This window comes from Otolemur garnettii, unplaced genomic scaffold (genome assembly GCF_000181295.1).
Source record: "Otolemur garnettii isolate 467f Iridium unplaced genomic scaffold, OtoGar3 scaffold00043, whole genome shotgun sequence".
NCBI classification, from domain to species: Eukaryota; Metazoa; Chordata; class Mammalia; order Primates; family Galagidae; genus Otolemur; species Otolemur garnettii.
The window spans coordinates 8,966,743-9,024,094 of record NW_003852438.1 but is presented as its reverse complement, the minus strand read 5'-3'; the positions used below and the strand labels follow the sequence as shown (position 1 = coordinate 9,024,094).

The window sequence follows — 57,352 nt, the reverse complement described above, 5'->3', positions numbered from 1 at the left end:
CAGGGAAAGAGCTGGATATCCAGGAAGAACGCAGATTTCTCACCAATGCTCTTCCACTCTAAGTGGGAAGTGTGATGAGAGCTGGATTCTCCCCACCTCCCACTGCACCTGACTCGCCCCCTTTCCTTTCACTCCACATCACTTTGAGATAGGCTTTGTCATTGTCCCCTGTTGTGTGAGAAGACTGAGGTTTCAATGCTGTGTAACTTGCCCATACTTAAATAACAAGTTAAGGACAGAGCAGGGGTTCAATTCCAGACAACCTCCCCTCTGTCACTGCCCCTCCAGGCATTATCACATCCCTCCAGGTGTTCAAAGGGACCTGCAAGCTCTGTCTGCCATGAAGTGATAGAAAATCTCAAAAGTCCATAGCAATGCTTCCTTATGTCAAGCTAAGCCGGCCCCCCTCAGCGGTCTGCCTGTCGTTTGGAGAGTGGGTACACTAGTGGAGGTATGTCGGGCATCTTTTCCTTACCCTCAGAGTTCACTTTCCCTGTGGCTTTTGACCTTTTCCTTCCCTCGCAAAGGCCCACAGAATCATTCTCTGCCCTGCCCTAGCTGTCTCTTGTCTTATAAGAAAGAGCAGAGCTTCTGGCCCCATTTTTTCTTTCCCTTCATACCTTGAGTTTCTCCTTCAACTCTGTTTTTCCCAGGCAAAAACCTTCCTCTGGGGCTGCAGAGCCACTGGGAGTAAGAGAGGAGCAAAGCCAGTTTTCCTTTCCCAAAGGAGGACAGGAAGGAGGCTGCGCTCAGGCCTCGGGACACCTGAATTAGCTGGAGGAGAAGGCCTCGCTGCCGGCCCGTCCTGCTTGTTCAGCTGCTCAGCATCTGCCCTGCACTCGGGAGTGGGCCTTCTCTAGGGTCCCTGCCAATCTCCTGGGCTCTGGCAGGAGGAACCGAAAAGGGCGCAGATGTGTTCTGCAGCCTGCAGCCTGCAGGCTTCACTGGGCAGCCCTCAGCTCATGGCCAGGAAGCCAGAAGAGGCATTTTGATTTCACGAGTCTCCCCACCCCCCAACATCCTCCACCCCATAGTTTTCACTCCTTATCTCTTCTCCCTCCCTCCCCCAAATCTCCTTCACTTCCTCCAAGGGGGGAACTTGATAAAATGAGAAAGCTCATTTGGCTGAAAGTCAAAAGGCTTGGGTTTCCCGCTAGCTGTGAGGACATTTACCTTCATCTATGAAATGAGGCAAATGGCATCTGTCATGAAAGTGAGAAAAAATGTACACGGTTATCTCAGTTATGACAACAGTTGCTCTTAGTACTGTCATTGCAATCAGCGGACAGCAGAAACGATAGAGGCTTCAAAATCAGACTGATCATGGTTTAAATCCTGGTCTCTACTGAGACTGCTGAACCTCAGTCTCCTCATCTATTTAATGGAATGATGGTGCCTGCCTTGGAGGGCCGCTGTGAGATTAAATGAGAAGACATACAGAGAAACAACTAGAAGAGGGAGGGAGATGTGAGCAGTAAGGGCAGTAGGAGTTTCATAGATGTTTGTTCTCCACATCCAATCCAGAGCTGCAGGTCTCTGCACTCACAGCTGTGCTGGTTGAGCCTTACACAAGAGTCCCTACCCAAGAGAACAAATACTAGTTTGTGATCCTAGACTGGGCTATATCTGCCTGGAAAAAAGCCATATTGTTTCCTCCCTTTTCTTAGTAGATTCTTGTTTGCTAAGTTCCATGTTAAAAGATTCCCTAGAGCAAGTTAGAACCACAGTATTAGAGTCTGGGCAGGAGGAAATACTACAATGTACAGCAGGTAGGAATAGTACACACCCACACACACGCACACACACACACAGCTTCCAGAGTGATATTTCTGAACATGGCTCAGCTTGTATCCTGCTTAATTTAATATATTGATATCAAAACTAGTAGATGAAAGTTGAACGTTTGATAAGGAATAGAATATTTCCATACTTTTAAAATATCCTAAAGCACTTACTAACTTAAAAAGAAAGATTATAACTTTATAGTCAAACAAAAAGGAGAATATCACCTTATGGTCCCAATAATGGGCAGAGTGGACCTGACGCAGAGAGCAGAGCACATCATCACATGTAGCAATCTTTACAAAACTGTCGAATCCAAACTTAATCACATGAACCGTAGAGAAATGAAATCGAAGGGCACTTGACAGACTTGAAGCACTGTACTCTTCAAAAATGTCAATGTCACAAACCGTAAAGAAAAGTGGAGAAACAATTCCAGGTTAAAGGAGACAAAAGAGACATGAAATGTGTGTGTAATGTGTGATTCTACACATTACTGGGACAATAAATGAAATTTGAATAAGGTCCGTAAATTAGATAATATTGTATCAATGTCAAACTTTTTTGTTTTGGCAAGTGTACTATAGTTATGAAGATCATTGCCTTTGTTTTTAGGTAAGGGGGGAATAAGCATAGTATCTATAACTTATTCTCAAAATCTTAGGGGGAAAATGGTATAATAAAGCAAACTATTAACTTTAAATGGGAGTGACAGGTATACAGAAGTTCTCTTTATTCTTCTTACGAGTTTTCTATTTGAAATTACTTTAAAATAAAAATTTTAAAGTTCAAACGAAGTCCAAACCTCAAAATATGACATTCAAGGATTGCTTAGCTCTGACCTCAACTTAAATTAACTGTCTTAGGTCTCATTCATTATCATTCTGAAATCACAGCATAGCCATGCGAAGCTACCTGATTTTTCCCAGATACACTCTATACCTTTGCATCTTGGTATTTATGCTTACTCAGGTCTCTCTGCCAGGACAACCTTTTTACTCTTTAACCTTTTGAAATCTCACTGAACCCTGGACATACTTAATTAAAAATAAGCAATGTAAGAAAGAAACTCCTAGTTGATCATTTAGTCCCTAAATCCGTACAGCCTCCTGTGATTCAAATCAGACAAATAGCGGTGGTCTAGATAGTCCACATCTGAGTTAATTCATTACTCCGGGTTAGGTCAACCTTCAGGGCCTCGGCTACTCAGATTTCCTCCTGTGTAACTGAGAGCTTAGAAAATGGGCGTAGTCTGCCCTCTGGTGGTTACTAAGAGTACAGTTATGAACCACGTACACTTGTTGAGAACGGATGACATACATTACTGTGGTCCCATAAGATTATAATGCAGGGAAGAGGAAAAAGAGGGGGGGCGGGGCAGGAGGGAAGGTATTTGAGGAGACCTCACTTAATGTGCCTGATGCAATGGTACATTTCAAAACCATGAAAAAAAGAGTATAATTGTGATGGGTGTGTTAATCAGTTCAATGCAAGCATTCTATGTTGTGTATCAAATCAGTACACTGAACCCTATAAATGAATCAATGTAAACAGTTACGATTTAATAAAAACAAAAAAAAAATTTAAATATTATAATTCAGTTGAAAAATTCCTGCTGTTTAGTGACATCATAGCACAGCACGGTGCTGCCAGTCATAGAAGGTACAGCACACAGCATTATGTACAGTGCATGGCACTTGATAATGACAATGACTATGTTACTGCTTTGGGTATTTACTACACTATACTACTATACTTTTATCATTACTTTGGTGTGTACTCTTTCTACTTAAAAAAAAAATTAATTGCTAAACAGCCTCAGGCAGGTCCTTCAGGAGGTATCCAAGGAGATGAAGCCTCCATGCCTGTTATGCCCCCGAAGAGCTTTCAGTGGGACACTCGGAGGTGGAAGACAGTGATATTGAGGATCCTGAACCCGTTTAGGCCTAGGATAATGTGTGTTTTTGCCTCTTACTTTATAATAAATGTATAAAAAATTTTAAAAAATAAAGTGAGCAGTGCCTGTGGCTCAAAGGAGTAGGGCACTGGCCCCAATATGCTGGAGGTGATGGGTTCAAACCCAGGCTCGGCCAAAAACTGCAAAAAAAAAAAAAAAGCAAACTAATTTAAAATAGAAAAATAGTTATAGAGTAAGGATATAAAGAAAGAAAATATTTTTGAACAGGTGCACAATGTGCATTTTAAGCTAAGTGTTACTACAAGAATAAAATTTTTTAAAAAATTAAAATGTTTATAAAGTAAAAATGTTACAATAAGTTAAGATTGATTTATACCTGAAGAAATAAATTTTTCTATAAATTTAGTGCAGCTGAAATGTACAGTGTTTATAAAGTCTACAGTAGTGTATGGTAATGACTAGGCCTTCCCGTTCCCTTGCCACTCACGGACTCTCCCAGAACAACTTCTAGCCCTCATGGGAAGGGCCCTCTACAAGTGTGCTTTTTTTATGTATGCTTTATTTTTTTCTGTACTTTTTCTATGGTTACACATGTTTAGATACACCAATACTTAATCACAGTATTGCAACTGCCTGCAGTCCAGGTCTGTGGCCAAGGAGCAATTGGCCACACCACATAGCCTAGGTGTGTTGTGGACTATGTCATCCAGGTTCGTGTGAGAACACTTTGTGATGTTTACACAACAAATCGCCTAATGATGCATTTCTCAGCGTGTATCCCCACCGTTAAGCCATGCACGACTGATGTCAATTTGGAGTTTATTCGTGAGCACAGAGGTTTGCAGGGCAAGAAAACATCAGAGAGAGACACAATCTCATTTCATCCTTTTGTGTACAGATCACAATCCACTTTCTAATTTTTTAGGAGTTAAGATATGTTAATATTTTCACAGAATACTTAATAAATGGTGGGTAGTAATATTCAAAAACATAATGTATTTTACTGAGAAGAACCTTAAAGACCATTTGTTTTGATTTCAGTGTTACATGGTTAAGGAATCTGAAATCCAAAAGAGAACCCGAGCAAGATCTAAAGTACAGGCTTTTCTACTCCTCGCCCCCCATCACACTTCGGTCAGAAGAAACAGGTGCGATGTCAGTATAGCATAAATTCTAAGGTAGGCAGGACAGGCTGGAGGAGGTGGGTGGCTGTGGCCCAAGCAGGTGCCTGAGAAAAATAAGCTGTTTCCTCCAGGGGGTGGACCAGAGGCGTGGTCTTTGCACTTTGGGTGGGTGGTTGCACTTCAGTTTCACTTTCGCTTGTGTGTGAATCACTTCCTTTCAGATTCTTTCTCCGTGCTTCTCTCTGATTCAGTCTCTCTTCTCTCTTCTCCTCCCCCAGCTCTTCATCCTTCTCCTTCTCTAAACCTAGCCAAGAGAACTCACCTCACCTTGAAGCTGAAACCCCTGACAGATGAAGCTCGGGGGTGACACATACACCATCTTCCCTCCTGAATACACCCCCTGATCAGAAGATGACAGTTGTCCCACTTCCTCTGATTAACTGACACAACACTGAGGAAACCTTTCATGTCTTCCCAGAAACCCTGGTCTGTTTTCTGCCGTTCATCACGGGCTTCCGCCCCACGCCCACTCTTGCCCATCTAGGTCCGCTGCGCCCCCCAGCTCTCTCGTCACAGGGCAGTGCAATCTAACTTTAACGGAGTGGTCTCAGAGCATTAGGGAGTCCCTTTTGTGGAGATGTCAGATGAACCTCGCCTTTAAAAAAAGTTTCTTACCCTGCGCAGTCACTCACAACTGTAATCCTAGAACTCTGGGAGGCCAAGGCAGGAGGATCCCTTGAGCTCCGTAGTACAAGACCAGACTAAGAGCCATTCCCTGTCTCTACTAAAAATAGAAACATTAGCTGGGCCTTGTGGCAGGTGTCTGCAGTCCCAGCTACTTCAGAGGCTGAGGCAGGAGGATCACTTGAGTTTGAGGTTGCTGTGAGCTTGGAGGAGGCCAGGGCACTCTAGCCTGGGCTCCCTGTCTTCCTCAGTGAGTGCATCAAACACTGAGCACCCACCATGTGAATCTCACATGAGACTTCAAGGAGGCCTCGCACTTCTGAGTTAAGCCGGCTTGATCAGGAGAAAGAGGGAACACATGCTTGCCAGGAAGTCAAATGATCCTGTATTCATAGCCACCTGGGTATAACAAAAGATGTGAATGTCATTATTTAATCTAGATAAGATCAAATCGATGTGTTGAACTGAAGAAAACTTTCCCAAAAATAATTTCCTTGGGAAACTCTCAAAAAGCAAGAAAATACATAGACATTTGGGAAGTGCAGTAGGCCCTTCTTGTGGGAGGGTCTCTAATCACATTAGCTTATTTAAAGCCCCAGAAAGCTGTGGCTTAAAGAAATAGGTTTGTATCTCTTTAATCCCGCATTTCTCAAAATTACTTGATCACACTAAAGGGTAAGCCCTCTGAGGGATAATACTGTATATTTATTCTCTTCATATCTCCCCTCTCTCGCCCTCCTATCCCTCTTCCCTGCATCTAGCTCATTTCTGGCACTTAGAATTTACCTAATAAAATCCATTGGAATCCAGGTCTCCAAAATAACAGATTGTTCTTCTGTTCCATTGAACTTTTTAAGTAGGGAGGATACAGCCAAACAGAAGGAAGAACTTCCCAGAATTGAGTGGCGTGATTCAGGAGAATGGGTGTTCTAAAAAAGTTAGAGAATTTCCTTTCTTGGAATCCTTAACATTCAGAATATAGAAATGGAGAGAAAGACAAGATGACCTCAGACGATTCTTGTCTGCCTGGGGACAGTTCAGAGAACTCCTGATGAGTTAAACCACTGCTTTCTCCCCTGCAGTTCTATCCACTTTTTCTCCCCACTTTTGTGCCTTTGGTCCAAGGAGAAAAAACTCACTCAAGCTCCCCCATCAGCAATTTGGAGGAACAGACTCCTGAAAAAAAGGTGGGGTGGCACTAGGTGGCAATCCTCCACCTCAGGATCTGAGAAGAAGGCTGAGAGCTAAAAGGGAAGCAGGTGGCCCGCATCTGGGCCTGGGCAGAGGGACCCAGCTGCTCGGCCCAGAGCAGAGGCTCTGAGCAGCAGCTTCTGTGCCATGGGACAGCCTCTGTGGACAGCTGTCCTGGCTCTGCCCCAGGTCTGGGCAACCTGCCAGCTGAGCTCTCAGTTCTGCAGCTCCAGAACTTGTGCCCAAACTCCAGCCCATCTGCTTGACAGGCACATCAGCACTCAGAAGCTATTCTTATCCATCAGTCTTACAAGGTTACATGTCTGCAGGATAGTATCATTCAAAAGCGATTTTCACTTGGCTTTCAAATAGAGAAGGGTCTTTTAAAATATAGTTTCTATTACCTTCATAATGACTTCTTAGCAAATATCTGTCACTTAATATATTCATCTAACATAATAAACCACATGAAGTTATAATAGTGTAGAAAAAAACAGTCTGTGTAGATGTTACAGATTTCTAAAGCCAGAAGAATCTTAGAAAATATTTTCCTATTTGTTGGAAGAGGAAACTGATACCCAGTGAAGTTAAATAACCATTATACAATTAAAGTCAAAGGACCTTTTTACGCTCAGTTCAGTGTTTTTACTAAATTCCGTGAAGTACAAGGGACGGGAAGGAACAGTGGAATGAAAACAAATGAGGGACACGACGAGGCACCAAATGGCTGAACTGCAGTCAGCAGAGAGCTAACTCATTATCCCAGTCAGGATAAGGGATTTTACTTGTAATCTAGGAGAAAGAAATGAACAAGATCTCACAAAAACTTCCTGAAGCACTGAGCTGCATCTAGCACACAGAGGACAAATGGTTATATTTTCATGAAGCACATAGACTATATGATCAGAGAAGTTCATGTGTCGAAGACACAGAGGGGCCTAATGTTTTCAAAGGATGGGGAAGGGGGGCTGGGCACAATAGCTCACGCCTGTAATCCTAGCACCCTGGGAGACTGAGGCAGGTGGATTGCTTGAGTCTAGGAGTTTGAGGTTGTTGAGAGCTATGATGACACACAGCAGTCTAGACTGGGACAAAGAGTGACAAAGAGTGAAAAAGAATGTGGAAGGGAAGATGAGAAAGAGGGAGAGAGGAAAACAGAAAGACAGAGAGGGGGGAGAGAAAATAGCACACAGCTGAGGGAGAAGACAAACAGGGCGCCACCCCAGACCTCCTTCCCCTCCTCCTAGGACTCCTAGTCTCCATCTCTGTCTTGCAGTAGCATTTCCTTGTTAAAAAATTACAAACAAAAATTGTTCTTTCATTAACAGCACAAAAATATCTCTAGCAATTTCTCAAAAATGGCTTCTTTAATGAATGAGGTAATTTTGAGGGACACATAACACACCAGATAAATTAAAAACATTGTATTTCAATCTTTAAAAAATGCTGTTGAGCATTTTCAGTGAGGTGGGTCTTCAAATTCCTCACACTCTTTTATTCTCATTCTTCCTCTCACTCTTTTATTGTCCCATTTTGCACATTAGGAAACTGTGGCCCAGGGATGTTGATGTGTCCAGTACTGTGGGCCGCTCAGCCAGAGTCTCACTCCAGAGCCTCACTCCAGAGCCTGCTCTTCTAACTGTGAAACCATCAGTGTTAACAAAACGCTTGCCTGCTGAGCAGGGTTATTACTCCTGATGCTGAATAACCTTGTGCCTTTGAAAACACTCGGCATTGCTGCCCTTCAGGCACCGAGTGCCAGTACCAGCTCCCCATCTCCTGGGAAATTAAAAATTCCCTCATATCTTTTCAAGCTCCTTGTAAAGATGACATTCTCTCTATTCCAAACATATCAAAAACAACCATTAAAGGAAACACCAAATTGAATTGAATTCTAGAAACGTGGGGCTCAAAAGAATTCTGTTGGTTTAGTTTTTACAGTTAATTTGCACAGAGAAGAGAATAAGGAGAACCAAGGACTGCTAGGTTGAGTTTTTCACTTATTGACTCTGAGGTCAAATAAGTTTAAAACCCCACACAGTTAGCATGTACTATGTACCGAGAAATATGTTAGACATTTTCATCACTGTGTAAAAGGAACTCGGTGGGAGAGGTGAGAGAGAAATAGAGAAAATTATTATTTTCCTCATATTATGTTTGAAGACAGTAACATTTACAGAACTTGACTTGCCAAGCAAGAGTTTTATTTAGGCTTCTTTTTACAAGCATAGCTGTCCTGTGGATCTTCTGGTGACTGGAAATGGAATTTGAGAACTTGGTAAGAAAAATAAAAGGATTGAACTACAGTTATAGCCATAAAATTAAAAAGAAGAGAACACATGAAAATCAGTCACTACTAATATAGTAAAAGCGTGTCTTGTAGAAAAAATGTTGTGGCAAATATTTAGAAATAAATGATGCCGAGGAGGAAGCGGACTAGAATCAGGAGAGCGAGGCAGGAGATGCCGGGAGTGGAGTGGGAATGGAGGCGGCCAATAGAGATGGAGGAGCTGGGGGAGAAGGTGCTGGACAAGTGGGGGCGAGGTGGTCCACCGTGCCCACTGCCCCCGATGGGTGAGAGGGACTGACGGTGGGGGAAAACCCTCTTAGAATTCAAGGCAACTTCTTGGAGTCGAAGGCCAATGCACTATCAAACATCTCCAAGGTGTAACAAATTTTGAAAGTCCAGTTTTAAAAACTTTTGGAGAAAACAGTCATTTGTTAAAAAAAGAAAAACCTTGAAGTGGTTGGAACGTAAAAGCAAAGTGTTAAGAAACTAACACGTGGGGAAAAAAGTATGCAGTATTTGAAAACAAGCTTCTGGGGAATTTACCAGCATGTGAAGGAGTTACGAAAACAGAGCAACTTTGGCTCAGAGCCCTCTCAAGCGTGTGATGGGGCTGTAAGCATCTTCTCTGAGATAAATGTGAGATAATTGTTGAGAGTGAGCCTTCCCGTATTTAGACGCCTCTCCTCCTGAGGACAGAAAGCTTTATGTGCTGCAGTAGGCTCTGGTTCTAGGGCAGGAAGACTCTGCTGTGCGCCCATTGTTAGATGGACTGCACTTCCCCTTAATAGGAAAAGGTCTCCAGTTGTTTTGGAAAGACTGAGGCAGCTCTGGGACGGGAAAGGCTCCCCAGTTGCGGGCCCGGTAACTGCAGATTCTTTGTTCGTTAGTCAGTCTCCTGAGCTGGAGCAAAGGATGTGGCTGGGGCTGGAGGTGGGGACTGTGTGCGTGTGTGTTCTCACTTCCGTTTCCCCTTTTGAGCAGGCAGTTGAATGAGGACAGAGAGAAAGGCACAGTCCACAGCATGACGCTTTCTCACTGCCCTCACCTCTGTCTCCACACCTGGGAAGGCCACCGCCCAGCTTCGAGAACTGCTTTGATTCAACAGGTAAGTACACATTATCCTCCCGTTTTAAGGCTGTACTGATTGAGGATGATGGTGAGAGAGAAGGAAACAGGTCAGAGAAGGAGAATCAGGCTGCCAAGAAAAGAGAAAAGGCAGGAGATTTCCTCCCTGACTCGACCCTCAGAAACGTGGTCATTGCACCTTATGGGAGGGGAGGCTGCTCCTCTGTGTGCTTCCTCCCCCCTGTACGAGAGAGATTATCTTTCTAAGGTCACAAAACTGGTTCCTTTGATGACTTGAATAAATACCTGGCAATTTTTAACCTTTGTCACCTGAGAAGTTTCTTTCTGTGTCTTACTGAACTCCTTGTTACTGCAATTTCAATCTAATTCTAACTTGGAAAAGTTCTCAAGGAGAAAGTCTTCCAGTGTCATTGCAAGTCCTCTCCTGGAGTCCACAGCTCCAACTATTGGGACTCCGTAGCCTCGATGAATTTTGCTCTCTGTGGGCATGAGTGCTTTCCTCGGAAGCTTAGAGGGAAGCTGGTGACATAAACTGCAGTGAGATAGACTGGGGTCAGCTGGGAGGGAAGATTTGCACAGTTGGACGGTCCCAGGCCAGATTAACTGGGAGACTCAAGCTGGATAATTACCTGTCAGAACTGGTTTTGGGGCTTCACATCTCAGAGAGGGATAGATGGATATGTTGATCACTCACTGACCTACATAACACTGGAGGCATCGATGTTCCTCCAGCAGCCCTTTTCTCAGTGGTAGCCAGGCTGAGCGTGCTACCACCTACATGTATTGGGGGGAGGGGGGAGAGGTGGAAAGGTCCTCTACACTGGGGCTCTCCCTTACTCCTGCTGCACAGCTGAGCTCACCACCAGGTGGAGAAAAGGTGGGTCCCCAGGGCAAGATAAGAGAGTTCCACAGAAGTGTCTCAACAAGATTGTGAGGGTTTAGAAGAGATATCGTGGGAAGTATTAGTGCCTCTACCACGACGACTGAGTAGAAAGTAAAGGAAACTTTCTGGACAGTGCCGGACAATGAGTAGGATAGGAGCTTGGAGGTCAGAGGCTTTCAACTTGTGTGTCCAAATTTCAGATTCAACAATTGCTCACTTGCGGGCTTAGAGACAAAGATCTGGTATAGTTCTCTTGCAGCGTGTAGCATGAGTGGGAAGAGAGGAAGGCAGGTGTATTGTCTATCTCTGAGAGTATTGTCAGAAATAAGGAGCTGAAGATAGAACAGAAGGATAGGAAGAGATCTAACACACACACGCTTCTTACTCACATGCACCCCAGGGAGTCTAGGAACTGTTTACAACTATACTGATAGCATAGTCTCATAACTCTCTGTTGGTTCTCTGAAAGTTAAGATTGAATCCTGCAATTAAGTGTCATGGAGCAGACGTGGAAGCTGAATACAGGCATTCTCAGTCTAAGGCAAGGGTCCTCAAACTTTTGAAACAGGGGGCCAGTTCACTGTCCCTCAGACCGTTGGAGGGCCAGACTGCGGGTTCCGGGAGGGGTCGGCTGCTAAGCAGGACAGGCAGTGGCGGCAAAAGCACCTGGCGGGCCAGATAAATGTCCTCAGTGGGCTACATGTGGCCTGCAGGCCATAGTTTGAGAAAAGCTGGTCTAAGGCTTGCGATTTGGATCCTAGTAGAGAATGAAAGCTTGCTGTGGGCTCCAGTAAGAGAACGAGATTAAGCATTTATTTCCACTTGACAACTGTTTTGTTTTCCACCTAAGAAACAAGACCAAAGTGGGTGTTCCAGTCCCACCGTACCCTGCCCTGCCTCACCCAGACCCAACGCAGAATGGCTTCAAGACAGGTTTGGGGCTGAGCGTAAAGTTTAACCAAATGAGTAGAGGGACAAGAAGAAGAGTTTGTGTAGATACTGAGAGAGAAAAGGGACAAAGAATTAAAAATAAATAAATAAATAAAGAGCACATAAGGGAAAGAGTTTCATTACCATGGAATAGAACTGAAGGATTAAAGATGTGACTTCACAGAGCTAAGTCAATGGTCAAGAAATCTCACTCTTCCTCCTATCGCCAGATGAAACCATCTATAAGCCAACCCAGATGAGCTGCTGTTTCTCATTCATGATGTCTTTATTGCCCTCCCAAATGAAAACATTTGATGTTTTCCAGTGTTGAGAACACAGGATCATTCTTTTCTAAATGCAGAACTTTAATATTTCCTGCAGCAGGTTACAAGCTGTCCATAAGGAGATGTAAAGAAGAAAGAGAAGGAGAAAAAAGAGATCTTAGATGGTCTTTCAGTATTTATTCAGGTAAACCTTTTTGTGAGAGGGAAGATAGGGAAAGGGCAGGGAAAAGGAATTCTGCTTATTAATTGGAATTTTTCTTGCTATTTCCGAATAACACCCTCCCTTTTTCCTGCAGTAGATGATAGAAGTTCCAGAATGCTCCCTTAGATGACTGAAGTCTTGGAATCCTTAAAGGTTCTACTCAGGATAATTTTTGTTCTGATGACCCTCCAGACTGCAGGGACATGAAAGGGGGGTGGAAACAAAGCAGGCGCTGCTTATCTATGAAAGAATGTGAGAGCAGTTACAGGTTGGGGTATGGAGAGTAGGGGACGGTCCACCTGGCTTGAGGTGGGGTTTGTCCAAGCTGCAAACTGAGAAATGTTAGTCATTGTGGGATTTCCCGCAGCCCTTTGCAATGGTGGCAAATGTGCATCTTGTCTGTGGATGCAGAAGGTCCCACAGGCCACAGGATGGAAACCCCGTTTCCTTTTTTTCTCCTCCCACGCTGGGTGTCACTCTCAGTCCCAGTTCTCAGGCACTGTTTGGGGCATAGGTACGATACGGACAGAAGAGAAGAGAGTGTGTCTGACACAATCGTACATGTCCCTGAGAAGAGGCCCAGAGCACTGGAGACAAACCTATGCTGGGCCTTGGAAACCAAGAGTGGCGAGAGGAAGGCTGTAGGATACAGAGGGAGGGAGCAACATCTGGGACCCCGAGCTTGTGAGTTTCCGTCCCATTTACAACCACTACGATTCTTTGTGACCCCAGACAAGTTTCTCTTTCTCTCCTCAACTACAAGACGAGTGTCCAAGATTAAATGATCTCTCTGATCCCTTTGGATATTAGACAAGAATGAAGGATTTTTTCATTGCTTAGCTTTCATCTGTTTTTAACAGCAACATCCCTCTTTCACCATCATTTTTCCTTCCTTATTCCTTCAGACATTCCAATTCTAGTGAACAGCTTAGACTGAGGGCCCATTAGCAGTAATTATACCTGTCATTTATTAAGCCCCTCCCTAATACATCGGGAAATTCATACACATTACCTACTGTTTTGACTACTGTTTTGCATAGGAAGAAACTTAGGTACAGAGATACAAGCAATTTTACCAAGGACAAATGTGCAGTAAATAGGCATAGCTGATTCCCAATAAGGCTTATTCAGATTCCAAGCCTGGGTTCTTTCTATGATTTTCCTTCTTATAAACTCTGGACTTTAAAGAAAAGGAAGCATTGACCATCCTTCCTGGACCCTTTAAGTACCTTAAGGTTATAGATTTTTCCCCATAGTGAAGTGTGTGTAACCAGAGATGACATTTGGCTCATACTTGTTAAAAGAGTAAACTATGTCTATAGTAAATTTTGACAAATATGCATTGTTCCCAGCCCTCTGAGTGCTTCTCACCAGTCCAACTCTCTCAGCTCTTCCCACAGGATTCCCCAGACGAGTCCCAAAAATTCAGTGCCTCACCAGCCACGCATGAACACGGCCCAGCCATGGCCGATTGCTCTGTGCTGCCTCATGACCATTGCTAAGTGCTCTCAGGGCCAAGCAATGGGAGCATAACAGGCAGGTTTTCTCATCTCAACTAGAACCCAGATGACCCTTGCCAAAAACCATTCTGTAAGTCTAAGGAAAGTTAAATAGCTCCATCATCACCTAGGTAGAGTCAAGAAGAAAAAGCATGCCAATAGCACAAACAAAGCAGCTCCTCCTTCACTGCAGTTGTCACAAAACCAAGTATGTATCACATGGGCCTTATGCCGTCTCTTTTCTAAACAACGCCTGTACGATGGGGAGTTTATAGAGCATGTAAAATTGAGAATTTACTAAAACAGTCTGTCCTTCTCTTTATCCCTGATTACCTTTACTGCTGACCCTTGGATGGCTCAGGCCATTTTCTTATTCTATTAGTCAGTGAAAAGACTAGAAAACATGAACTGAGATCAACTTGAGTTTAAATCTTAACACTCCAAAGTCCTAAATATGTAAATTTGGACAAGTCACATATCTCTTTGAGTGTCAGGAAACAATAATTAGTTCAAAAGTAGTTGCTGTGATTAAGTGGAGTAGTTTACGGGAAGGCTTTCTGCATAAATATGTAACTCTATACATATCCATTATTATGAGCACCTATCGTTCTGACTCACCCACATCAATGCATAGTAAATCTCTGCCTCCCTCAGCAGAGACCAGAAGTAGGTCATGTTCTCCGTGTACTAATAATTTTTTCTGCGACCACTGTGGCTACAGCTTCTGCTGATAATTTTTGTTGAGAGATACTCTTTTCACTGCTTTTAAACAACTCTCTAATCTTAAATCACTAGAGGACATTTTTCTCATCTAACTTGAATCCTGTCTGCTATAATTTCTGCTTTTAACCATAGCATCCTCAGAGCAAGGAGAATTCTCTCCTACTCTACTAGGTTGTAGTCAGATTCCAAAACTGTCTGTAGATTGTGGAGAAGGATTTAGGGAATAAACCACTAAAGAAGGGAAGAACAAAGGACAAAGAGCTGGAAATGGGAGCAGAGGTGTAAAGTAAGGCTTTGGGGCAATGTGAGCAAGAATTAATATAACCAGTGTGTGTGGAGAGGATGTTACATTAATAAGAAAATTGGAGGAAAAATATACACAGGTTGCAGACTTTCATCCCCATGAAGGATAGATTAAGTTATGGAATACAAACCGGCACCCAGAAAGATGGTGGCCAGATTCCAGAAGAAGCTTTTTATTAAGAAATAAATGAAAACTTGGAATGAAAAACTCTGAAAAAAAAATGTGTTAATGATAGAAGAATTTGATAGCTTAAACTACATAAATCCAGTGAGACTTGGGTGACCTCTATGTCCTACCAACAAAGAACTGGGGAGACTATGCCTCAAGCATTGTTCTTCTTCACTACGAGCTGTACAAAATAGGTACATCAGATCTAAGGCCACAAGGAGGGGAAGAGCACCTGTCCTATGCCACACAGTAGTCGGGGATAATAATCTCCAGCACCAACATGTTTCTTGCTCCTCTGCTGGCACAGGAGTATTCACTGAGCCGCTTCTATTGCAAAGCACGGTGCTGTGTCCTGTGATGGGTTCAAGGGAGAAGGTGCAAGGAGGGTCATGAAAACAGAGAGGTAGCTGTTTGCTTTCTTGTTGGATACGTGGTGGCATGTGTGATAGCTGCTAGAGATGGGTCAGAGAAAGGAGATGACCCGAGTAGGCCTTTACAGGGCAGATAGAATTCGTTTGGAAGGAAGATGGATGAAATTGGGTAAACTGAAGCAAGAATAAGATTCCAAGCGGTGCTGGGGGCCAATGAGCAATACCTAACTGGCTCCCTCTCACGTGGGTCCTTATCAGCCTCCCTTGTTCAGTCTCACCTCTTTCCTGGATCAGTGAAGCCTGCAAATCCAGGAACCCAAGATGTCTGTGTTAATCTAAAGGGCAATGTGCAAAGCGGGAAGTCACTCTGGAGACCACCACACCATCTCCTAATTTTTATGGTGAAAACTATTTAAATGCATATTCTTTTATAAGTACTATTCCCATACATATTTCAAACTCAGCTAAAACGTATAAAAATAGGTATAATGGCTGACACCTGTCATCCTAGCACTCTGGGAGGCCAAGGTGGATGGAGCTCAGCAGTTCAAGACCAACTTGGGCAAGAATGAGTCCTCATCTCTACTAAAAATAGAAAAATTAGCCAGACATTGTGGCAGGCACCTGTATTCCCCAGCTACTCAAGAGGCTGAGGCAGGATTGCTTGAACCCATGAGTTTGAGGTTGCTGTGAGCTAGGCTGACACCACAGCACTCTAGCCTGAGCAACAGAGTGACACTGTGTCTCAAAAAAAAAAAAAAAAAAAAAGATTAAAATAAAATAAAATGTATAAAAATAAATTCATAAACATTCATATTGAAGGTAAATTTACATAACATTGAATCCAACCAGTTCATTTCCTAAAGGATGAAACTGAGGCCCAGATTAAAAACCTATTGATTTGCCAAAAGTCAATTCACTGGACAAAAAGTTTGGAAAATACCCAGTCTTCTGATTTCTAGGCAGTGCTCTTCTCACTGCACTGAGGTCTATTGTGTTGGACGCCTGGGTTTCCATGAAGCTCACTCAAGGAAACATCTCCAAGCCTTTCTATTTCAGGAACCCCAGACCCACAAAACGGCTATCTTGACAGCGGTGTGCACCCGCCCTGCAGTTCTCTCTAACGTGCTCAGCCACCCATGTGATTGTCTGATAGTCATTTGCCGCTTCCTGCACATTTCCACAAAAAATACCCAGGCTCTTATCTCCCAGCAGTACAGCTTCCTTCCGTCACTACTAAGCAGACACTTCTACTTCTCCCTGCCTCCTAGTATTGCTGTACGTACAGTATTCCCACACAACACCGCACAAAAGGTCTTTACAACCCAAGTGTGACAGAGGTTGGGGAAAATTCATTTCTTCAATTCCCCAGTCTTGAAATCATAGTTGCCTTCTTTTTCGCTTTCTTTTTCCTTTTCCTTTTCCTTTTCCTTTTTCTTTTCGAGACAAGGTCTCACCCAGACTAGAATGCAGTGGTGTCATCATAGCTCACTGCAATCTTAAACTCCTAAGCTCAAGCCATCCTCCTGCCGGAGCCTCCCAGAATGCGGGGGTTACAGGGAGAGCCACTGTGCCAGATTCTGTTGTTGCTTTATCAAGTAAAGAAATTCTCACTCAGATTGCCCCCAAAATGGCTGTCCTTCTCGGTGAACTGCCCCTGTCTAGCCTGCTTGTTGCTATAACTATACCAGCCATTTATTTGCAAGCTTCCTTGGGACATCTCAAGCATGAAGGACTGTTTTTATCGTGCTTTTCCTTTAGGTATTTACATCAAGTAAAATGTCTGTACCTGACACATAGAGACAGCCAGCAAATAGGCACAGTCAAGAAACTATAGCTTCTGTTCTCAGTTATAGGAGTTTCTAGAGTAGAAACAAATCATAGAATAACTCTCTCTTTTCTCCCATTTTCAGCCCCAAACATTTTTACTTGGTTAGTAAGCAGGTGCTTACACGCTTATCACCACAGTCATCAGGCTGATCTCCCTCCATGCATCTGTCTCGGATGGCTCTGGAAGGCAGTGGGCTCCCAGGAGGAACAGTCACCTACTAGGCACTCATTGATTTAGAAATAAGCATTTGTTAAGGGATCTCAATTGTTAGGTTTTGTTTCAGGCCTTAGAAACACAGTGGTGAACATACCCAGGCAAAAACCTCTGTCCTCTTAGTGCTTACGTTCTCATCTTGTATAAACAATAAATTAGGTAAGTAAATAAAATATAAAGCATATTAGTGATAAGAACTTAGAAGAAAAAATCGAGCAGGGAAGAAGCTCAGTGAAAGGGATTCGGGCAGGCTGCAGAAGCCAGGCCTGGCTTCACGGAGGAAGTTGGGGAAGAGCTGGACATGGCTGGTGGAGTGTGGCAAAGACTGAAGGAGAGGAGGGGACGAGAGGAGGGAAGAATATCAGGACACCTGAGGCTAGAAAGGAGGTAAGCGTTTGCAAGGGATGGAGAGGAGGTTAGCTGACATGGCTATGACACAGGTTCAAAGTCGTGGGAGGAATATAAATAGATCACACCACAGAGGATGGTGAAACTCTCTCCATCTCAATTAGTGAGATTCTAGCGCTGTTCTGGGCATTACAGGGATCCCGCTCTACGACGGCATATCCAGAAGGCTGTAGTACTAAAAAGCATCACATTTAGGGCTGTAATGTCCTCACTGGCAAACTGAGACCACAGAAAGTGACTGAATTTTCCAAGGTTAGACCATTAGTAAGGGACAGAGTCAACTGTAGAAATCAGATATTCTCCCTTCCATCCTCCCTTTCTCCCTTCCTCTCTCCTTCTCCTCCGTCCTTTCTTCCTCTGAGTTCTCCTGCCCTCCTGCCCTCCTGCCCTCCTGCCATCTGGCCTTCCTTTTGGTTCTCCTAATCACCAGAAATGCTCTCGTGAGGTGAAGATTCCTTGAGATTTAGTTGTAGTCTATTTCCCTTGGGAATTAAAGACACTAGGCAAGTCGGTCTTGGGTATTTTCTTCTCTGTGCTGACCAGCACTAACCTATTAAATAGGAGCACAGGACCAGGACAACAAACATCAAGGCACCGTAGCTGCTTCTCCTAAACTGTTTCTAGTGGCAGCTGCATCCCCTCTTTATGCTGTCACAAGGGCTCTACCCAAAGGACAGTAAGTCGTTCTGCTACCCCTCTTTGCGACTTCTTTATGACACAAGCTTAATTCAGTGATTTAATTCTCCAGAAGGGAACAGGCAGTGAACAAAGGGCCAGGTCCCAGGGTTAACAAGCAAAGTCTCATAATGTTAACTGCTGTCTCACCTGGGAGAAAAATATGTCTCCGACTGTGCCTAAAGCACAAGAATTCAGACCAGGCAACAGTAAATACGTATTGCTTTCTGGGATGTTTTGTCTGAGGCAAGCAGAGGCATCTAAAACAATTTTATTGCCCTAGGAAGGCATTTTATGTTCAGGATGTTCTTTTTAAAAATAGCTATTTTAGTGCCTAAATTGTTGCCTGCCTCACTAATGGTTTTGTTTTTAAGTGTTGGAAGAAGAGAAGCCTCTGGAAACTGACACTTTCTTCTTTATTTTCCTTTTATGTTCCCTTACTCCAACACTTAAAAGTGTCGCTCTGAAGATGAAGTCTTTTATGGCAGCTCGAGGGAGTGGAGGGACAAGACAGAGTCCTGGTCCCACTGCTGCTTACTCAGTGTGCAGCGGGGTGGGGGTGACGGGCAGAAAAGAGGCAGCAGGACAGAGCATGAGCAAGGAGCACACGTTATCCTTCACCTTTTAAAGCTCTGTCTGGACAATTGAATTATTCCTCCCCTCTTTGCACCTCTTTGAATATGTGCCTGGTATGTGCCTGGTATGTGCCTAGTACCATTATCATGTACCTTTTGGAAGAATACTGAGTGTTGTTTAAGTAGTTGTAAATGAAATGTAAACTATAGGATCAGCGGTTGCATTGTTGAAGTGAGGAATTAACTCCAAGTTATATAAAAACACAAGTTCACAAATCACAAAGGATCATAGGTGCTAACTGCTAATTGCTCACGGCAGTTACTCCTTATTTTTAGAATACCACAAGTTTTTTCCCTGAGAAATTCTATGTGGATCCCTAATGCGTAAAACAGGAAACAAAGCAAATCAAGACAAAAACCAAACAAACGAACCTAACATCACGTAACTGATGGGTCATCCTGATTGTGGGACCTCAGAAAGGCTGGATAACTGCTTGAGACCCTAAACCTTTGCATATTATCTTGTTGAGGATAAAATAAAGTAAATTTCATCAATTATGAAGACATTGTAGTCACAATGAAAGATTCTGGGAGAGAAAATCCTTGAGCATTAAAGAGAAATGTTTTCTAATATAACATTTCAGCGACCATGAGAAGTAGAGATTCTTTAAATCAGAACAGCTTGCTCAGTGCCCCTTAAAGCATGTTATATTTGAAGCTTTTGGACTTACTGATTACTGATTTTAAAGACTTTCCTTGGTATTTTGACTTTTCAGAGCATCCTTCCTTTGAGGGAGTAGCAGGGGGGCAGGTGGGAGATGGGCTGGGTGTCTCCTCCTTGCTCCAGAGTGGAAGGTCAAGCTCCTGTGTGCCAGGACAAGAATATTCTGTGGGGGTGGGGTGGGGGGTGCAGCCCTGAGCATGGTGGTTCTGAGCAGAAGATGAAGGAGACGCAATCATTTTGTTTCAACCCTCAGAACAGCATTACTCCAGGAGGCCCTGAAGTCTGAGCCAGGGCCATGGAGGGGTCTGTGCTCAGCCCCACATCCTGGGAGAAACGGCGGGCCTGGCTCCGTCAGAGCCGGAACTGGCAGACCCAGGTCCTGGAGGAGGAGGCTGCAGCCGCCTTGCAGGATGTCACCGATCCTGAGCCTTCCAGCTTGGATGATGTTTTCCAAGAAGGTAAGAGACCCTTAGGCATCAAATGGATGTCTGCATCATCTTGTGAGACAGTGGGACAGCAGGCACAGGTCTGCAGAGAGTGGACAGAGGGACCTTCGTTTAGGGCGGGCTCTCGGTGAGGCTAAAATGCATTTACTGGGAGACACGAAAGTAATGCAAGATATGAACTATGTGAGAAAGAGAAAGGCCTAGGATTAACACAAAGAAAGGGATGTGTTTTTGCACCATCCGGAGAAGCTTCTATGAGAACCTTAGGCTAGGGACTGACTCTCTTTGAATGCTTCAGGGCGTTTCTATTCTGTCTTATCAAAAGACCGTTCTCAAGCCTGATGCCTGGACTTTGGCCACAACGCTGTCACTTAAAAGCCACATGATCTTTGAGAAGTCACTTGCCTCTCCAAGATGCACTCGTGCAGTTGGAGGGGAGGAAACTTCCCTACACTCTCCTCAGAGCTTCTTTCAAGTTCAAATGAGACCTAGGACACAGGAGTAAAACAAAAATTCTAATAGAAATAAATCCATCCTTGCTTTTTCAGTAGGTATCAAAAAGCACAAACACAAGATTGTGCTTTTTTTTTTTTTTAAGGAGTATCTATCCCATCCTCAAAACTTAGAGAAGAGAGCAAGGGCCTGATACTTTCCAGGGTTCTGGGAGGAAGGGGGAGGGGAGGCAGAGAGAGAAGAAATAGCTACTCTTCTTATATGTGGTTATATTGCTCTTAAGGAAAAGCCTTATGAGGGAAGACAGGTGCATAGGGCACCTTATATAAACAACACCTCTGTTATAGGGAGGCAGTCTGGTTTCCTTCAGTTCTCATGGTGATCTGGTGTCTGACTTTTCTAGGGAATCCAATCAATAAGATTGAAGACTGGCTCCAGGACTGTGGGTAAGTGCAGGACAATGGGATTGGGTGTGGTTGATGGATACACTAACAGGCACAGATCCTGAGAATTCAGATTCAGAGATCCAGGGAACCAGGCTTGAATTGGGTCTAAAGATTAGAAATGAGTCCAGGCACAGTGGCTTACATCTATAATCCTAGCACTCTTGGAGACCAAGGCAGGGGGATCACTTGAGCTCAGGAGTTCAATACCAACCTAAGCAAGAGCAAGATCCTGGCTCTACTAAAAATAGAAAAATTAGCCAGGCATTGTGATGGGCACCTGCAGTGCCAGCTACTTGAGAGGCCAAGCCGGGAGGATCGCCAGAACCCAGGAGACTGAGGATGCTATGAGCTAAGCTGAAACCATGGCACTCTAACCTAGGCAAGACTGAAACTGTCTCAAAAAACAAAAACAAAAAACCTGATTAGAAGTCAGGTCGAGATGGTAGTTGGCAGGGGCATTGGAGGTGTCTGGGGTGGGCTGGTAATCAGAGTTGTGAATCAAGTGCAAGTTGGAGCTCAGGCTAAGTCAGACTGGAGGTCTGCAAATACAGGCACTATCTGGTCTGAATCTAAGGGGCGGAAATCCACATCTGTGGGAATGGCTGGGCTCAGTTCCAGATACCATCTATCTGCTGCTTTCTCCTCTGTACTAGAGTCTTTCTTATGTCCTGTACAAAAGAAGAGGAGTTCAAAACCTGACCACCCTAGAAGTGCATTAATGTACATAGTTACCGTTCAATAAAAAAAAAAAGAAAAAAAAAAAAACCTGACCATTCTTACTGAAGTGTGATTCATCACTGGGTTTGTTTCTACTAAGAACCCATGTGGGGCTCAGGGTTTATCAGTCATTCCAGGCAGTGGAGGACTGGAGCAGGTACTCCAAGGAACAGTGTTATCTCTCTCCTCAGAAACACTTTGCGCTATGAGACCCCACATCGCCAGCCTATGCCATTTTAGGCTCAGTCTTCCCAGACACAAAGGGAAGGTTTCTGTGGCCTAGTTAAGTCTAATTGTTTGTGTAATAATGAATTCTCAGAATGTATAGCTCCTGCCTGCTCCTTATTTTCCCTCCAGGAATGTCTCAAGCTTTATATAGTCTTTAATCTAAACTCATTTATTAACTGATGTAAATAAGCCCATCCTTGCTTATTTGGTGGGGGATAAATAGCACTGAATAATACAAGTTCATTTATTTCAACTCTGCCCAGGAAGGCAATGCCAGGAAGGATTGATTTTGTGTTTGTTCCCATTGTTTACAAAACATATTGTCCTAATTTTATTCACAATTCATTGACTTCAAAGTCAATAGAAGGTACTCAAAATACAGAAAGAAAAGGTTGGAGGTAACAGAAATATTTGCAGGTTTTGGTAAGAAACCTAATCTGAGAACCTTCCTAGAATTTAAAATGCTTCACCAGACATGAAAAGGAGAAAGATTGGCTCAGTTAATGTCTTTATCTCATTGATCACTCCAGAGTCTTACCAATTCACATCAACAATTACTAATTGTGCACTTGCTGTTTAGAAAGATGCCAAGTAGTTTAAAATATGCTTCTTGACTGCAAACATACAACATTCTAGTGGAAAAGAATAAATTCACAGATGAAATGTTTCAGCAGCAGCACCCAGAGACAAGACCAGAGCTAAGATATCAGGCCAGGTTTATTGAAAGGGACTGTGACCAGCCTGAACAGTGCTAAGAGGGCATCAGTGCCCAGAGGCAGTTAGAGATCCCTTTTATGTGGGGCTGGGGGGGGTGGGAGGACAACTTCCATAGCTTGTCCAGAGGGCATTGATGAGTTAGGGTCCTTTGGGATGAACTTTGGGGGGGTGGGGCTAATTAGATTCTTTGTGTCTTTTGTCTTTAGGAGGAGAGAGGGAGAAGAGAAGGTGGGGTTCATGTAGGGCTGTGTTAGACCCCTCAACATTCCCAACTTTCATTAAAAGGGGTGATGAGGACAACAGTCAGTCTTCTGAAACTCCTTCTAGCTGAACAGGGTCATAGTTGTCCTCAGGAGAATGAGTCAGGTGCTGGGAGAGCTGTGCAGGTTTGGAATACATAGGGGGAAGGTTTGGGAAGTACTAGAAATTGGGTGGCAACTTCAGCTGACATCCTTTTTAGCCCATCTTGAATAAATAAGGACAGGAACTGGGTGATACAAGGATGAGTGAACGTACCCAGAGATGAGCCTGAAGCCCTTATGTTCAGGCCAGATTTACTGAAAGGGGAGTGACCCGCCTGAGCAGCGCTAAGCTGGTGTCTGCCTCTGGGGATGACCCTTTTTATGTGGGGCCATAGAGGGTGGACAGATTTCACAGCTTGCCCAGAGGACCTTGATGAGTTAGGATCTTTGACATAAATGAGGGGTGGGGCTAACTAGGTCCTTTGTGTCTTTGTCTTAGGAGGAAAGGAGGAGGGGGAGGAGAAAGAGGAGGAGGAGAAAAGAGTTTGTGCGAGGCTGCAGTAGGCCCCCCAACAATAGAAATATAAGATTATAATCTCTAGAAATCACCTTTCCCTTCCATGCTCTGGATTGAAACTTATGCTGAAAAGTTGGTAGAGTGAGTGGAAAGATCCAAGATTTGAGCCTAACTACAAGCAAATAATTGAAATTCTTTCCATCATAGACTCCTGATCTATAAAGCAGAAGACTAGAATAATAAAGCTTCCAAATGTCTTGTGAAGTTGAAATGAGATGATATATGAGCACGTGCATGATGCTCTGTAACAATGTGTGCGTAGTAAGGTTTGTAAGGGAGTTTTATGCCTACTTACAATTATACAAAATAAGTCGACCTATCTACCTATCTACTTTATTTATCAGAAGAAAACGTAAGCCCAGAAATGATACACACCAGCTCTTGGATAGTGGTTACCTCTAGGGTTGAAAATGGTAGGAAAGAATGTTGTCAAAGCTCCAAGGGGGTTGGGGGGGGCCTCAGTCTCTGTCCAGTTGCTCATCCCATAAAGATTCAATTATTGAGAACAAAGATTGCCAAGGAAGAAAGGAATTTTTAATACAACAAATGTCTCATCTTTGGGAGAAAACAAGCCTGGCTGCCTCAAATAGAGTTGTATCTCTAAGTAAGGAAGATCAAGGCCTTTTAAAGGAGAGGTCATGTGCCTTGTGGTATAATTAACAAGGATTTATGTGCACTGGGGGCATGTTATAGGGAATGGTGAATCTAGATTGGTTTAAGAATTCTTCTTAGGGGAGTTCAGAATCTCATGTCCTTTATCTTGCAGAAAATCCACCATTTCTTAGAAACAACTCAAAAGTTCAAATAGATAAGAGAGAGTATTATAAGAAATATAGAGGGGTCTTTGAAACTTGTTCATGGGGCCATTTACAAGAATGTGAGTAAAATAAGACTTTAGTTTTATCTTTAATGTTTTATTTATTTATTATTTTATATTACCTATTCTTTAATACTTTATTTCTTTATGAAGAAAATATGGCAAAATGTTTACATATTAAAATAAAGTGATAGGTTCAAGGCATCTGCTATAACTTTACTCACCTGTGTCTTGAAAAAAGTTCCAAGTATTTAAACTTTTTAAAAGGTCATTAGAAACTTTATGAACATGCTTGCATTTGTCTTTGGAAAGGGAATTGTTAGATTAAGAAAATATTTCCTATTTTCTAATTCTCTCTAATAAATATCTAATACTTTTTGATGACATGGGGAAACCAGAAAAAAGTTAAAGGATAATGATGGTGATTGACAACAGAATACACTTGACTTTTGACAACAGATAATGAATAAGATAGAAGACGACAATGCATTCTAAGTATGACATGCTGAGTTATCCCAGTCCTTGATTCTTAGCCTATCAGGAGCACAGAGTAAAGAAAATGAATGAAGAATCCACACTTACTGGTTAGCAGTCCACTTGTTGCCAGGTGCCCCAAGAGGCACTTTTTAAATTTCATTTAAAGACTATACAGTTTTCATTTTCTTTATATCAAATACCTTCTAGCAGCAAGAAGGTTTTCTTTAAAAAGAAAAGAAGAAGAAGGCTGTTTTTTTCTGACAAGATCTCTGAGAAAGTCCCCTGACATCTGGGGCAATTCAATGTTAGTATCTCTCAGTGTCTATTCTGTGGGAGGCTTGATGATGTACGACTTTACAAACTGTGGCTGTCCTGTTTCCTTTCTCCTCTTACTCTCTCAGGGGATTTTCTGGGACATGAATACGTTGCTCCTAAGCCATCAAAGGTAATGACTTGGTAGCCCTAATGTCGTCTATGTGGACTTTACCGTAAACATCTACAGGCAGCCTTCAGTGGGAAACGCTAGAAGTACCTAAAAGTCGCCACACGCTGCTTCTCACAATCACCCCCCCACCCACACACACACACACACTATCTATAACTTGAGTATACAGGAGAAACAACACCTTAGCTCCTTTGTTTCAGATTCAAAATGATGCTTGGGGCCCTGTCAGTGTAAGAGTGGACAGAGGGAACACCCGATCTAGTTCCTAGTCATGGAGTTTGTGGCCGATGCAATAACCTGGGAAAGGCCTGGGACTTGGGTGACAATCGTGAGGTGTCAGATGTTCATGCCCAGTGAGAGGACATCAGCAGATGTGTCCGTCCTGCTGCAGTAGCTCCCGCATACCCATAGAAATACCTACCACCCCAAGGCTCATCCTGGACCAGTCTTCAAAAAAGAAAATAGAAGTACCTAGTAAGGCACAACCAGAGAAGAAAAATGTAGAAGGACCACCCAATAAAAATTTGTATCTAGTTAATTGCAATGAGTTTGTTTTACTTTGGACAAATCAGGAATTTTATCGGTGATGTTTTTAATGTAAATTTTATTTTAGTATAGCATACACATTGGCAGCATTTTCCCTTTCAAAATAAATTGTATTTAAGCATAAAATGCTTGCTGAAAAATAAATGAGTATTAAACACAAAGCTCAATAAATTTTCACAAAGGGTAAACCCATGAAACTGAAAGAGGTCATTACCAGTGCTCCAAACTCCGCCTCTCTGGGCCCATCCATTCACTACTCTGCTTCCCGGGGAAACCAAAACCTGACTCGTAGCATCATAGCTAAGTTTGGGAATTTTGAGGAGAGCTTTATAGACACAGACGCGTACATACAGAGTGTTTTACGTGTGTTTCTTTTGCTTAGTGTCATGTGTGTGATGATCGTCTGCATACTTGCATGTAGCAGGCCATTCTTTTTTATTGTCATATAGTATTAAATTGCATAATTACCATACCATTTTTCCATTTTACAGTACATAGAGATTTAGGGATGGTTTTCTATATCTGGGTTATCATAATCAGCATGTCTTCTAGGGATCATCTATTGGCATTGGGTACTACCTAGAAGTGGATTCGTGGTGTGTTTTAGCAGTATTTCTAGTCACAGCAGTCCTTACTAGTTCCTTTGCGGGGTAGCAGCACAAGCATTAAGTGCAATACTCAATCCCAAATTTCTAGTATTTGACTGTATTAGTTATAGTATTTGCATCAGCAATAATAAATATTAATTTATACTAATATTTTTATAATATATATAAACACATGATCCTAGTAGTATAACACATTTTAATATAATTATATATTATAACCGAGATATACATTTGTAGTTATAGTTGTATTATCAGAGTTACCTGTTCTCAATAAACCTTGATGTACCATCTTGGTTTTTTGGTTTTTGGTTTTTGTTTGTTTTTTTTTTTTTTTTTTTTGGTTTTTTGTTTTTAATAAGAGGAAAGGCTTTATTCACCAGCCAGGAGCTTATGGCGTAGAAGAAATCCAAATGGCCGCGCTCCCCAACTGGCTTGATCTTTCCCTTTTTATCGACAGTCAAAAAGTTCCACCCCAGAAGTGCCGTCTTGTTTTTATCAAGACATATCAAAATTTAAATTTTGGAAAACACGGTTGATTTTTTACACTATTGAAAGGAAGTTACCAGCAAAAGCTGTCTATACATGTAATCATTTATTTTGTTAAAATTTCAACACAACTTTATCTATAGATGTTCAATTAGTAAGCCCACTCCCGTTGCTAAACATTCCATGAAGTAACATTCTAGTAGCCTGAGAATTATCTGAATCTCGGAGACTGACAAAGGAGAAGGCTCCTGTGGGCGTAGCACCAAGAGATTCCTGCAGTTTCCTTGGGAACTCACTTTACCACCCTGTCTCCCCTCCAGCCTCTACGTGAGGTTGCATTTAAAGCATCATGTACAACTTCCACTTAAAAACTTTTAGTAAAGTAAACACTACAAAATTCACAGCATGCTCAAAGTGGACTCAGATAATGATAATATCTTGGGATCCAAATCTTTTTCCATAATACTTGAGAACTAAGAGTCACTGTTAGCCAGGACTGAAATGTAGATATCCCGGTCCCCATGGAAAGCTTTTTCACAGAATACTTGATGTACTTGTTTTGGACGCGAAACTTTATTCCTTTTTTAAAAACTGTGTTGTCTCTCACTACCATTTATGCTGATTTCCGTTTGTTCTGGTGGAGATGGTAAATGTTTGATAAGACCATATCTCAAAATGTAAGACTATCTCTAACAAGAATGCAATTTCTGCTGCTTCCTAAAAGACATGATATTAAGCAAGAATATGATTCGAGAAGAAAGGAGATGTGGGTAGATAAGGTGACCTCCTAAAAATTGTAAGAAAACTTAAATGTTTCAAAATGATGACACCCATATGCCTGTTTCTATAAATGTCTTTCCCCAGTTGTGCTTCTGTGTTCTTTCTTTTCAGCTTTGCATAAAGACTAAAGAATCATTGCTAAGCTGGCTTTAGAAGAAGTGTCCAGGATGGCAGCAGCACAATTTAAAATGTAGCACATTCCATTCCCAACTCCCCTGGTGATTTCTACCAATTTATCTGTGAAGTAACCACTCTCTTAGTTTTCTCCAGTATTAATGTGAGCAAATTAAATACTACTGACTTGCATTGGAAAATGATAAGAACATGTGGTAGATATCTGATGAAACCCCCCTTGGAAAATTTCATGATCTATAAAATAATCTATAAAATTGTCTTGGGGTTTTAGATATTCTGAAGAAGGACTCTCTGAGGAAGCAGGACGGTCAATCTATAATGGTGAGTAGAGGTTCTAGAACGATACAGCTGTGTGTGTGTAAGAGTTATGCACCTGCATGAGAATATGCATGCATCATATCATGCTTGAGTGCTTTGAAACTGTCTGCAAAACACACTTTAGTGGTCAAAGGCTGCCCAGAAAGTCCAGAAGGAAAGTGCTGGCTCAGAGCTCACAGGCTCACAAATACTCCAAAGGTTACCTTCCGCTAGGGGCTGCTCGGCTAACGGCCACTGCTATGAGAACAGAACATTTTCAAATGTTTGGTTTATGTGTGTGAGTACACCCCCCACCATGTGTTCACTATTTGGCAGGGATTTTATACATGACTGGGTGACATGGAGCATGGGGCAGGTTGGCTATTGGTGAGTGTGATATATGTGTGATTCTGAAAACATGAATGTGATTTCTGAGGCAGTGTCTAGTTGGGGGTAGTTTTGCAAACCTGGATATCTAGTATGATTATGTGGCTGTTCAAGGTCATGTGTAGATGTTCATGTTTGCAGGGGTGTGTATGTGTAGGTGTGTGTGTTCCACTCTGATTTTCTGTGATTTTCACCTGATTATTTGACAGACTGCTCCAGCCATGGGACCAGCTTTGACGATGACTTGACCCTCGGAGCAGAGGGTAAGCAGCACAGCTCTCTGAGGCTGGGTTGAGGGACGGGGCTGTGCATTTGATAAATTAAGATAGGATGAAAAAGGGAAACTTTAAAAAGAAACAGCCCAGCCCCGGGATCTTATCTACAGGGAAAGAGGAGTCTCATTACAATCTAATATAAAACACAGAAAGCATCACATGCCTAGAAACGTGTTCTCAACAACCTGCAGTGACCCATGATTCACCATTGGAATTTTCCTTAAGCCCCTGGGAAGATGGTAATGTATAAAATCACCGTAACATCTTCTGCCCAGACATCTTTGAGGCTGTTTTCTGTATAGAATGCCCAAAGAAGTCGGAGTACCGGGTGTAAGAGAGAAGGACCAAACAGCAGGTAGATAAGGGCTTCAATAAGGATAAAGGCCCAGTGACCCACCAGTGTCTCCTGGGGCTGTAAAGACCGTGGTATGACAGGAGCACAGCCTGAGGGGCGGAATGACTCTACCCTTTCAGGATGGAGGAGCTCTTACTGGGTCAAAAGTTCAGAGCTCAAGGCCAGTTGTTCTCTGTCATGTCTGTCCCTACTCCTGGGCTGTGCTTGCTAATCCTGAAACCCCAATTAAGAGCAGAATTCGTGGGGAGTTCAGATAGCCTATGGCAGTGGCAGAATAAATAAGAGTAGGCTGAGTTTTCAGTTCAGAGGAACAAGTCCGGTGATTTTCATTTCTCTTCTAACTTCGACTTTTTCTTTCTATTCCTCATCCAGCCACACTGCTGGCTACCAATGGCAAACTCTTCTCCAGGTAAGTGTTAGGTTCAGCCAGGCTGAATGATGTCTCCTTTCAGAGTGAAGTGGGGTAGTTTTCAGAGCTAAAGAGATGAAAAACAAAGAGCTAAAGACTCACAATAGTGAAATTTTCCAACCAGTAATGAGGGCATAGACCAACGGTTCTCAACCTGGGGGCTGTGACCCCTTTGTAACAACAAAAATATATTGTGGCATTAGGAAGGTTGAGAACCACTGGCATAGACTGTGTTTCCTCTGTAGGTGGTTCAAAGGTACCAGTAGAGGGTGAATAAGCCCAGCAGGGATTCCCTGAAGCGAGGGTGCAGACTGGGGAAAGATTTGTATGACACCTGCTTTGATCTCTACAGGAATTTCCTGGAGACAGCAAGGCCTTGTCAGCTACTTGATCTTGGCTGTAGTTTGGCTTCTAGCAGCATGACTGGGGGAACCAACAAGACTAGTTCAAGGTAGGTGCTGATTTTGGCTGTGTGGGAGGGTGAGGAAGGTGAGAAACAAAGGAAAGTGGAACTGTGAGCTGGTGATGTGTTCCTATAGTGTCCCTGCTACCTGGGAGGCTGAGGCAGGAGGACGTCCTTAGCCTAGGAGTTCAAGGCTATGGGGCACTATGATCATGCCTGTGAATAGCCAGTGAACTCAAGGCTGGACAACATATCTCTAAAAGAAGAAGAAGGAGGAAGAGTGGAGGACATAGACGAATTCTCTCTAAGCTGAATGCTATATGTAAAACATAAGTATCTCCTTCCACTGGACCTTGTACCCAAGAGGTGTGGTACTTGGTTCCATCACAGTTCTTGGGTTCACAGTATGTGCTCAACAAATAATGTGTTAATAAGTTGACTAATTTGTTGAATGAAGCAATAAAATATTAATTCATCAGACAATTTTATATTCCCTATGCAAGCCAGACAATGTCTCCATGGAATTTGAAAAGATGAAGCAGAAAAATAGGTTCCTCCCAGGAGCTCAAAAATTCAGTAGTGTGGACTACTGGCAATCAGCTGGCAAGTAGCAGTGCACCTGTCAGAAGTCATATTTCTTTGCATATGCAAATAACTTTAAAAGAAAATAAAAAGTGGTGAAAACTAATGTGGTATATCAAAAAGGATCTAAAATTTGGAGTCAAAATTTGAATTTGAGACCTGGTTCTGAAACTTAAATTTTGTCACATGACTATGTTTACTAACCTATCCTCACTGAGCCTCAACCCTAGCCACACCTCCAGCTCAATTAAACCAGAATGTCTGGAGATGAAATTCAGATATCTGCATTTTTAAAAGTCCCCCAAGTCCTATTCGGACATGCAACCATGGTTGAGAACCACTGAGCCAGTCTTATGCCCACAATTCACAGACGGGAAAACTCAGGACTGTGGAGATAAAATGGGCACCCAACTGGCAAACACAAGAAACAGATGTGTTTCTTGGCTGCCCAACCATTAATTAAACAAGATGGTTCCTGTTTCGAAGAAAAAGCCAGGCATTTTTTCTGAAAAGCATGATTATCCAACGTCTCAAATAATCCACAGTTTCCCTTAGCTCCTCTTTAAAATGAGATACTAAACTCTAGGGTCACCCAGCTTGGTGGTACTCAGATCCAGACATAGATACAGGTTGGTGCTATCCTGAGAGAGAGAAAGAGAGAAAACGCAACCTTCTGTGACACTGGACTTCTGTCCTGAAAATAACGCTATAAAGAGGTATACCTGTCAAAACCAGATTTTGAATGTACTTGTTGATTCATTTTTACCTTTAGGGAGAGAATAACAATTTTTATCTTCAGGGTTCTCTGTTCCTTACACAGTCACTGCCTCATTGACCTGCACAAGCACAAGTCAGCTGGCAAGTGGCAATACACCCGTCAGATGCCAGATACATCACAGCAAATGCATGTGGGCACCGAGTAGTTAATAATGCAATCACAAAATTTATTTGCATCTGTACTGCTTTTCATCTTTCAAAGCACTTTTATATTTACTTAAATTTTAATTCATTGGCAGTAAGTTATTCAAAGTACTTTGCTACAATTTTATTCAATTTTTATGACTCAGGCTGGATTGTAATTCCCATGTTTCAGAGAATTTAGGTTCAAAGAAGTGAAAGCTTTTCTCAAAAACTTCACAGTGGAAGGTAGAGAAATGGCCAGAAAGGAATTTCAAGGTCTCGATAGTCTGAGTAGATATTCTGTAATACCATATGTCTCAAAGTCACCTATCCATGGAAACTTCCTCTTTGCAGGATCTCGGGGATGACAGTCTGAGTAGATATTCTGTAATACCATATTTCTCAAAGTTGTCACCTATCCATGGAAACTCCCTCTTTTCAGCATCTCAGAGATTCTGGACAAGGTGCAAGAAGACGCAGAAGACGTCCTCTTCAGTCTGGGCTTTGGCCAAGAGGACCACAAAGACACTTCTCGGATCCCTGCCCGATTTTTCACCACCCCTTCTCAGGCCAAGGGCATAGATTTCCAGCTCTTCCTGAAGGCTCAGGTGCGGAGGATTGAGATGGAGGACCCCTGTCTCATGCTGGCCAGTGAGTGTTCCAACAGACATCCCCTCCCTTCTCCCACAGCTCTGGACTTTCACAATGGGGTTCAATGGCTGCCCATCCCACTTTCTCTCAGTAGCATCACTTCACCCATTGTCCCTTGTGTCTATTTCCTCCTACATTGTCTTCAATGAAGATAGAAAACTCTGGTGTCTGCTTATTTCTCTTGAAGAAACAGCCTTCAAGAAGCCTCAGACCTATTACTTTCTTTAGGCCTTCTCCCCTTTAGCTGAATCAAATCAGCACACTGTCTTTAAATCTTATCCCTGTTTTCTATTTCCAAGTTGGAATATCTACTCAGGATGGGGAGTGAAGAAGTCGAGAAAGTCAAGAGAGGGGTGCCTGGTGTCAGAAGTCTAAATGGGAGAAATACTAGTGGGGAAATGGGCCACTTTTCTCTGAATTTTTGAGCTTTGGGGAGACTTCTGAAGGGGGAAATCTAAAAGATAATTTTCTAATGAGCCCCAGACTCACCATCTTCAACCCTTGTACCCAGGCAGGTTTAAGCAGGTACAGACACTGGCTGTCACTGCCGATGCCTTCTTCTGTCTCTACTCCTATGTGTCAAAGACACCTGTCCAAAAGTTCACACCATCCCACATGTTCTGGAATTGCAACCCAACTGATGTGCCATCCATCAAGATTCTAGCCCCAGAGCCTGAACCTTTCTCACCCAGAGAGCGTCTCCGGAAAGCCATCTCTAAGATGTGCCTGTACACATGCCCCCGAGGTCAGTCATCACCACCCTCCAACACTCCCCAAAGGAACAGTTTGGACCAAGTGGTATGGGAAGTAATGGACCGAGTGAGAGGTGAGAAGCTGGGCCTCCAGCAAGACTCTGAGTTTGGGCAAAGCAAACAAGAAGACCCTGTGCCCCCTATTGGGGGAACAAGGCTGCCCACTTCTCCCTGTCCATGTGTCCTCTGCTCCAAAGAGGAAACACAGAAGGGGATGTCCACAGTGCTAACGTCAACACAAACCCTGGATTTTAACTCCAAGATACCCTGTTACATACATTCTCTGCCCAGAACAGATCCACAGTGGACCACAGACCCTGCGCAGGTGAGGAGAGAGCTGTGGACTCTACAGGACACCAATAAGGAAGCCCATTCAACCAAGGATGAGACTTTCTGGAAAAGAAAGAGCAAAGCAAGGAAGAGCCTGTTTCAAAAGAATCCCCTGGCCAGGAAAATTAAGTCATTGGACTTGCCCTTCACCTGGCAGGACTGGAAGCAGAGCATAGACAGACAGGAACTGCATCAGTCTTTAACCCAACAGCTGCAGGACACTTTTGACTTGGAGGAGGAGGTAAGTGGGTTGGAAGTGACAGAAAGACTAGCAGAAAAAAGCTGTAGATTCTCGCCCAGAGGATGAAGAGCTAGGACCACTGGGCAAAGAAATCTAGGTTCCTTGTCCTCACAAGATATGTCACTTTTTGAAATAAATTCAAAAAGTATTGGTAGTGGATTAATACAGAGGCAGAAAGAGATCTGAGCCTACTTTCTTGAAAGCAGCCAGGTTTTCAGAGCTGCTTTTGTAATTCTTATCTGATCTGTTCTCCATTGAGTGTTCTCATTAAGCACACCTGCCCTTACTATTTGCAGGAGTCCTCAAAAGAGTGCAAATGGAGGTCAGTTTTGCAGACGGCTAAAGGCTGTTAAATAAAATATTTTCTTTAACCTTGACAGAGACGTAATCTTAAAGACCTAGAAGTCCAGGTTCCATGTAGAATTCTCAGATGCTGAGGACTTCTGTGTTAAAACATGGCAGTGTGAGCAGAGCCACTCCCCAGTTTCTGGCCTGTCTTTTTCTGTTCCCACGCCCAGATCTGTCCTATGACATAAGGAAACTTACAACCCACATGTGGGTACCCCAGCCTATGTATCCAAATATCACAAGTTCCTACCCACACAAACAGCCATCCATCAGTCATCACTCAGGCCCATAGCCGTGTACACTAGTGCCTCCACTGGTCTCATCCCTCAAGAGAACATACATCAGACAAAAACAGTGCAAGTCCCTGCAACAGACTTGGAGGCCATTTGACCAGCAGATTTTTTTTTGATTCTGGGTGACAGAACATATCCCAGATGGGACAGTGCAGCATCTAATGGGGTACATCCTCTGAGTCCACCAGCTCTTTACTTTGTGGACCCTATAAAACTCAAAACTCCTCACGCCTGGGTGTATAAAAGGTAGTCTATTAAGTGTTAGTATCTCTTGAATAAGCTTTCAAATCCTTGCCACAGACCAGACGTGGTGGCTCCATCTCTACTAAAAATGGAAAAATTAGCCAGGCATTGTGGTGGGTGCCTGTAATCACAGCTACTCTGGAGGCTGAGGCAAGGAGATCACTTGAGCTCAGGAGTTTGAGGTTGCTGTAAACTAGGCTGATGCCATGGCCCTCTAGCCTAGGCATCAGAGTGAGACTCTGTCTCAAAAATAAAAAATCCTTACCACAAGGAGATGTGATTATTTGTAGTCAATTGCATGTGTGTCACTTGTCATTGAATATAGAGCTTCCTGTCTTTCTGCTGGGTCCCTAACACAATAGAAGAGGCCAAGTCCTCCAAGTGTCCCCCTTCCCCTACACCACGTGCCTTTCCTTGCCCCATTCCACACCAGTGCTGACTGTTCTGTGGGATCTTGTTACAGGTGCGAAGCAGCAGTGAAGAGGAGCAGAGCCTCTGGTCCAGCAGACCCAGACAGCCCTGCTGCTGCCAGACTCTTGCTAGTCAAGATTTATGAAGTAAGTGGGCCTGTCTCTCAGGCAGTTCTTCTCGAAACTGCACATTATAATTACCTGGGGAGAATTTTTTTAAATACCCATGATAAAGGGTACCACATCCTGTGATTCTGATTTATTTGGTATGGCTGAATTTTTTTAAGTTACCCCAGGTAATTCTATCAATATTGCAGCTGGGAAATACTTCTTCAGATGACTGGTGCTCAGGCATGCATCACAATCATGTGGAGGGCTTGTCAAAATACAAATGACTCTCAGAGTTTCTGATTGAGTAGGTCTGGATAAGGCCCAAGAATTTGCAGTTCTAACAAGTTTCCAGTTGATGCTGATGCTGCTGGTATGCTGATCACAGTCTGAGAACTGCTGGGATAAGAGAAATTTTACAAAACCTTGCTATTCAAAGTGTGCTGTAAACCAGTAGCATTAGCATTCCCTGAGACTGTGTTAGAAATGCAGAGTCTCAGAAGAGAGGGGAGGCAAGATGAGTGACTAGAGACTACTGGTCACCAGATCATCTCAGACAAAGAAGAAAAAGTTGTAGTTAAAAAAAAAGCATAGGTCAGGAAAAACTATGAAGGAAAAGTGCCAGAGATTACATAGGAAAAAGTTGCAAAGCAGAAAAGGAGGACGATTTTGCTAGAAATCAATGCCTGAGAGGCTTGGGGCCCAGTACAAAGGCTGCTAGGGCATCTCAGGTACTCCAGGCTGTGGGGCGGGCTCAGTGCCAAGTGACCCACCGTGGAGCCCAGCCCTGGGCCCAAGCCCCCAGCAAGCCCCCCTGCCGCTGTTTTGTGCCATTGGTCCCTGGACAAGCTGCTGCTGCAGGAAAGGAAGCCAGCGCCAAGCAAGTTGTGAATTCACGTCTCCTCCCAGGGAAAGCAGGAGTAGGTGCAGGTCCCCCTACTGCCACTGGAGGCATTTATCCTGACGCCACGATCAGAAGGAGACCTCAGGAAGAAACAACGTGGGAGAGCAGAAGCAGGACACAAACCTGTAGCTTTCAAAGAAAGAGGAGTAAACTGCAGACAAGTACCTACGTGCAGACAGCTTTTCTCAGAAGGAACATTGTAAAATCATGGAGAAGCAACATGCGACCCTCAGTAGTAAAAAAAAGTAAAGGTAATAGGGTGATATATTTGACAAATGGGGAAGAATAGTAAGGTAGAGCCCTGGTGTGCTACATTCAGCCCATAATCACCGTGGCCAAGTTATGAGAGGGCTCCCTCCACCACCACAGACCTCTACTCGGACAGTCTGGGGATCTGCCTGTTGTCTGTGAGGAGTCATTGCACCAGACAACAGGTGTGGTGGGAATCAGCCAGTAGCTAAAGACCTGGTGCACAGGGCCAGGTCAGCATGGGACTCCACTCTGCGTCAGCAGCCTTCACATTGCTCCCACTAGGCTGGAGAAGAAGCAGACTAATCAGAAGCTCCTCTAAACCATATCCAGTGACTAGAAGACACGCACCTCTCCCCTACAGTGCAACAGGATTTGAGCATCGGAATCAAGTGGGGCACTACAGGCCCCAACCTGAGAAGGTGACCACTTTGGTGAGTCCTGGGGTGGGGCAGAGAGAACTCCATGGTCCCTGGGCTACTGAAACTGACCTCCAACTACATGACTTGGCATCTGCACCCACCAACTGCACAGCCTTGGCTTGCTCTCTAGGTTCAAACTGCCTACCACCTGCTCTGCTTTAATCCCCCCATTCAGTCAGAGCAGCTCCACAAGCCCATACAGCCCTGCTTCTGGCTCCGAGGCTGCTCAGAGCCCTGTTTCTGGCTCTTCCACAGTCCTGTCTCTGAGGTTCTTGTGCTGGAGCCTGAGCTCCTGCCAAGCCCTGAACACTGTCCTAAGATTCCAGCACTTCCAGCACAGCACTTGGGCCCCAAGACTCCACCCTTGAGGCTCACCATTGCTATAGGGCTGGCAGACTTTCTCCAAAGTCCAACACCCCATCAGGGACCCCACAGCCTTGACCTGCCAGTACATTGGGACCTGGTTTATGTAAATGCCCATAGCCTGGGAACCCTGGAACACTGCTTAGATAGCCTCACCCAGATACCATCATCACCTCTGTGGGGAGATCCCAGGCAGAGAAATCTACAGAATACAAACCTCAGCTCGGCGCCTGTGGCTCAAGCGGCTAAGGCACCAGCCACATACACCTAAGGTGGCGGGTTCGAATCCCCAGCCCGGGCCCGCCAAACAACGATGGCTGCAACCAAAAAACGGCCAGGCGTTGTGGCGGGCACCTGTAGTCCCAGCTACTTGGGAGGCTGAGGCAGGAGACTCGCTTGAGCCCAGGAGTTGGAGGTTGCTGTGAGCGTGATGCCATGGCACTCTACCCAGGGGGACAGCTTGAGGCTCCATCTCAAAAAAAAAAAGAATACAAACCTCCAGTGAAGAGGATCTCAAACAACCTATGACTATCTGGTGAATAGCCCAACACTCAAAACAAACAGGCTTAAGCAGAGGTAATCCCAGGTGAACAGAACAAGTCAGAACAGCTGCATTACAGGCTTCTAGTGCACGTGCCCCTCTTCTGCCATGTCAGCATTCCAGAGTAGGGAGAAAAATACACATCTAGTGTTTCTCCCCTTCCTCTAATCAAGCAAGAGGGTTCCCAACAAGGAACAGATGCCCTGCAGACCTATTAGTCCTGAGTTGAGAAAAGAGATTTCAGATCACAGGGAAATCAACAAAAGAACCCTGGTGATATGGGTGGCACCTGTGGTTCATAGGAGTAGGGCACTGGCCCCATATGCCGGAGATGGAGAGTTCAAACCCAGCCCTGGCCAAAAACTGCAAAAAAAAAAGAACCCTGGTGACATGATAAAACAAAACAGTTCAATTCCACCAAAAATCACAATGGTGCAACAGTAGTGAACTCCAACTACAAGGAGATTGTTAAAATGACAGAAACAGAATTCAGAATACAAATGGCAACTAAGATGATTTGAAGTGAAGAGAAAGTTAAAAACCAACAAAAAAGAAGCCAAAAACAATATTTCAAAAAATTAATGAAAAAATCACTAAAAAGCTAGACAACATAAGAATATAATAAAACCTAAATGAATATAAGAGTCATTTAGGGAATTTCAAAACAGCAAAAATCTTCAGAAATAGACTAAATCAAGGATAAGAAAGAATCTCAGAGCTTTAAGGCAAGGCTTTCGAACTAACCTAGTCATTTAGACTAAGAGGCAGAGAAGAAAACCGAAATGATGGAGAAATCACTTACAGAGATATGGAACTATGCAAATTGAACTATAATAACATATGAATAATGGGATTTTCTGTGGGAAAAGAAAGAGCTAAAAGCATGGAGAAGATATTCCAGGAAATTATTGAGGAAAACTTTCCAAGTATCACCAGAAATCCACACATCCAGATACAAGATGGCCATCGAACCCCAGGAAGATACATAGTAAATAGGACATCTCCAAGGCACATAGTAATCAACCTGATCAAAGTCAAAATTAAAGAAAAAATTCTATAGGCAGGTAGACATAACTAACCACTGACATATAAGGAAAAATCAACTGCCAACTTCTCCATGGAGACTTTAAAAGCCAGAGGGGATCAGGACCCCATCTTTAGTCTTCTTCAACAGAAAACTTCCAACCTAGAATTTTGTATCCTGTAAAACTAAGCTTTGTACTTGTATATGAAGGAGAACTAAAGATTTTTCCAGACAAGCAAACACTGAGGAAATTTGTCAAGATCAGACATACCCTGCATGAAATACTCAAAACCATGTTATATGTGGATCAGCATGATAGACACGCATCAGAATAAAACTGCCCTAAAAGCTAAAATGAAACAATAAGTAAACAGAACAATGAGCTACTACCCACAGGATGAACACAACAACATCCCACATCTCAATTCCATCAGTCAATATGGACAGTTTGAATGCCGCATTCAGGAGATGCAGGCTGAGTCAATAGAAGAAAAAAATACAACCCAAATATCTGTTGTCTCCAGGAAATACATCTAACCCATAAGAACTCATCTAGACTCAAGGTGAAGGGATGTAAAATAATATACCACGCAAAGAGAAAGCAGAAGTAGCCAGTCTTAAATCAGATAAAATTGACTTTAAATTAACAATAGTAAAGAAAGAAAAAGATCATTATTGGTCATTATATAATAGTAAAGGGAGCAATTCAGCAAGAAGACATAATAATCCTAAATGTTATGTACCTGACACAAGAGTGCTCCAATTCATAAGCAAACCCTACTGTATCTAAGCAAAGAAATAAAGAGCAGCAGCATAATTTCTGGGGACTTCAACATTCCACTGATAGATCTGGGCAGATCACCCAAGCAGAAAATATGTAAAGAAACACTAGACTTAAACAGAACTCTAGAGTGAAAAAGACATAACAGAAAATTATAAAACATTTTACCTAAAAACTACTGAATAAATATTCAGCACATGTAGCAGTCTCCAAGATTGATGATATCTTAGGCCAAAAAACATGTCTCAACAAATTTCAAAAATAATGGAAATTATACCATGTATTTTCTCAGACCACAGTGAACAAAAACTATTAATAAAATGTCCATGCTACCAAAAATGACTTACGTGTTCAATGGAATCCCTATCAAAAAACCAATGTCATATCTCACAGATGTAGAAAAATTATTCTATGCTTCATTTGGAACCAGAAAAGAACCTGAATAACCAAAGCAATCCTAAAGAACCAAACGATGCAAAAAAAGCTGGTGACATCACATTACCAGACTTCATATTATACGATATAGCTATCATGACCAAGCAACATGATACTGGCATGAAAACAGAGACAGAGGAATAGAACAGAATAGAGAATCCAGACACAAAAACCGTCTACCTACAGCCAACTGACCTTTGGCAAAGCAGACAAGTAATGCACACTTGGAAAAGAAACGCTATTCAATAAATGGTGCTGGAAAAATTGGATAGCCACCTGCAGAAAAATGAAATAGAACCTCTCTCTCTCACCACTCACAAAAATTAACAAGATGGATTAAAGGCTTAAATGTAAGACATGAAACAATAAGAATGCTGGAAGAAAATGTAGGAAAAACTCTTTTAGACATTGGTGTAGATAAAGAATTATGACTAAGATCCCAATGGCAATTACAGCAGCAACAAAAATAAAAATAATGAGACTTGATTAAATTTAAAAGGTTCTGCAAAGCTAACGAAATAATTGACAGAGCAAATAGCCAATGGGAGAAAATATTCACAGACTATACATCCAATAAAGGACTAATAACCAGAATCTACAGAGAACTCAATCAAACCAGCAAGAAAAAAACAAATAATCCCATTTAAAAGTAGACAAAAGAACTGAATAAAAGTTTTTCAAAAGAAGATATACCAATGGACAACAAGTGTGAAAAAATGCTCAACATCACTAATCATCAGGGAAATGCAAATTAAAACCACAATGGGATATCGCCTTGCTTCTGTTAGAATGGCTTTTCTTAAAAAGTCAAAAAACAACAGATGTTAATAAACATGCAGCTAGAAAGGAACGCTTGTACACTGTGGGTAGGACTGAAAATTAATACAACCCCTCTGGAAAATACTATGGTGATTTCTCAAAGAACTAAAAGTAGACCTACCATTCAATCCAGCATTCCAGTACTGTGTATCTATCTAAAAAAAGAGGTTATTTTATGAAAAAGATACATACACTTGAAGAAACTGTTCTTAAAAAAAATACTCCAGGGCAGCGCCTGTGGCTCAAAGGAGCGCTGGCCCCATATGCCGGAGATGACGGGTTCAAACCCAGCCCCAGCCAAACACTGCAAAAAAAAAAAAAAAACTCCATTAAAATAAGTTTATGATGTAGGGCCTGTTCTATGTGATTTTAGAGAGGTTTCTGGTTTAGCATCAAGTAAAAAGTACAGAGATTTCCTATATGCACCCTACTCTGCATATGCACGGCATCCCTGTTATCGACATTCCCTACCAGAGTGATACAGTGGTAAGTGGCTTGATAGCTCATTCCTTTTTAACACTGAATACTATTCTGTTGCTTAGATTTACCACAGTTTCCCTATTCATTCATTTAATCAAGTTGTCTGTGTATTTTCTGGTATGTTTAAGAGTTATTTGTATATTTAGGATAGCGGTCCTTTATCTGAAATATCCTTGGCAAATATTTTCTGCAGTTTATAGAGAAACTCCTTTTCATTCTCTTGACTATAACAGAGAAGGAATTTTTAATTTTAATATTGAACTTATCAATTCTTTCTTTCGGGGATTGTTCCTTTGGTGTTATATCTAAAATGTGATCAACAAATCCAAAAATCATCTAGCTTTTCTCCTATGTTGTCTTCTAGAAGTTTTATAATTTTGCATTTTACGTTTAGGTCTGTGATCCATTTCAAGTTAATTTTTGTGAAGGGTCTATGTCTAGACTTTTTTGTTTGCATGTAAATTCCTTGTTGTTGCAGCATTAGTAGGAAAGACTATTCTCTACTGTATTTCCTTTGCTTCTTCATAAAGCTCAACTGACTACATTTATGTTGTCCACTTCTGGGCTGTCTCTTCTGTTCCATTGATCTTTTCACTTGTTCTTTTAGCAATATTACACTGTTTTGATTATGTAGCTTTCTAGCAAGTTTTGAAATTGAGAGTATCAGTCCTCTAACTTTGTCCTTTTCTTTCAAATTGTATTCGTTATTCTGGGGGATTTGCCTATCCAAACTTAGTATCAGTTTGTTGATATGTGCGGAATAATTTACTGGGGTTTTGATTTGTATTGCGTTGAATCTATAGTTGGAAAGAATTTCCTTCTTGAAAATATTGAGTCTTCTTATCCACAAATTATGAGTGAAATATCTCTTGATTTATTTACTTCTTTTTTTATTTCTTTCATCAGAATATTTCTTAAGAATAATATTTCTTTCATCAGAGTTTTATAGTTCCCTTCAAATAGATCTTGTACATATGTTGATAGATTTATACCTGAGTATTTCATTTTTAGGGGTATTGTGTTTTAAACGTCCAAGTCTGCCTATTTGTTCCTGGTATATAGGAAAGCAATTGATTTTTGTATATTAACTTTGTGTCTGGCAAACCTGTTATAATTGTCTGTTAGTTCCAAAGGTTTGGAAGTCAATTAAGTTTTCTTTCCTTTAAATTTTTTTCTTTTAAGTTTTCTACCTTGATGATTATGTCATCTGCAATCAAAGATAGTTGTAGTTCTGCCTTCCACACATATGTATGTATTATATATGTGTATATATATTATGTATGTGTGTATATATTGTGTATGTGTGTATGTAATACATATATCTTATGTTTTCTTTCTGTGTCTTATTGCATTAACTAGAACTTCCAATGTTGGAAAGCAGTGCTGAGAGAGGACATGGGAAAGTTTTGTATTTCTAACCATTAAGTATAACATGTTTTCACTGATATGCTTTATCAAATTGAAGAAGTTCCTTTCTACTTTTAGTTTATTGAGAGGTTTTATTATTAATGGCTACTGTATTTTGTAAAATGTTTTTTCCACCTCTATTGATATTATCATGTGATTTTTCTCCTTTAGCCTATTGATGTGATGGATTATATTCTTTTATTTCCAAATGTTGAACTGGCCTTGCATACCTGGGATAAATCCCATTTAATCATGGTGTATAATTCTTTTTTAAACTTCAACTTGTTAATATTGAGGATTTTTACATCTGTGTTCATGAGAGTTATTACTCTGTAGGTTTCTTTTTGGTAAAGCCTTTGTGTAATTTTGGTATTAGGTAATACTGACTTCACAGAATAAGCTAAGAAGTTTTCCCTGTGCTTTGATCTTCTGAAAGGTATAGTAGAGAATTGTAAAATTTCCTTCTTAAATGTTTAGTAGAATACACCAGTGAAGGTATCCGGGCCTGGTGCTTTTTGTTTTAGAAGGTTATTTATTATACTAATTTCATACTAACTCAACGATCTTATAGAAATCAATTAAATTTAGTTTTCTCCTATGTAATATAATAATAATCATCATTTTATATATTTACATGTATATGGACCATACATTTACTTGAAGTTTAACACCTTACAGGGGAGTATGTGAAGGTAATGCAGTATACAATAATAATAATGATGATGTTACTGGTGCTACTGAATTTTACTAAAGGTAATCGTGGGCATAAAGTATTAGGTCAGTAAAAGAAGGCAATTCTGCAAGCCTTTTAAAAATAACTATTTCCTGGGTTAAGTACATAAATTCAAGTCTGTTAGGTTGAGGTTTGGAATTGATATTTGTCCTTCTTTTAAAGCTTTCCTAATGTATTACTACCTTTTGCCACATAACAACCACCAAAATATAGTAGCTTAACAGAATTATTCATTGTTTCTCAGAGTTCTCTGGGTTGACTGGAAAGATCTTTTGCTTGACTTACCTGCTGCTGCATTTGGCTGGTGGCTGGTTTGGAAGATGAAAAGTAGACTCACCCCATGTGTCTGAGATCTTAGGGCTAAGAGTTAGAGGGATGGGATATGCCATTCTTTCATAGGCCATGTCTTTCTTACATGGAAATCCAGCAAAAAACAAAACTTTAATGCTTCTTTTTAAAGATATATTAGAAATTGCACAATTTTCCCTTTGCTACATAGTGTTGACCTAAATTGAAAGGGAATGAAAACTGACTCTTCTTTTTAATGATGTGGCAAAGTTACATTGTAAAAAGTCATGCAGGGGCGGTCCTTGTGGCTCAAAGGAGTAGGGCACCGGCCCCATATGCTGGAGTGACGGGTTCAAACCCAGCTCCAGCCAAAAACTGCAAAAAAAAAAAAAAATCATATGAGATGGAAGGATTACTATGGCCATCAATATAGTCTCTCACAGACAATGACTCTTCCACCGTGAGAATTAAGAACAGTTTGATCAAAGGGCTTTTTTTTTTTTGATACAGAGTCTCATTTTGTCACCCAGGCTAGAGTGCCATGGCCTCAGCCTAGCTCACAGCAATCTTAAACTCCTGAACTCAAGCAAACCTCCTGCCTCGGTCTCTCAAGTAGCTGGGACTACAAGTGCCCACCACGACACCTAGCTACTAGCTACTCTCTCTCTCTTCTCTTCTATTCTCTTCTGTTTTTTGTTTTTTTCTTCTGGAGCGATGGGTCTCACACTCCTGACCTCAAGCAATCCACTTGCCTCAGGTTTCCAGAGTGCTAGGATTACAGATGTGAGCCATCCCACATTTATTCTTCACATTTTAAATAGTACATAAGGGCACATAAGGTCTCATTCTAAAGGTCATTTAAACTCAGCCTTGGAAATCAAAATTTGAAAAGGAAATTCACTGCTAGACTCATCAAATTCAAACAGAAAATGTGAGTTATGAACTTCACAGCTACATTTCTTTGCCAAGAATTGAATTTACTCTACAATACAAACTTTACTTAAGTGTATTTTTCCAGCAGATGTCAGCCTTGCACAAGAAAATGCCAAGATGCCCAGCAAAGCAGACTATGAGCCCGATCTGCATGATCACACTTTTCTGGGCAATCTATGCAATGCCCAGAATACTGGTTTTTCTCACAAACCTATCCCAACTTTTACTAAAAATTAGTATTTTAAAATACTAGAATTGAATTGCTTGGGGAAAAATATCGTTAGGAGTTACACATTTTGGGTATGCAAGTAGATCCCAGTTTCCACCAGAGCGATGTCATTGCAGCAGGAGACATTGTGGTCAGAAATGCTGAATTTTATTGAAACTAAGGCACATGTTTTGCCATATTGCAACATGTCTTAAAATCCATAGTGTCAACAGTTTAGGTGGCTGTTTTTTGCCTCCTTCAGTGAAATATAAAATTATTAAAGATAATTCTGAGCTTTACCTAAGATGGTTTACCAAATTCAATAAAATACCATAAATCCAGATATTAAATACATACGGTCTTTCAGATAAATGACGGGGAAAAAATTTAGATTTTCCTTGTATGATTACCCTGAAGAATAGGAGAACTTCTCTTCATTGACAGTGAAGGCAAGGGGTCACAGTGATTAAATCTTCCCAAAATGCCATTTTTGCATTTGTTTAATCATCTTTTCACAAAGCTATGAACCCACTCCTCTGTCAATCCACTCATCTCAACTCACTCCTCTAGGATCCTCCAGGGGATCACAGGAAGAGGGGTAGCTATGAAAGTAGCTCAGAGTTGCCAATATTAAAGTCTGTGTGATGGGAGAAACTCACTCACCACAACCAAAGGCAGAGCAGGTTGGGACAATTTTTCAGTTCTACTGAGAACCAGTCCCACTCCTGCCTTTTCCAGAGTCTGTAATTATTTCCTAGAGATAAATCATTTCCCAGCATTGTGCTGTATCAAGCCCCAGGTGTTAATCTGCTACTTGTTAACAGGTGTAGAGGACTGTGCATGGGTAGGAAGTGGTAGCAGCACTCAGCCAGCCATGGTGCATAGTTGCATAGTCCAAGTTCATTGCCCAACAACACCCAGCTGAGTAGGTGAATAGGGATTAGAATACAGCCCTACTGAGCTTGCAATGCAGAAACTCAAGGGGCTTTATCTTCTAAGAGGGAGTTTCTTTTTTTCACAAGGTGACTGACTTTCTGTGATTAGCACAAGACCAATACTGTGGTCTGGAACGTGTTACCCAAACTTCAGACTTAATTCTCAATGCAATGTACTGAGGGGTTGGTCCTTTAAAAGTGATTGGGTCATGAGGGTTCTCTGTCACAAATGGATTGATGTTACTTGAGGAGTAGGTTAGTTATCTCAGATGGACTTGTTATAAAAGCAAGTTGGCCTTGTCTTGCTCTCTTGCTCCCTCACACTCTCTTGCCCCTCCACCTTGCACCATGGCATAACTCAGCAACAAGGGCCCTCACCAGATGCCACCCTTGGACCTTAGACTTCCCAACCTCCAGAATTGCTAAAAGTAAATTTCTTTTCTTCATAAATTATCTAGTCTGTGATATTATACTACAGGAACATAAAACAGACTAAAACAGGCACCCTTTCTGTTAAAAGAAGTGCTGGCCCCAAGCCACCATCTCATTTAGCCTCTACCAAGTTCATGGGAAGGGGTAACCCTCATCATTCTTCATAATTTCCACCATTCTTGCAAGTCTCAAATTGACACCCCTCTTGGTACTCTTGCTGAGACTGAAACCCTTTGACCTTCACCAAATTTGTAAGAGGCAGGGTAAAAGAGAAAGTTTTTTTTTTGTTGTTGTTATGCTTGTTATTTTTACCAGATCTGAAGTAGCACAGGCCAATATATATTCTGTTTTCAAAGTGGCCACAGCTAGAGATGGGAAGTTTCATTCTAATGGGCAGTTCTGCTGGTGGCAGTGGACAGGAGGGATGGGGTGGGAATGCTGGTGCAGCACACAGGACAAAGAAGAAAGCTAGTCAGAGATATCTCTAATGGCCAGCAACTCAAAGCACCATCTGTTTTGAGCTTGGTGGAACCTATGTGACCTAGGTAGCTACATTCTTGCCCTTTAATACAAGGTTTTCCTATATCAACAGTAATAACAGGCAGCTCCTGTGGCTCAAAGGAGAAGAGCATTGACCCCATATGCCGGAGGTGGCAGGTTCAAACCCAGCCCTGGCCAAAAACTGCAAAAATAAATTTAAAAAAAAAACCAAAACAATAATAACACACACATAGTGATGACTACATCTCAGACACCATGCTCAGCACTTATGTGTATTAAATCATTTAATCCTATGATATGTTCTTTTATTTTTTCTCTGTCTTATAGATGATAATACTGGACACAGTTTCTTTTATACCAAAATAAATTCTGAAGAGGGGCAATCAGATTGGATGTGTAGGGAGAGTTTAGAAAATAGGGAGGCATAGGGAGAGGACATCACGAGAAGGCAATGATTGTTTTTCCGCTTCATTTACAATTCTTACCAAGGTTGTTTTGCTTCTGTTAGAAAAATATAATTAAAACAAAATCTCTTACCACACACAGAAGAGCCTATCCACAAAGGTTTAAGGGGGGAAAGATGGTTTTATTTTTGAATAAGCATTAGGCTAGACTATGAGGCACATCACAGAAAAATTACTAAAGAAATTAATTTCAAAGAAAGAAATTTCACACTTTTATATGCCCAGGCAGATAGGACCCATTACATAGATGTTGTTAAAGTAAATAATATTTTGTCCTCAGTGAGAAGACTCAACAAAACTATTTGTCACTCACACTTCACCCTAAATTGACTTGGTACTTGGGGTATCCATTTGTATTAGCTCATTGAGTTTATACAAAGGGGGGAAGAAAACTTCCCACATCATTAAGCAAGGGACCTAAGTTAGACTCCCCCTCTTCTGGTGGAGACTGGGAGATAGAGGCACTGTCTTGCTTGATAATAACATTTCAGAGGAATGGGTCTCCAGACTTTTGCCCATTTTTAGGATGATTTGTTTGCTTTGTTATTTAGTTGAAAGATTTCCTTACATGCTTGGGTATAATCATTTCTCTAAAGAAGACATACAAATGACCAACAGGTGTGTCAAAAGATGTTCAACATCACTAATTCTCAGGGAAATGCAAATCAAAATCATAATGAGATATCACCTCACACCTGTTTGGATGGCTTTTTTTTTTTAATGTTAAGTATTGGCAAGGATGGAGGGTAATTGGAAGTCTTGTGTACATTGTTGGTGGGATTATAAAATGGAACAGCTGCTATAGAAGAAAGTATGATGTTGCCTCAAAAAAATAAAATTAGAACTACTATATTATCCAGCAATCCCACTTCTGGGTATTTATCCAAAAGAACTGAAATCAAGATCTTGAAGAGACATTTGCACTGCCATGTTCATTATAGCACTTGGCTATTGTGCAGCCATTCACAACAGCTAAGAGGTACAAACAGCCTAATTGTTCCTCAGTGACTGAAGAGGTAAAGAAAATGTGACATATATGTCTACAATGAAATATTGCTTAGGCTTAAAAAGGAAAGAAATCCTGCAAGATGCAATGATACGGATGAAGTTTGTGGACATAAAGCTAAGTGAAATAAGCCAGTCACATACAGACAAACGCTGCTTGATACCACTTCTATGAAACAAATGAAATAGTAAAACACCTAGAGGCACGAGTAAGAATGTGCTTGCCAGAGGAGAGGGGGTGGGCAAGGGGAAATGAGGAATTGCTATTCAGTGGATATAAAATTTTGTCTATGCAAGATGATTAAAGTCTGGAGATCTGCTGTGCAACATTGTGTCCATAATTAACAATAACAAATTATGTACTTAAAATTTGTTAAGAAGGACGACCTCATGTTGACTGTTTTTACCACCGTAAAAAATAGAGTGATGGCTTCTGGCTCCTTGAGAAAGATCTGAGATATAAAGGGAGCAGGAGGCTATTTAGCCTTAAAAAATATTTACATGCATTTCAAACACAAAGAACTTATAAAGTGTTCTAAAAAAGTATTCTAAAGGAGAAGGATGAGGGAGGTCCCTCAAGGAAAATTAAGCTTCTTATTTGTAATGTTTGTTTGCCCTCACATGTCTACATGTAGTAGTCCCATGTGTGTAGTGATGAACCCAACTGCTCCGGTTGCTGTCAGTCAGAACACACTCTGGTCATGTCTTCCACCCACAAATTTGATGCCTTTTCCATCTTAGCTAACCACTTGTCACACATTAAGACCATAACTTTGGCAGTTTGAGGTGTGACAACAAAACTTAGGTGAATTTCTTCTTCCCTCCTCAGGGCATGGGGTTACTAGAGAACGAGGATGAGTTGGTATCCAAAGCACTTTCCGAGGGTGCAGTCACAAAGTGGTGTCACAGATCTTTCTCTGAGATCAGAAGGAAAAAAAAATGATAGTTGTGAATGTGGCTATATTGGTTATCTGGAGAAGTCAAGGAAATTTCTTCCATTGAGTTCTCTCTTTTTCTTGTGGAAATCATCATTAAAAAGTATGAGGCAGGGAAGAATAGTAAAGATCTGAGAATCCCATCTGGGGAGAGGACAAGAAAAACATTAAATTCATTGAAACACGTACTGATACCTGAATATGTGAATAACAATAGGCTCATGTCAAGGTGCAAAACATGCATGGGTGGTGGTTTGGTGATACTCTCCAGCAGCACTCAGCAATTCATGCAAAAGAATATGTCATTTACTTTTACAAATGTAAAGACTATCCCTTTAAGTATAAAAGTATACTTTTATAGGTATTAAAGAATAAGAGATGAAGTCTTCCAGGAATCTCAACTCATGATGCAAAGAGCAGAAACCTGAAGTCACATGGCTCTTTGCTGCTACTGCTAATAACTTTAAATATGTGTAGCAGTGAGAAGCAAGTCCACAGGTGGAATATGTAAGTTCCTACCAACCTCAGTGCCCAAAGATGTTTGAAAAGCTCATGGTGTGTTTCTTTTCCCTTTGCATGCTCAGCCAGAAGCAGCTTCAGGGAGCAACCTACTTCCCACCTCTTCTTGCAGAAAGTTGAACTGGCCTCAGCATCCAGGCCTTGCTCCTTGGTCCTCCAAACTCCTGAATTCAGTAGGGGAAAGGCAGCATGGCGTGTGGGAAAGAAGACCAACCAGATCAGACTTGGAACCCACATCCTGAAGCTGTCAGAAGCTGCATGTGTGCAGAAAGGCCTCAGGCACATCACTCATGTCTCTGTGCTGTCTTTTCTCTACTATGTGGGTATTAGAATATATGAAATGGACAGTAGTAAATGGAACAAAGACATAATTTTCTCCCAACCTTTAACATTGCTGAGAGGAGGATTTAAGGCTGATCAAGTTCAGAGAACAAGGTTACCACTGAAATGCTCTCAAAGGGCACAAACTAAGAGAGGAAGGAGACATCTCACCTCTTGTCTCTAAAACTATGATGTGACCTGCTGCAGGATTCCCTCTAAAACTCTCTTTATTATGTGTTCCTAATTAAATTCAGAAAATCATCCACAAAACCATAGTCCTCATTTTCTTCCTGAGGCTTCATCTGAGATCTATTGGGAGCCCTTAAATCCCCTTCTCTTTCAACCCCAAATTTTATACTCCATAGGAAAAGAGAAAAGAAAGGAAAAGAGTGTGATTCTGGGTCACTCCTTTTGGTCATTGCAAAAATATATATATATATCATTTCTGCTGGCAGAAAACAATACAAATAAAAATATTTTTTAAAATTGTGTCATGTTTTGGAAGGTATCAATAATTATTAACAACAATGGTAGTTTGCTTTGGATGGAAAATGTTTTGTTAGCAAGCAGAGGTTCAGCCATACAGTGGTCTGCCAGATAGTGTGTGGGTTCAGAGCATTTTGGACACATCCTTCCTCTGAAAAATATTAATAGAACAGGAGGGGTAAGCGATACATTTCCAGAACTGTATTACTTCATTGTCTAAAAACTATAATATAGCAAAGACCAAAAGATACAGCTTTTATAGAATTTAAGGAGAATAATAACCAAGCATGTTAAGGAAAAAAATTATACTAGACATGATGAGCAGATAGAAGTGGATTTTATTCTGATACTCTTATTGCCAGCATGAATCTCAAGAAACAAAGAACTTAGAATAAATTTTAAGGGAGGCCAAGGGTTGGTTTGGTCAAGCTGAGGGGAACTTTAAAGCTGTCTTGGTGACAAGAGAAAATGGGAGGCTATGAGATTATTTCATCTAACGAGCCTATGAGAAAGAAAATAAGCAGTAGCTGTGCAGGGAGGCCCTCTCCACATCCGGCTTCACCAGAAACAATTTCTAAATAGAGGAATAGATAACTGGAAGGTATCTGGTTAGGGTGACCAGATTTTAACATTTGTAAAGCGGGACAACATGGCCCAGGGGCAGGGCAGGGGCAGGCAGGGGACAGGGCAGGGCAGGGCACGGCCTGACAACAATGCAAACTTTGATAAGCAGTTCTCGATAATCACTTCTCAACAATTATTTGTTATTATTACAGTTTAACATTATAAAATTAACAAAAATAATATAAAACTCATATTCTGGCAAAATAGCCACACAGCAGCCCAAAACCGTATATTCCCTTCCTGTTCTCCGGCCTGTTCATGCGGGACTTTTTTAAAACGCCGAGAGACGCAGGACAAATTGTTAAAAAGCGAGATGTCTGGTCACCCTATATCTGGGGAGTGTGTCCCTCTGGAGATAGGGATCTCATTCTGGAGGCAGAGTATGGATAAGGTGACTGAAAACTCAGCACTTATCCCCAAGGCTACATCAAAAACAGGAACAAGTGGTTAAGAAGAAGAAAAAAATTATTACTCTGCTGGCAAAGGAGGAAAAATGGCAAATTATTGATCTCAAAATACTAAATTTCCTGAACACAAGCAGAAACACAGAGCTTCTAAAAATGAGGGCCAATTGTCATTCAACTACAGTTAATGATTCTCATCATCCCATCTCTGCTGAAGACAAAGGCATTTCCTCCACTCACAGGGGAGGCCCACAGGCCTGTGCCAGCAGGGCTCCCATCTCCATCTCCACAGTTCAGCTGAGCTATTTTCTATAGCTCAAAAAACAAAAGACATTTCCCTGTCCCTCCGGACCACAAGTTTCAGTTTCCAAATTGAGTGCGGGTAGTTTTAAAGCAACAAAACATTTGTGCAGTTTTTTCTGACATTCCCCCTGTTACAGCTTCCTCAGTCTCCAGGCTCTCAGGCTGCACATTCCCTTAGGAGTGACTGATGGTCCCTGGCAACACCAAGGAGGGAGAGAAACAGTGCACTCTGCCTCCCTCTCCCCCTGCCACCACACCCTCCACCAGGCAGATTCTAAAGAACTGAGATATGAGTCAGACTCTTTCACAGAAGTTTCTATTGTTAGCCCGGAGAACAAAAGCTTCCCTGCTCCTGTTACCTATCCTCTCTCCGGGATCTGCCTGAGCTCTACCTTCTCTTTCCCTGGACTACCAAGGAGGACCAGACTCCTAGGACAGCCTTCTCAGCTACAAACTGTCCCCAAGTTGCAATGGGAATGTCAGAGCCACAAGGGAACCTATTGGTCACAGCAGGACAACTAATTGTTCCCAGGCTTATCTGCAGTTCCCTCCTCTCTCAGATGTGTGAGAGAGGCGCTGGTGGGTGGCAGAGTTGCTGCACTGTTTTGGAAAATGGATTAGATGCTTGAGAATCCAGCAGCTGCACCAGTGGAGTGCCGCACTGCCGTCTCACCAATGCCCTGGGATGTGAGCTTATTTGCAAAGCAGTAAACCAAGGTTGTAAATTGACTCACTACACTACTGTGAGGTTAGTGAAATAGGGGATAATATTTCCAAGCCCGACAGGAAAACTAAGGCTGGGAAATGTTACCAGACAAAGGGTCTGGCCACTTGTCACTGTCAGCCAATATGCAGAGACAGGGATAGGTCTACCAAACTGTCTCAGAGGCCAGGATTCTAGAGAACAGTGAGAGTAGCCTCTCTAAAACTATTCCATCCTTCCATTTCCAAAATTACAGTTGTATACATGAACGTTCAAAGTAAAAACCATGTTAACTCTCATCTTAAGCAATAATCTGCATCACCCATGACCCCAAACAGCATTCTAATTCAAAAGTTAATCTCCTAAATCAATTGCCCTAAACTACTCAAGATATTTACTAACACTTTGAGGTTAAAGCTGAAGTTGCAAAACAGCAAAAATAGGAGACATGAGATAAGGTCATATAGGACCTAAACCAACCAGACTAGCTGTGTCACCTCAGCCCTAGCCTAAAGGACTCTTTTAATCTCATGTGCTGGGCAGCATCTGTGGCTCAAAAGGGTAGGGCGCTGGCCCCATACACCGGAGGTGGCAGGTTCAAACCTAGCCCTGGCCAAAAAAAAATTACTCTCATGTGCTTTCAAAATCATAGAATATCACAGCTCAAAAGGATAAGCCTGGTTATCTGATTGTAATGAATAAAAGAGACCAGAGAGATGAAATGAAGATGACCAAGACCACAGGCCAGCAGCCAGGGCTAGATCTCAGGTCCTTGATCATGAGCTGGGTCCTGTTTTCTATTACATTCATTTTATGTTTTGCCCAAGCTTTCCCCAGTTCTCCATTGTCCCCTTGTAGTACAGATTTATCTCTGCCATATAGAGAGGATACCCAAAAACGGTAAGGTCTAAGAGAACAGAGGTCTTCTCAAGGAGACTCCAAGGATACCCCTGTGAGGTCCTCCCAGCAGTGACTCCACTCTTAGGAATTTATAAAAACTTAACTTCCTGGGACCTGAAAATCAACATTTGCTTCCAGTTCTGTAAAAGCCCATGGTTCTGTGAAAGCCAGAACTCACTTCTTCAGCCTGATTCAAACTGACCAAAGAGAAAGATACCCAAGGACTGGAACTATTTGACGGGATAAGAAGGAGAAGACTGAGTCAGTGGGGGAGTATGGCCATTTTCAATTCGTTTGTGCTGTCCCTCCACCACCTGAAATAAAGCCCTTCTGCTTTTAAACACAGTGATTGGGTGTTTGTTCTCCCCACTGGGCCTCATCTTCCTGCAACCCATGACTTCTCCCAGCCATAATTGCTAACCTGCCTAACCTGGGAACTCTGCGTAAAGAAGAGAAATCATCTGAAAGATAAGATGCCCAATGGAAACAGAGCTCATATGTGCTTCCCAGAAAGCAAAGTGACCAGTATACATTTACAAATCAAAGTTCCTAAGTGAATTGTGAGGAAGGCCAGGGAAAGCCAGGGTCAGCACAGGGAGCTAGTTCAAGGAAAGTAGCATAGGTGGAGAAAGCTTTAGTAGATGGCTTTCCTCAACTGCAGAAAAGCCTTTGGAGGCTACTGGGGACCAGAACCCTCTTCCACCCAGTAGTGGGAAGGGTGAGGGGGAGTGCTGAAGTTGGGAGCAGGGATCAGAGACACTAAACTGGCTTAGACAGAATATGAGCCATTAAATTAAATAAGCAGGAGGCCATAGCCTGTGGTTATCTCTGTACATTGACTTCCTTCCTACCAACCTGCAACCTACTTTAGGAAGACAGACATACTTTAGAGATACTGCAGGTCTGGTTCCAGACTATTGCACCAAAGCAGGTATCTCAATAAATCAAGTCAAAAAATTTTTTTGTTTCCCAGGACATATTGTAGAGGCCAAGGGAAAACTTTCTTTTGCCCGCTGTAGGTTTGTTGAAAAATTAACTGACAAAGGGCAGATTAATCAGAGAAAAGGTATATAAGTTTATTAATGTGACCCAAAAATCATGCCCCTCAGACGGTTGTGTAGGGATGAGGGGAAACTTGCCCTTCCTCCAGAAAGTTCACTGAAAGACCAAGTTGAGAGTGGATACCTAAGAAGGGTGAGATCTAGGAGCACAGGTCTTCTCAAGGAGACCACAAAGATACACCTGCAGGGTCCTCTCCAGGGTGACTCAGCTCTTGAGAATTTGTAAGCTTAACTTCTGGGAACTTGACAATTTCCACTTCTGTGAAATTCTGTAATTCTGTGAGGGCTGGAATAGCATCTCCTGCTTGATTCAAACTGGCCAATGAGAAGAGTACCTATGGGATGGAACTTTTTGATTGTTGATAAAAAGGGAAAAACCAAGCCAGTCAGTGAGCATGGGCATTTGGAATTCTTCTATGCTGTAAACTCCTAGCCAGTGAATAAGGCTCTTCCTCTTATAAACATGGTGTTTTGGTGCTCTTTATCACTGTTGGGCCTTGTCTTGCTGCAACAAAGTCAGAATGAAGACCAATTAATAAGAGAACGGATTTACTTACCATGTACATAGGGAAAAAATCACAGAATGACAACCCCATTTCCCCATGGAGTTCAGATATTTTTATATTTGCCTTTTAGAGAGGAGGGAAATTGGGGAGTACAGGGCAAGAAATGCTTGCTAGGAAGATTGCTAGCAAGGACAAATGGATAGGAGAGGAATAATTGACTTGTAAATTAACCTGGAAGACAGGTATTTATGACATAAATGATTTGGGCCAGGTTTGCTTACATTCTTGACCTTCATTCCTGAAATATATTGAGACAACAGGAAGGGGGATTGTCCCCTTTGATCTTCCCATCAGTTTATGCAGAGAGACAAAGCCTCTTCCAGTGTTTCTTGACCTTGAATGGCCTTCAATTCAAAGTATTCTTTTTACCAAGGAGTCATGTTTTGGGGCAAAGTTATCTGAGTTCCTTCAGTGGAGATCAAAGGCAAGTGCTTTCACTTGGTCACAAATCAAGATCTTAAGGACATAAAATAAAACAGGAAGGTATTATTAAACCAAACTGGGGGTCTGCTCACCTGGTGCAGCCAAGCCAGACACTGGAGCTGAGAGGTGCAGTGTAGCCAGAATTTCTCTGCAGGTCCTTGATCACATGGTTGGAAGAAAAAAACCACAAACCACTTCAGTAAGCAAAAACAACAGTTTATTGAAAGATAAAAGAGATAGATAAACAAGAAAAGAGGGAACAGAAGCTCTGGCAACAGAGGGGTGCCCAAGTGGGCAGCCTGTTTGGGTCTTCTGTCCACAGGCTTATATACAGCTTTTCCTATCCTGTGAGCAGTGGTTTGGGGGAGAAGTATGTCTGGAACATGTCACAGTTTTCCAGGGCTCTGAAGGCAGAAAATAATCCTAAAATTAGCAAAAGAATACAGTCCTTCCAGTCCTTGCCCCATGCAAGGCATTAGGAGGTATGCTCCCTATGAACTGCCCAGATGGGATACAGATCAGGCTACTTTTCTTCATGACCTTGCTTCGGTGTGGCCTGGAAAGGGCCTGTTTGTGCCTAGAGATAGAGGTCTGTAATGACACTGATTTCTGAGCTCTCCCAGACCTAGAGAATGGGGGAATCCCTGTCTAGCCCTGAATGAGGGAACCTCTATCAGCAGCACTCTATTTCTATTTCCACCAAGTCTGTAGTTACTTCCTCCACTGAAGTCCTGAATCCCTCAAAGTCATCCATGAAGGTTGGAATTAGCTTCTTCTGAAGTCCTGTTAATGTTGATATTTTGACTGCCTCCCATGAATCATTAATGTTCTTAATGGTTTCTAGAATTATAAAGTCTTTCCAGAAAGTTTTCCATTTATGCTGTCTAAATCCACCCAAGGAATCACTATTTATGTCAGTTATAGCATTATAAAATGCATTTTTTAGATAATAAGACTTAAAAGTGAAAGGGCCAGACCAACGCCATTTTGTTATTTACTGCATACCTTGCACATACTGTTTACTGCATAAGTTCTGTTCCTAACTCCTAGCCCTCAGGGCCACTCCCTGCTGCCTCCCCCACACCTGCTTTCACAGCCACTGAGCCGTTAATTGAGTCACCTTAGGCAAACAGCTGCCGTAATAAACAATAAGTTTCTATTTCCTTCAAATACAGGTATTTCCCTCAGCTAGCCCCCAGTTAAGAGACCCCCCACCCCTCACCTGTACCAATCCAAATTCTCCTTTACTAGTGAAATCATCAACCACCAATGCAAATCCTCCTTTACTAATGAAATCACGAACCACCAATCAAGAGTGTACTCGTAACGGACCCTACCCTTCTTGCTTTCTGTACCCCATAAAAACTTGCTCTACCCCGAGTTCGGGGCTCTTCCTCAGCTTGCATGCCAGGAAAGACCAGACCCGGGTCTGAATAAATCTCACTTCTTGCCTTTTACATCAGAGTGTGTCTCGGATTTGTCTGCTGAGGCCTTTTGGGAGAATTTCAGGCATAACAAAAGTCCAAATTACTCTTTGGACTCATGGGCTACAGAATGGATTCATGATAGCAAGCATAAAAACAACATTCTCTGCCTTGTATATCTCCATCGCAGGTACTGTGTGACCCAGTGTATTATCAACAAGCAGTAATATTTTGAAAGGAAACTTTTGTCTGAACAGCAGGTCTCAACTGTGAGCTTAAAATATTTAGTAAATTAACCCTCTAGGCTTTGTTGTTCCACGTATACAGCACAAGGAGAGTAATTTCAGCATAATTAGTAAGGGCCCTAGGACTTCAAAATGATGAAAGAGAATTGCCTTGAACTTAAAGTCACCAGCTGTTACCAGATGAAGAGGGTCTGGCCGCCTGGCACTGTCAGCCTATATGCAGAGACAGAGATAGGACCACCAATCTTTATTATCAGAAGGCCAGTGATTCTGGAGAACAGTGAGAGTAGCCTCTCCAAGACTTTTCTGATTTTCCATTTCCAAAACCACAGGTTTATACATAAAAGTTCAGAACAATAACCATGTTAACCCTTTTCTTTAACAACATTAACCCTTATTTTAAACAACAATAATTGGCATAACCCAAGACCCATAATAAAAAACAACTGACATAATCCATGACCCAAAACAACATTTCTAGTTCACAAGATAATCTCCTAAATCAATCACCCTATAGCTTTCAGGTTAAAACAATTTACAAAACA

General features: G+C 42.0%; 1 protein-coding gene across 1 annotated transcript; it reads left to right on the top strand.

Annotated features, from left to right (window-relative positions):
- Window positions 1-12,994: 12,994 nt before the first annotated feature.
- Window positions 12,995-49,500, top strand: TESPA1 (thymocyte expressed, positive selection associated 1). Its single transcript, XM_012805496.2, has 11 exons — window positions 12,995-13,058; window positions 20,119-20,323; window positions 21,168-21,210; window positions 28,257-28,306; window positions 28,879-28,932; window positions 29,672-29,708; window positions 30,061-30,159; window positions 32,036-32,244; window positions 32,756-33,567; window positions 34,915-35,008; window positions 49,413-49,500. Exons 2-10 carry the CDS (start codon window positions 20,161-20,163, stop codon window positions 35,005-35,007), a joined length of 1,560 nt encoding a protein of 519 aa, XP_012660950.1. The 5' UTR covers window positions 12,995-13,058; window positions 20,119-20,160; the 3' UTR covers window position 35,008; window positions 49,413-49,500.
- The last annotated feature ends 7,852 nt before the right edge of the window (window positions 49,501-57,352 follow it).

Bases quoted from the DNA above. Each gene is read 5' to 3' on its own strand.
- TESPA1 (XM_012805496.2), top strand. From the start codon at position 20,161: ATGGAGGGGTCTGTGCTCAGCCCCACATCCTGGGAGAAACGGCGGGCC. The intron at 20,324-21,167 runs GTAAGAGACCCT...TGACTTTTCTAG, and splicing joins GGATGATGTTTTCCAAGAAG to GGAATCCAATCAATAAGATT. The intron at 28,307-28,878 runs GTGAGTAGAGGT...ATTATTTGACAG, and splicing joins AGGACGGTCAATCTATAATG to ACTGCTCCAGCCATGGGACC.